Raw genomic sequence first — 72,089 nt, 5'->3', positions numbered from 1 at the left:
ATGTCGTCGATCGCCTTGACCTTCTCCGGGTTGGCCACGATCCCCCTGTGGGACACGAGGAAGCCCAGCAGCTTGCCTGAAGGAACACCAAACACACACTTCTCTGGGTTAAGCCGCAGGTTCACCTAGCGCAGGCTCACGAAGGTCTCCTCCAGGTCCTGAATCAAAGTTCTTGCCTCCCGAGACTTTACCACAATATGTCGACGTAGGCCTCAGCGTTCCTCCCGAGCTGCTGACCCAGGGCGATGTGCATCAGCCGTTGGAAGGTCGTGCCTGTGTTGCACAGCCCGAACGGCATGCAAGTGTAGCAATACACCCCGCACGGGGTTAGGAAGGCCGTCTTCTCCACATCCTCTACCGCCATCTTGATCTGATGATAGCCTGAGAACGCATCCAGGAAGCATAGCAAGTCACACTCAGCGGTGGAGTCAACGATCTGGTCGATGCGTGGAAGCGGGAACGAATCTTGGGGACAGGCCTTGTTGAGGTTGGTGAAGTCGACACACATGCGCTCCTTCCCACCTTTCTTTGGCACGACGATGGGGTTCGCCGGCCACTCAGGGTATCGAACCTCACGGATGACACCTGCTGCCTCCAGCTCGCGGGTTTTCTGGACGATGAAGGATTGCTTCTCCGTGGACTGTCGCCGCGCCTTCTGCTTCACAGGGCGCCCATTGGGGCACACCCTTAAGTGATGCTCGATCACCCCTCTCAGGACCCCTACCAGCTGATTGGGTTCCCAGGTGAATACCTCCTTGTTGGCGCGCAAGAACTTCACCAATGCCTCCTCTTGATCTGGGTCGAGGTTGGCACCTATGGTGAAGGTAGCTCCGGAGGACCCATCTTCCTCGACCGGCACCTGCTTGGTTTCTGCCCGATCTTGAGTGAACAACTGCATCTTCTTAGCTGGTGCGGCCTCCTTAACTCCGGCGGCGACCTTGTTGGCCGGCCGCGCTGTCGCGGTGGTCTTGAGGGAAAGATTGAGCGCTACCAGAGCTTCCTTGGTATCTCCAACTACGGTGAGGATGCCCTTGCTCCCGGGCATCTTCATGAGGTTGTAGGCCGGATGGGTTGCCGCCATAAACTGAGCCAAAGCCGGGTACCCGAGGGTGGCGTTGTACGGGAGGCCAATCCGGGCGATGTCGAAGTCGATCAGCTCAGTGCGATAGTTGTCACGGGTGCTGAAGGTCACGAGAAGATGGATCTGCCCCAGGGGGCTGGAGGAGCCGCCGCCGACCCCAGAGAAGGGCTTGCTGGGGCAAAGCCGCTCCAGCAGTACGTGGAGGATGAAAGCCTCCACAGAGAGCACGTTGAGGCCGGCGCCGCCGTCAATGAGGGTCTTGGTGACGGCTACGTTGCAGATGGTGGGCGTGCAAAGCATCAGGAGCACGCCCGAGCTGACGGTGGTGACAGGGTGATCCCCAGAGTCAAAGGTCAGGTCGGCCTTGGGCGCCGCCCAACCTGGGGGAGCCCCCTACCGCGCGGAGGTGGCGCCGATCTGGCGAAATAACGGCTTGGTGTGACGGCCTGAGGGCGGCGCTTGCGAGCCGCCGAGGAGGGACGCAATGGCGGGGAGCGCCGGTGCCGCGAAGCGCGTTTGAAGAGGCTGCGCAACTCCTCCCAAGATGTCACCGTGGATCCTGGGAGGTTGAGCACCCAGGCGCGCGGTGCACCAGCGAGGGCCACGGGAAGCCAGTTAGCCATGACCTTGTCGTCACCCCCGGCCTTCAGGACGGCCTCCTCATACGCCAGCAGGAAGGCTGACGGGTCCGCCGCGCCATCGTAACGTGGCGGCATCTCTGGCTTGAACTTGGGTGGCCACTACACCCGCCGGAAGGCGGGGGCTAAGGCTCTGAGCCCCTGGCCCCGCCATGGGCATCCGCCGTCGCAGCCGGAAGAGCAACGCCGGCCATGGGGGCAAGGTGCTCTGGTGATAGAGCGTGGATCGGCGGAAGGAAAGCTTCGACGCACCCCTACCTGGCGCGCCAAATGTCGGATTTCGGGTTCCGGTAAAACCCTTGAGGTTCGAACACTGGGGTGCGCACGAAGATCTCTCCTCCCCCTAGCTCACGCCCTCACCGCGATCTCAAAACTTAGCGCGTCGAACTCACAGAACAAGAGACACAAGGTTTATACTGGTTCGGGCCACCGATGTGGTGTAATACCCTACTCCAGTGTGGTGTGGTGGATTGCCTCTTGGGCTGAGGATGAACAGTTACATGGGAAGAACAACCTCCCGAGGAGAGGTGTTCTTGTGCTTGGTGAGCTTGTGAGGTGGCTGGTGGTCTGAATGATCCGTCCCCTGCTAAGGTGGTGGCTAGTCCTATTTATATAGGCCCTGGTCCTCTTCCCAAATATTGAGCGGGAAGGGATGCCACAACGGCCAAATTTGAAGGGAGACAACCAGTACAAGTTATCCTGACTAAAGGTGGTCTTCGCTTGCCAAAGGCTCGGGTGGTGACGCCGTCTTGGGCTCCATGGTGACCTCCATCCTGCCGTCCTGCTGTTCTTGGTCTTGTTGCACCGATATGGAAACCTTTGCCTGACACCTCGGGACTCCTCTCCTGCGCTTGCCTCTTTAGCACCAAAGAGGAAACAAGGACCTACGCGCGCTAGCACCCGCCTAGCCCCGGTCGTCATGGCTTACATCATGAGAACCTCGCGAGGTGCCCCTGGCCGTGATCTCTCCGCCCCTCGTGAGCCAGACTGGTGAGGCCGCCCCCGAGGATGTCTTGCGTCGTCCGCCTCGCGAGTCTTGGCCCCTCGCGTGGGTCTTGGTGCTTGCTGGTGAAGACGGGCCGTACAGGACCACGGGTGGAGCCACGCCGTGGGCCGCAGGCAGGCAAGTCTGGGGACCCCCGTTCCCAGGACGCCGACAAAGGGGTATTCAATGTTCGTTTCGCTTTTGAATGTACATTGTACTCCCTTCGATCCTTTCTAGTTTACATATAAGTTTTATGTGTAGTCAAAGTATCTCTACTTTGATCAAACTTACAGAAAAAAGTATCAACATTCAACAACGCCCAATCAATATTGTTAGATTCGTATGTACTCCTAGATTTCTATTCAAACAGAGATGGTTTCCAATTTGTTTTCAAACACGTGAACGTGCTTGTTCTCGCGCATGATCTTCCTACTAGGATTTCGCCACGTATAGCCAGTCCAATAGTAACTTTTTAAGCTCCGTGTACAATAGTACTAGTGGAGTATTGACAACATCTGCAATAGAGTATGCAGTGCTCACAGTACTAGTAGTATACTCCCTCTATTTTTATTTACTCCGCATAAAACAGAGGGAGTAGTAGTATAAATGACGCGGGCGGGGGAGGGGGAGGGACGTTGGTTTGCTCTCAACTGCGGTCCCACAAGCGAGCAAAAACGCAAGACGAAGCGCGTTCCATTCGGTGAGCGACGTGGAGGGTCCAGCGTGCCGGGGTGCAACGCGACAAGAGCGATGTACAGTCAAAACCGATTGACCGGTCGTCACCAGAATCACTATTCACACAAGAACCTTCGCTCTCGGCCTATGCCAGCCACTGCCCCAAAACCACACCTCCTCCAGCCCATTCCCCCACCTTTCGATCCCCTAGCCCGCATCAAGCGTCCCCTAGTTCGCCAGAAAGTCATGGTGCGCCGCAAGATCACGTACTACAAGATGTTGACGCCGGAGCGCCACACAGAAATCGCGGCCGAGGTCGGCGCCACAGACCACTGTTCCCAAGCTCGCTTTGCGGCGGGCATATCCCCGAGTTCTCTGGAGCCAAGCTCCGAGGAGGAGGAAGCCGATCCAATGTTCATGGCGGAGGTCGCGGCGCAGAAAGCCCCTGATGCGAAAGAGACGATGGACGTCGACTTCGTGTCGGCGTACGGGTCCCCCATGGTGCAGGCCGACCAGCGGTTCAACCTGGCGATACTAATGGAGGACCGGGAGGCGGAGGCTTAACTCAACGTGGAGCGCATGTCGCTGCCATCGAGGCCCTCCTGCAGGCGGAACCGGATGTCATGGATGTGAACCGGGCAACGGAGGCTCAACTTGACGCGGAGCGCGCGGATGCCGCTGCCGTCGAGGCCCTCCTGCAGGCGGAACCGGACGTCCTGGACTTGAACCGGGCGGCGGAGGCTCAACTCGACGCAGAGTGCATGGATGCTGCTGCCATCGAGGCCCTCCTGCAGGCGGAACCGAACATCCTGGACTTGAACCGGGCGGCGGAGGCTCAACTCGACGCGGAGTGCGCGGATGCCGCTGCCATCGAGGCCCTCCTGGAGGCGGAACCGGACGTTCTGGACTTGAACCGGGCAGTGCTCTCGTCCGTGCAGAGCGCCCGCATGCTCCGGGTGAACAAGTAGCTGGAGGTCGAGGACAACCACGATGCGGAGACACACGTCGGCAGCTACGACTAGTTCACGCCGGCAGCCAAAGACGACGAGGCCATCTTGTTCCCCGAGCAGTGATAGTTTTTCATTATGTTGTTGTTTTCAGGGATCTTTTGTTGTGTGAAAACATATATTTATGCAAGTCGCCTGACTTTCATCATTTGGGTCAGTCGACCATTTCATGCGGTTAGATGAATATCCTACGTCTCCTAACCCTTCTACCTCACCTCTTCTTCTTCCCCAACAACCACTGCACGGGTCGTACGGCACATCCCCAACATGCGGTTGGATAAACATATTGTATGAACGAAAATTATGTGTCAGCGATAGGATGGCTGAGTTTCATTTGATCACATGCATTAGCACGTGTCACTGAGGGTGCGTTCCCTTGGTTGGGTTTGCGGCGTGCAGGAGCGACTGTGTGAGGGTGCGGTGCGACCGGGACAGCCGTGCGCAAGTGTACCTCCTTTTCATTTTGAAAACTTTAGGCAAGCTTGGCAAAAATGTGTGGCGAAGTATGGCAATGTAAGGCCTAGACCCAAACAGGATACAAGTACGTACATAGGAGTACTACTTGTGTTAAAAAAGAAAGGCGGGGTTTTCCTTCGCGTTGACCAATACAAATCCTCGTTTGATGTGTCAATTAATGCGTATTTTTTCTCCAACGCCCAAAGAGCTAACCATCTCACTCCTCATTGCTTGATTAATGCAGCACCATGCAAACCAACCTTCTCACTTCCGCATGCATGCAAGGGTATATTAATGCCCTTGGTTGCAACTACGAGGCAAACCCCATCAATTTTTCCTCGATTAGTGTTAGTGACCTTCTGCAAATTGTAGTTTTGATATACTGGCCTTGTGTACAAAAAAATGGAGGTAGTAACTATTTGACTTCCTTCCCCATTGCGGTGACGTCGATGATATCTCGAATGTTGTGGTTTGGCGAAGTGCGTTCAACGGAGAACACCATTGAGGGAGACCACGGTAGGTCGTTCGCAAGTGCCGCTTGCAAGCTGAGACAACCGCCTTATTTGCATCCAGGAAGTCCGTTGAACCAAAGGACGCGTAAATGTACTAGTACTACACAATAGCGTTGTCCGTCCAGCTTAGTGCGGTAAGGTGGTTTCTTGAAGAAGACGATGGAGAAGCGGAGTCAGCGAAGAGTGAAATGATGGTTGCTTCGTCCATGCTTTGTGATTTTACGCCTCACTGCTTTGTGATTTGTGATAGAAGGCACAGGGGAGTAGACTCTGTGCTCCATACTGTACATGCGTCCAAGAACGGGAGAAAGAGGAGAGAGGTTGCATTTTTCTATTCCTTCAATCAATCAATTAGGGAGCTTCGGTTCCATCTTTTTGGCTTTGGCAGCACTATCCACAATGGTTCCATTGATGCCAAAAGCTATTTTCACATTTGGCTACACATTGTGGATGCCCTTAACCGTACCACTTGGTTGTGATCCTGTGTGCTATTTATACAAATCTCGATTATATTGATCTAAAAAATTATAGTATCAAGATTAGTAAAAAGGAGATGATTTTGCCACGTGGATGGCGGGGGAGGTTTCTTATTTTTAGAGGACGTTGGCCTGGCGGTTTGCTAACATGCGGTCCCACGTGTCAGTGCTTTACCAAGCCAATCCGCATCCCACATGAGGCAAAACAACGACAGAAGCAACACGTGGTTAACTTGAAGAAGATTGGGAGAAGAGGATTCAGGAACGAGTGAAATAATGGTTGCTTCGTCCCTCCAACTTCTTTTTTTAGCATTATTACTTCGTCCCTCCAACTTAACTGCGGGAAAGGTGCAGCTTTGTGATTTGATGCCTCATTGCTCATTACTACGCCGGCACCATGATGGGGTGCTTCACCCCTGCTGCTCTGCACTGTTATTTCGGTATGGCACGTGGACCCGGTTGCTTGATGTCCCACATGTCGGCGGAAGGGACTAGAACATTTATGAAAGCGAGCGCTCCACTCTTACGACGGAGCAGTACACGACACGGCGGGCCAGTGAACTGTTACTTGTACTGTAGTACTACTATAATTTTGCTGTTTTGCACGATCCATCGATACAAACCCGATTAAACGGGCAAGGGCGGGATTTTTCCCGCACGGTAGATGATACTAGCCATACATTTCAAAGGCAATTTTAATGTATGCAAACTAAATAATTTAGTAACATTATGAGATCTAGTAAAACTAAAAACACATATGATATATTGTGTTAGAGTGTAGTAGTAGTGTTGTATTGCATAGTTGTTAGATGTAACATGCGGGAACGTGTAGAGATGTACTTTTGGAGGGCCTAGAAAGAGAAATTGGGCATAAACTGGATTCAAATATTTGTATTCGTTTTCATAGCATTTCTAACTCATATCTACGGTTTGTACAGTAGACGTGAAAGCTTGTTCGCTCTTACAAAACCAGTACATCAATAATGGGGTGGCGTGCGCCAATTTAGGCACTGGCACGTTGGCCTACTCGGCTCCACAGAGAGAGCGAGAGAAGAGATAAATACACGGGCGGTCAGTGTATTTCAAGCAAAAAGCGTAATACGGTCACCGGACTTCAGAATACGCTCATTACGGTCACTATATATGTTCTGCAGTGATTATACGGTCACTTGCTCACCGTTCAGCATCAGATTGCACTCTGTTGACCGGCCAAATAGTCTGAGTGGTACTATGTTGACTAGTTAAATTGACCACGTTCCTTGTGGGTCCCACCTGTCAGTTCGCATAGGAAAAAGGTTAGATAAACACAAATTTACGCAGGCGCGACAAGACTCCAACCCGTGCGCGGGAACCACCTAGTTGTGTATGTGTCTGTCAGGGCCTAATATGTGCGCATGCACGTGTAGGTTGAGCAGTTGAGCATGAGAGTGTATGTTGGTCATGTGGTGTGTGCATGCATGCGTGCGTGTGTGCGTGGTTGTGTGTGTACGTGTGAGTGTTGCGTGCATGCGTGGCTACGTGTGTTCGTGTGAGTGTTGTGTGCATGCAGTTCGTGTGCATGCGTGCGTGTGTGTATAATCACCACACCAGCTCCTGTGTGTTAAAATAGACGGCTTAGCATACCAATACAAGGCCACCTTGTCCGCTGTGCCCGCGGTCATGACTTCAAACCACCGTCCAATATTTTTGTATAGTTTGTTTTCATTCTTATACACGCCGACAGGTGGTCCCAATAGTAGTGAGATAATGTGATGCAACACTAGAGGTGCTACGTGGAGCATTTAACTGGTCAACTAGTCGTGTCTTGAGCAAATACAGAGCTGTACGGTGAGCCCGTGACTGTATAATAACCACAAAACGTAAATGGTGACTGTAATGAGTCGATTCTGAAGTCCAATGTACGTATCGTGCTTTCGCTTCAAATACAATGATCGTCACTATATATATCGTGAGAGAAAGATGAAACATGCGCGAATGTGCTGGGGGCGTACTTTTAGAGGACCTGGAGATAGTTTGTGTACGTGCGTGAAAGGGGCGTAGAGGTGGTGTATGCGATGGAGAGAGAGATGCTCTTCATTTCTCTTTATTATGACTAACTTCATATATAGTATAAAAATATAAAAATTCACAGTGCGGAATAAATATCACTGTGGGCACCATGCAATGCAAATTAACGTTCATACTCCTCCATATAACTTTGTAATGTTGTATATATGTAGAAATTCAAAAATAAATTTTTGGCCACACTTTTGTGTGGTTTTATTCAAAAGGAATGTTGTATGCAAAATAAACGTGAAGAGAGGGCTTTTTAGATCAATGGGGTATGTGATGTAACATGTGTGAATGTGTAGTTGATGTATCTGGCAGGGCCTAGAGAGGTATGTGTGTGTATTCCGTATTCGAGAGAGGCATGGATAGAGGGGCCAGCGGGGGTGTGGGAGAGATAGCGCGAGAAATGAGAGAGGTCTAGAGAGAGAGACGAATATGAGTTCACGGCAAGAGATGCCCTTGAGTGTGTATATGCAAGCGGGAGGGGATAGAGACACGATGAGAAAAAAATTGTGTGGTGTCTGTGTTGGTATGTGTGGGTGTGAGAAGTTAACGAGACCTAGGGGCAGAGGGTGTGTCACCGCGTGAGGTCCGGTGGGCCGAGGTGAGGCCCTTGGTTCGGTTCTGTCCTGCGCCACATTGGTTGGCCCGTGACGCATTTAGGGAGACCCATGGAGGACTAGTCGTACAAGACAAAGATAGCAGAGTCGTGAAGGACTGTGTGTCCACTGACAAAGGTGGCTAGGATTTATAACCCTAGGTCCTCGGACTAAGGTAACCCCTTATCTCTGATATTACTATTCATCTAACCTAACTTTAAGGGGCATCCTATAGAATTCTCTGCTAGAATCATACTTGTCAATTAGGAAGAGAGGTGGAGACAATGCGTGAGGGAAAGGCCTAAAGATAATGTGCGTGCAGGAGACACGTAGGCAGGTCTATGTATATAGAAAGGGTCGATGGGGATTGTGCATGTATATGCTTGTGAGAGGAAGGGTGCTTGTGATAAAGGTTAGTGAAAACAGTCGTAAATGGTTATGAGAGGGAGGTAGGGTTATATCGAGAGCATGTCTGCGAGAAATACACCTCGGGAGAGAGTGTGTGAGCATGTGTGAGAGACCACCGATGGAGAGTGAAACTACATGTAAAAGACTGATGTACACATTGATTAAAATATAAATTGTATCCAAATATTAGGATGGGATCATCATATTTGCAATTCGTGTAAGGAACGGTCATTGATCCATCAGACATCTATATTCCATCGAATTTGAGCATGTCTATGTTATTATTCGACATAATTGATCCACATAGTTAGTATTTTGAACTCCAGACAATGCATCACTTTAGCAACCGAATATAAACGTGAGTATAGTTCATGTTGTGTGTGTAAAGCACATTATACATACAAAAGTTACACAATGAACATTATAAATAGCTAGCTATGAACTAGCATACATTTGAATTCAACTTATGGTGGTTTAAAAAGTTCGAATTCAACATGAAGTCCATTCAATTATTTGAATTCAATATCATGGCACTTGTAAATCATACCTAAATTATGGGGGCACCAAAATCTTTGCTCTGCTTTTGTACATAATAGCATATATAGTCGTGTACAAAATAGATTCAAATTTACCTCCTCCATTCCAAAATAATTGTAGTTATAGGATTTTCAAGTGTCAAAATTTCAAAAAGAAGCGCATAATTTAATGAGGTTTTCAAACATACAAGGTCAAATTTAACGTTGTATATTTAGGTCAATCCTCAAAGTTCAAGAGTACTCTAAACGTGAATGCTTCTGTTTCAAAATTTCGAACGAAGCGCCAAAAGAGCCTCTACTCGCCCGAAACCGCGTGAGACCAATGTTTGATAGAAGGAAATTACTTTTCTAACTCCGACCCATGAAACCTACCGGCCCAACATCCAAAGGTCTAAACCGGGGTAGGGTTGTAGCTTCATCTACATGCCACGCAACCGCCTCCAAAAAACATTCATACACAATGGCCGCCTAAGCACACATGCGCGCGGCCGATATCGCTCCCGCCCACTAATTGAGACACCTGGGATTACCATCCTACCCCCGACCCGCAGTAGATCCGAAATTTAAGAGGGGGGCAAAGTTTGTACTTTCCCCAAATTTCAAACAAGCGCATTCCATCTGTTCAAAAAAACCAAAAACAAGCGCGTCCCAGATCGAAACATGGTTTTCCCTTAGCTCCCCCCCGTCCGATTCCCCATTCGTACTCTATGGGTGCCAAAACTACCTCTCCACCAACCGAGAAACCCCGGCAACCTCCGTCCGCCACCCCATCCAACCCATCAACCGCCGCCCTCCTCCATCATGCCGGAGCCGATACCTCGACGTCGTCGTCCACTGCAACCGCAACCACAACGCCCTCCACGGCTAGTAGTTGAAGCCGAGGCCGAGCTGCCTCCAGGACGCCAACATGCGCTGTACCCGAGCTAGTTCGACGACGCCGTCCTGCGCCTCACCGCTGCCACTCCAATTTCGCCACCGTCCACCGCACCGGAGATGTTCCCGCTATGTTGTCCTTCGCTACCTCGGATCTGCTTCCCCTCCGCCGATAGGCGGCCACCACAACACAACCAACAATTTGGCCATGGGTTCGTCCAAGGCTCCACGCTCCTCCAAAACATCGGTTCCCCCGGTAAAAACAAGAAAATCACCGCGACATCCGGAGGACACAGCATTGGCAACCGGAAATGGTACTCCTCTTCCCTTATTCGTGCAAATCTTATGTGTCTGCTTGCACGGTATTCATCCCACAGAAGACACTAGTTGACCGCTTCTTCCTACACCTTCTTTCTGATACTAGATGCTCCTAGTAACTCGCGATGCACAAGGTTTCTCCTCATATACTAGAGGTCCGCCGCCCCTGGATTTCAATTCCTGGTTAGTTGATTCCCAATTAAAGGAAGCATTCCCCAGCGTAACACGCGCTAGTCCGCCTATTATGCCGGGGAAGCAGCGCCTCTGTGTTTATCTTAGGGGTGTGTGGGGCCTAGGAGCTGCTGGCGCCCGATCTGGAGGTCAGTCGGGCTTAAAGGGATGGCCGGGGGGCGCTGCCAAGCTCGGCGGTGGTATGAGGTCGAGGGGCGGGCAGGGCGGCGGAGGCAGGGGTCTAGGCCGGTGATCACTGGCGGTTCGAGAACGGCCGTCAATAGTGACTGGCGGGAGGTAGACGAAGGCCATCTGGCCATTCCTTGTAGATCGGACGATTCATAAAAAAAATCGACTGACCTATTTATTTTCAGTCGACTATTATTTTGATAGGACCACATGTGGTGGTGTGCTGCAGGAGTACCTGCATTACCCAGCCACCCCTGTGCTCATATATTACAAAATCATACGGAGTAGAATCTAATTTTGCTTGCCATGCAATGTTGTAGAGCTATCATATGTCTCCTGTAATTTATTTTTCAGCCACCTTCTATCTGCTACTTTAACAGTGCACTAGTTCTGCACACACTTCACCCATACTCTCACTATTGTGTTTTTATGCATGGGTATTTCAGACTCTGCCTTGACAGAAGCATGAAATAAAAGAGTGAAGTCGGTCATGCTTTCTTTGCGGGTAGGCAAGACACATTGTTGCATGTTCAACAGATGGAGACGACAAACGTAGCTCTGGAGTTGATGATTTCGCTCGCCATGAACCACCATCCCAGGTGCTTGCTTTAACTTCGCGGTGTCATATGTGGTTGTATGTTGCATATGGTGTCTAGCTTGTATTCGAAAGGCCTAAGTCGGTCTTTATTAAGATAAGGAAAGATATTTTTTACATGAACCACCATCCCGGGAGCACCAGAAGACAAATAGCTAGTGAAGGCACTGGCCGAGCCAGTGACAAGCCCAACACAGACAGGCATCACCTGGAAGCCAACTAAATAGCCACGATGGTGGCGTTGCAGCCCGCCTCCCACCAGGCTCTCAGGTCCTCGATGATCATGCTCACCACTCCAGCCGGATGTCTAGCTTGTATTGCTTCCAATTTGGTTAAATTGCATCTGCTTAGCTTACACATTATTGTCGGATTGTGGGTTCTGGCAAACCCTTGAGGTTCGAACACTGGGGTGCGCACGAAGATCTCTCTCTCCCTGGCTCTCTCGCAAAACGATCTCAAGGCCTAGCTCGCCGAACCCAAAGAACAAGAGACACGGGGGTTTATACTCGTTCGGGCCACCATTGTGGTGTAATACCCTACTCTAGTGTGGTGTGGTGGATTGCCTTGTAGGCTGGGGATGAACAAGTACAAGGGATGAACAGCCTCCTGAGGAGAGGTGTTCTTCAGCTCGGTGAGCTTGTGTGTGAGGTAGATCTGGATGATCCGTCCCAAGATGAGTTGCCTCCTACGGTGGTGGCTAGTTGATGCGGAGCATCCCACATTCATCCCCATGTACACTCTGACTACTCTCCAAACCCCAATAGGACATACGACGAGACCTCGAACATGCGCCATTGGACACAAGGTGAACTCGCTCCTCATCGAGCCATCACTTTCTACATGTGAGACATGGCTACTATCTCAAACATATGTGATGTGCATGACTAGGAGCCAAGAGGGAGACCATGGACAAGACGGCGAGTACACCAAGCGCGAGGAGCAAGAGAAGGAGCTGCTCGGAAGCTTCAGCCTCCGGATGACCGGACAATGCCGGACGTCCGACGCCTGGACACTTAGCCAGCCACAAGAGCCAGCCAACGAAAGCTATAGCGACCGGATGACCGACAAGTATCGAACGTCCGACACACTCCAGGCCCCGGACGACCGAGCGCCATCGGACGACCGGTGCCACGGCGACAGAACGCTATATACGGAAGTCTGAAGACTTCCGGACGTCCGGACCATCCCGAGCCTCCGGACGACCGACACCCACCGGACGTCTGACGCCTGTCTGCGCACAGAGACCGGGCCCGAGGCCCATGTACCCCTTCGCACCCTCACTTACCCCTTCGTGGCTCTAGACTATATATACTCCTCCCCCTCCTAGTTAGGGTTAGCAAAGGATTAGCTCATGTTTGTGTGAGAGCTTTGCTCATCCACTTGGTTACCTTCTCCTCGGAGATCGCGCCTCCACCAGAGAAGATCCTTCCAAGCGGATTCAAGACCCCCTCTTGGGTGGCCCCATCAAGACCTCCTCACGGAGAAGAACCGGTTACCCTTTGTATCGTCCCTTGTTGACTTTGGATCTTGTATCTCCTCTCGTGTTTCAAGGATCTAGCACATGTGTGATCGTTCTTGTTGTTTGAGTGATTTCCTCTCGTGTTTCCCTTCGTGAGTCCCCTCGTTTTCCCCTTGTATTCTTCGTGTTCATCGCGGGATCCGCTCCTTTCATGAAAGATCGGGCGTATAGGGTTCCACCCTACATCATATTGGTATCATGAGCCACGTTGATCACGATTTTGGAGCCTCCCATCTTCTTTTTCTAGCTTGATTTTGTTGTGTTCTTCCCCAAATTCGAAAATTCCCACCAAAAATAGCCCCAAATTTTTTTGTGATTTGTTGCTATGATGAAGTTTTGTTGATTTTGATCCATGGATTTGCTTGGTTTCGAGTGGATCTAGCATTTCCCCAAGTTTCCCCATATTTCATCCACAAAATCTCCTCAATTTTGACGCCAAAATCCTGAATTTCCGCCCAAAATCGCATCCTGGATCTGAAATTTCGCGTTGACCCCGACCCACCGGACGACCAGCGTTTATACGGACGTCCGGACCCCCATGAAGCACTGGACGTCCGTCATCCACCGGACGACCGGAACCGGCCAACAGAACGAAATTAGCGGATTTCCGAGCCCGACCGGACATCCGTCCATTTACGGACGTCCGACACGTGTAGATATCACCTTCGGCTGATTTTTGTTTTGTCCATAACTAATTCATCCGAATTCCGATTTTGACGTTCTTTAGCTCGTTTTGTAGCTATTGACATCCCCCTTCCCAAAAAAATACCTCCAACATCATTTGACTCCATCAAATGTTTGGAACTTTGGCATCTTTGCCTAGGGCTTCCACCACATCATCCGCTACACCACCACCGACTTCCGCAACCTGACCCATATTGATCCATATAGCATTAGTGGTTGCTTGAGTAGTGATTCGAGTCTCCTAAGGTGTTTAGGATACTTAGGGACGGTTGCTTCTTCATCAACCACCACCACTTCCGCATAACCTTGCCCACCATACACTTCCACCCCAACTTAACCCAAATTTGTTCCAGCTTGTTTGAGTTATGGCTTGTGTCTCCTAAGGTGTTTCGGCTACTTAGGGACGGAAACTTTAACTTTGACTCGCATAACCCATCATCCCACTTCCGCATTGCCAAGTGCAAAACTACCACCGCTTTCCGCTACCACCATTTGACTTTTGTCCTTGTGGTTTTGAGTTGTGGTTTTTCCGTTTCCTAAGGTGTTTTGGCTATTTAGGGACGAGTCTCCATCATCTTGGTATCTACATCAAGAACACCGCCAGTCATCATAGCAAAGGACGGTAACCTCGATGACACCATTGTACATTCCCCTTGCAATTGCATTGATAACCCCTAGCCCATTTTGCGTCACTTGCTTATCGAGACTAGCCTTTGAGTATTGCTGGCAACGTTACTTGTGCACATTAGTGATCCATACCTTCCAATGCATATATACCATATCATCTTGGTATCATCATATCATCCTTTGTGTCAAAAGATTGTTCCCGCATATACACAATTGCTATCTTGGTTTGTGCATTGTGCAAAAGTGGCAATACAAAAAAAGAATAAGCTTTTAAGCAAAAGAGAAAGAGCAAAGAAGCTTGTAAGCAATAGCCATAGCATCATACCACATTGCATAATATTGTCATATCCGATCATCTTGGATCATCTTGATAGACACACCGGGAACCATAGATACATAACATACTTGGGATAGAAAGTTTATCCATTTTGCATCTTATAGGTTGTGCACAAGTGTCGTATCTGCCTATAGAGCAATCATGCTAGCGTCTCTCTTGAGTTGTGCAACACGAGCGTTTTCCGTGGATTCCACATTTTGTGCTCATTCCGTGGTTGCATGACCCCATTTATCTATCCTTGTGTGTGTTTCCGTGTGCCATTCATTGCTATTGGTCTACTTGTTTCACTTGCGAATTTGTGAATCTTTTTCAACATTATTGACTCTTTCTAACATTTTGCATCAAATTTTTGTGCCACTATCCTCACCGAGCTCCACCATAAGCCTTATTTGTGTAGGTGTGAGAAATTGACAAGATCGGTACCAATTGTGCTATTTCCTTGTTACATCATTGAGTGATCATTGATCCATTTTCAACATTGGTCAAGGTACATTTGGTATAGTTCTTCTCTTTCTCCCACTCATATTTGCTCGAATCTTGTGATGGATAGGAAAGCCATTTCATCTCCGGTCTTCGACAACATCGACGGCGTGACCAACTACATCACCAAAGTGTCCATCTTTGATCTACAACGACAAATGCAAGGCGCACAATCAAGATTTCAAGAGCGCATCGAGAACCTCTCCATCGACATTCATCACTCCGAAGCAAGGAAAAGGGACTACATCAACAACAAGCTTTCCGCACAAAAGGAGGAGCAAGATGCAAGGATGGAGGAGATTCGGACCTTGTTGATCAACCGTTCTTCCCCTCCATCATCCTCAAGGCGTCGACGTTTAAGTCACAAGTCTTCGGAGCGCCGACAAGATGCAAGCGCAAGTCGTCCACGTCCACATCTACATGGCGACCACCATCACATTCGTGATCCACATCATCATGAAGGGCAAGTCACCTCCAAGCATCATGTGCACAACGACGACGAACGACATCTACTACGAGCTCAAGTACGACAATGACAACATCATCATGAAGATGCTCCACAAGCGCAAACGTACAAGTCCGAACAAGCCCTACTTCACGCCAAGTCCAAGCTTCAAGAGCACAAAAGAAGACCGTGAGACAAGCACCACCAAGACAGAGCTATGGCTACACCAACCACTTCGGCATCTTCGCCTTTGGACTTACGGCATCTTCGCCTACTTCCCGTGAGTTCGCCTACATCGACATCTTCAACAACAAGGCGACCACCTACAAGTGAGGGCGACACTTCCATCTTCGGAAGCCCCTCAAAGAAGATGGCCGAGCATGGGAAATTCCCGAGCTACGAGGTGCCACATCATATGGGCCTCCAACAACAACACGGTGACAAGAAGGTCGAGTTAGGGCCATCCCCTTCGACCACGGCGACGACCATGAAACTCTTCAACAACATGAAGACGGCGCCCATATTGGACACATAGTCTGAGTCAAGCTACGCGAGCGCACATGAGACCTTATATTTGGTCTTAGAGGAGAGTGATGATGTGCCATCTTCGGCCTTCATCCACGGCTACGACTACGACATGATTGAGCGTGGAGACGTTTGCACCTACACCTCTCCAACACCCACATTTGACGAGATGTCCCCATTGCCATGTGAGGAGAGCCACCAACCCATGAGTGATATGAGTGACTCCACCATATATGACATTGAGTGCATTTCCTATGAGAGGATGAGTGTGACCACCACTAGCCCCACACTTGAGAGCATGCCACACATCCTATGTGAGGTTGAGAGCCATTTGAGTGACTCCACCAACCATACGAGTGAGAGCATCCAAGAGGGAGTGAGTGAGCCACAACACTTAGTGAGTGAGGCAGTTGACACGGCATGTGAGGCCACTATGATTTCTAACGACTTACCCTCTACTCCTAGTGTGTTTTCTTCTTTGGTGCTAGGTCTCCTACATGACGACATGCCTATCCTCAAGGAGTCCATACCTCCAATGGAGACGACGATGGCCATGGTGGAAGAAGATGAACCCCCCACATGGTACCATCAAGTTGCAACCTCACCTACAACACATGAGCGATGCTCTAAAGGTAAAATAGGTGATAGTACTTCTCTTGTCCCACTAGAGGACTATCTCACAAATGATTGCTTGAATGATGTTGACACGCCTATTCCCATGCTTCATGCTAGTGCGACTTCGTCATGTCATGACTTACCAATTTATGATGAATATGATGATGAGCATGTTGATTTGCCTAGTTGTGATGCTATGCTCCATAGGATATCATGTGAAAATTCTTTTGGTCACATCATGTTTGACAATCCATTGAACTTGTCATATGCTATGAGTGAGATCTCCCATATTGCATCATTTCAATCTCAACATAGTAACTATGCATGCCCCATTAAAATAAATCCCATTTTCACTTATGGCATAGATGACGAGATGATGGTCATTGGCTTTTGTTTCTCTTGCGATGATATTGCTATGCTTCCTTTGCAAAATTTCAATTCATCTCATATGCCATGCCATGAAAATTATTGTGCATCGCATGATTACATCCCTTGTGTGCACCATATGCATACCATTCCTCACAATGCTCTAGATATTGTGAGTGGTGCATTACATCCTTTGAGTCTCCATTATGCTATATATAATAACAAACCTATCATGATGGATGACATGTTTCTATATCACACATCTCATCTATTTGAGCATTGGATATTTTGTGCTAACCGACACAAGCACGTGCGCATCATGATGGATGATGTGTGTATATACCATGCACACACAATTTTCCCCTTGTCTTTGTTTTGTGTAGGTACTCATGTATACTCGTCAACCTCTCAATCCCATGAGTTGATGAAACGAGCTCTTGAGAGCAACGATGATTTGGGATCCCGTGGACTATCCTTACCACCATTCCCTTCGCGCAAGGACTACGCGCATCTCTTTTACTTGTCTCTCACACGGCTATGGGAGATTTACCATTTGTCACCTTATGCTCATTTTCCCGTGGTCACTTTGCATGTTATGCTTGCTTCTATGCCTTTTCCATGCAATTGTGACCCTTGCTTGCACTTACCCATGATTCATCATTATACTACTCCTATGTGTATTTGCATGCTTGGTGGAGATCCTTGTTGCTATTGCCATGTTTATCATGTGCCTCATACTATTGTTGATTCTTGTGTTGGGAGAGTCATGATGTTCCATTGCTATTTACCTAGGACTTCTTGCCAATACAATGATGATACATTTCTCATATCTTTCTTTCATGCTTGTGCTATGACATGTGCATTATTCATGACCACTATTTGCACACATGACATGCTTGCCATGATTCCTTCTAGTACGTTGCATCTTCACACTACTAGCTTGCTTGACTTGATTCATATGATTACTTGCTTTGATACATCACCCATGTTCCATTCTTACTCGCTTTCTTGGGTTGATGACATATATGTTCATGCCTCTCACATGATATATCTTGTTCATTGTCGTTTGCCTCCAATTGTTGCATCTATGCTTATTGATCGTGGAGACTTGGACATATTACTTGTGATGCTTGCTTGCTTGATTGAGCCTCTTGTATTTGGTTGTTCTAGCATCATATGGCTCCATACTATGAAATGCTCCCTTGTACTTTCTTATGCTGAGCATGCTGCATACACTTGTTGGGTATTTCACCACACGAATGATAGGTTTTGCACATCCGCTAACCTCATTTGTTTTTCCGAGTGTTTGTCATGTTCTTTCATTTTGAAGGATTCCCAAGGCAGTACCATGACGAGACAACTTGCTCATGTGAAGGCATACATGACGTGTGACACCTACATTTTCGACACCCTCCTAAAGGTGAACTCTTTCCCTTTGAGCCATCCTCAATTACGCATATTGGATGGGTCATTCTTTCATTGTTGTTTCCTTCTTGTTGTCTACATGATACATCTCGCTAACGGAGGAGCGACATTGGAGATTGGCTCTATGGACCTTTACATTGAGGAGTGCTCGGACTTATTGGATGCACCTTCGAACCTCCACTCATGCCACGACATCGAGCATTGGTACGTCAACACTCCTTTGACACACTGCACCAACACCTCCATATTTGTTGATTGTGCTCACACATGTCATGCTCGATGGACATATCGTACTCACCACAAGTTCGCACCCCACGCATGGATTGACTCACATTATGCTTGTCTTGTTGCATCTATTTCCATGTCATCCATGATATATGAGCTTGTGCATTTCCTTAGCAAATTTGTTGGGATCTTCCTTGATGGCATATTCATACATAATGATCATATTGCCTACCATCAATTGCATGATAACATAATCATATTGTGCATCCATTGCCATATTCATGCTATTGATAAACCGTCTCACTATGACATCATTTTGCACCGAGGTTGCATTGATCATATTCACGACACATTTGTGTGCACAATGAATGATTTTGCTCCCATGAATGCTTTTCATATCATTCTAGATCATCTTGATAAGCTTCATGCGCTTTGTCACGAACAATCTTGGCGAAAGGACTCATACTTACTTGATGGACACTTTGTGTGCGCTAACCATTGTATTTCCAAGTGTACTTTGTGTTTGCTCATTTTGCATGTACAACATACCGGGGACACCTTGGAGTACTTGGATTGCGCAATGTCTTCAACTCCGTCCAACTACAAGTACGTCCACGACAACCATTTCCATGGTGATGAGGATCACGATACGAGGTTGGATCTTTCCCAAGGGGGGAGATGATGCGGAGCATCCCACGTTCATCCCCATGTACACTCCGACTACTCTCCAAACCCCAAGAGGACATACGACGAGACCTCGAACATGCGCCATTGGACACAAGGTGAACTCGCTCCTCTTCGAGCCATCACTTTCTACATGTGAGACATGGCTACTACCTCAAACATATGTGTTGTGCATGACCAGGAGCCAAGAGGGAGACCATGGACAAGACGGCGAGTACACCAAGCACGAGGAGCAAGAGAAGGAGCTGCTCGGAAGCTTCAGCCTCCGAACGACCGGACAACGCCGGACGTCTGACGCCTGGACACTTAGCCAGCCACAAGAGCCAGCCGACGAAAGCTATAGCGACCGGACGACTGGCAAGTACCAGACGTCTGACACACTCCAGGCCCTGGACGACCGAGCGCCAGTGGACAACCGGTGCCACGACGACAGAACGCTATTTACGGAAGTCCGAAGACTTCCGGACGTCCGGACCATCCCGAGCCTCCGGACGACCGACACCCACCGGACGTCCGACGCCTGTCTGCGCACAGAGATCGGGCCCGAGGCCCATGTACCCCTTCGCACCCTCACTTACCCCTTCGTGGCTCTAGACTATATATACTCCTCCCCCCCTCCTAGTGAGGGTTAGCAAAGGATTAGCTCATGTTTGTGTGAGAGCTTTGCTCATCCACTTGGTTACCTTCTCCTCGGAGATCACGCCTCCACCGGAGAAGATCCTTCCAAGAGGATTCAAGACCCCCTCTTGGGTGGCCCCATCAAGACCTCCTCACGGAGAAGAACCGGTTACCCTTTGTATCGTCCCTTGTTGACTTTGGATCTTGTATCTCCTCTCGTGTTTTGAGGATGTCGCACATGTGTGATCGTTCTTGTTGTTTGAGTGATTTCCTCTCGTGTTTCCCTTTGTGATTCCCCTCATTTTCCCCTTGTGTTCTTCGTGTTCATCACGGGATCCGCTCCTTTCGTGAAAGATCGGCTGTATAGGGTTCCACCCTACATCACTAGTCCTATTTATAGTGGCCTTGGTCCTCTTCCCAAATATTAGGCGGGAAGGGATCCCACAACGGCCAACTTTGAAGGGAGACAACTAGTACAAGTTATCCTGACAAAAGGTGGTCTTCGCGTGCCAAAGGCTTTGGTGGTGATGCTGTCGTGGGCTCCGTGGTGACCTCCGTCCTGCCGTCCTGCTGGTCTTGGTCTTGTTGCACCGATATGGAAACCATTGCATGATGTCTCGGGACTCCTCGCCTGCGCCTGCCCCTTTAGCACCAAAGAGGCAACTGGTACTCTGCGCCCGCTGGCGCCCGCCTGGCTTCGATCGTCATGGCTCACGTCACGCGAACCTCGCGAGGTGCCCCTTGCATAGATATCTCCGCTCCTCAGGAGCCAGCCTAGTGAGGCTGCCCTTGAGGAGGTCTTGGCGTCGTACGCCTCGCGAGGCTTGGCCCCTCGCGAGGGTCTTGAATGGTTGTTGATGAAGATGGGCCGAACCAGGCCGCTGACTGAGCCACGCCCTGGGCCGCAGGCAGGCAAGTCTAGGTACCCCCGTTCCCAGGACGCCGACAGTAGCCCCCGGGCCCAAGGCGCGCTCGCAGTTGGCTTTGAGGCGAAGCCAAGGGGCAAGTACGGAGTGCCGCAGGCCCCAATAGCATGCGGCCTTGACTAACGCATGGCGATTGACGGGACATGGGTGTCTCCTCTTCCCCGCGCCGCCTTGGCAACTCCCCCTGACTGACAAAAGGCTGGCGCGTGCCGCGGTGCCTTCACTGCCTCCCTTCATCTTGCTCTAGATCCTCTTTCTTGTTCCTTGCTCCCAAAGACTCCAGATCCATGCCAACTCCCCTTCGAGCCTGCAATCGATGGCGTCTAGCAAGGCAAAGGCTGCTCTTCCGCCCGCCTGGTACGAGCCAGCTCTGAGCACTCCCAACGTTTCAGAGAAGAACTTCGCCGCCACGATCCTCATGACGGCGGAGTGCAGCAACGAGAAGGGAAAGACCGCGCTCCGGGCTGCCCCCGCCGAGCCGGAGGCCTCAGGGAGCACCTTCTATCCCTTCTTTATGAGTAGCGTTGTCGCAGGGCTGGTTCCCCCCTTCTCTGGTTTCTTCTACGCCGTCTTTAGCCACTATAAGCTGCATGCCCTTCATCTCCATCCCAACTCCGTCCTCCTCCTGTCGATCTTCACCTTCTATTGTGAGGCATTATAGGGGGTGATGCCGTCCGTGGCACTACTTCACCACTTCTTATTCCTCCGGAACAAGGGGGGCCATTGCTCGGGGTGTGCCAACTTCGTCGCGGCCAACGGGACCAACGCGATCTCGAAGGCCGGGAAGAAGGCAGAGAACTTCAGGAGCAAGTGGGTCCTCATGGATGCCAAGTGCTATCACTACCGATTGGTGCTGCCGACTGAGATGCCCGCGCCTCACGACGGGTGGCTCAGTGTGAAGCTCACCGACCCCAGGGCGGAGCAGGTGCTGGAGAAGGTGACTGCCGACCTGAAGCCTGGCGACCCAAAGACGGTGAAGCTGATGGGGTCCATGATCGTCAAGGAGTTCCTGGCGCAGCGCGTAGCTCCACTTCAGGCGCGCTCGCACCCCTTGTACGAGGAGGACGACCTCCGCCTGCGCCCAGGTGCCTTGTCGGACGAGGAGCTGGGCACAGCTCTCCGCCTCTTGGTCGGGGATGACCAGGGGTATCCGCCGGACACCCATGTTCCCCTGTACCGCGGCCCGGATGGGGCGAAGGTAGCCGCCTCCATGCCCACCTTCGACGGGCGCAGGCTCGTGCCGCCAGCGCCCTCCGAGGCCCTGGTGGTGATGATTCCGATGATGCTGTCCTATGATGACTCCGACGAGGAGGAGGGGCTGGACTCCGAGGCGACCCGGGAGGGGGCTAGGGAGACTCCCCCCCCCCCCCCCCGCGCGCAAGGCCGATCTCCTCCACGCCTTGCCTGACGACGACGACGATGCTGGAGACCACCCGGTGAGGGAGGTCCTGTCCTCTGCTGGGGTCTCCACGAGGTCCAGGGTCACCCCTTCGAAGAAGCCGCCGGCTGGGGTCCCGACGAGGAGCAGATCGACGCTAATCTCCTGTAGCGATGCCCCTGCTCCGACGCTGCCTAGTGTTGCCGTCGGGCCGGCTACCGCGGACTCATCTGCTCCTGGAGCCCGCGCGCCGGCACCCCAGGCTGCGAGGCCCCCGGGCTCCGCACTTCTGAAAGAGGCCGTGGGACTATGCTGCCGTCGACCAGTAAGCACCTTGCCCTGACTTTGTTCTTGCTTCTGCCGCTGCTTCCTGATGTTCTCCTCTTGTATCGTCAGGCCGACGCTGTCGGCGAAGAAGAAGAGGGAGGGGGCAGTCGCGCCCTCAGGAACCCAGCAGCCTGGCATGGCCGCACCTCCTCTGGCGCAGAAGAGCGGCAACAGCCCTCGCGCCTCTCGGGCCCGGTCATCCTCACGGGGCCTGGAGGAGCGTCCTCAGGAGGGGGCGACCTCCATAGCCACGCCGACTCCGGAGGCGCCCGCTCTCAGCTCGCCGGCCGAGGCCCCTCAAGCTCCGGACCTTTCGGCTTCTTCTTCTGCCGCCATCGACTCGCGGGTGTTGGCGATGATGCTACCTCCTTCCTTCGTCACACCGCCAGCTCGTGACCCTTGTACTTCGCCCGATGCTCTGGAGAAGGCTCTTTCTATGCTGACCCGGCTACGGGATGATCTTCAAGGCGCTGACCGTCGCTTGGTGGCGGGGCGCCTGGAGCTGATCTCGGGTTGGCTACACTCCGATGCGTCTATCAGGGCGGCGTTGGGCCAGGCCATGGTAACTACCGAGGAGGACAAGCGGGCCGCCGACCAAGCCGCGGCCGCCCGCGAGGTGGCGCTGAAGGATGCCGATGCCGCCAAGGAGCACTGCCGGTGGATGGAGGCCGAGCTGGAGACCATGTGCAATGAGCGCGCGGCCGAGGCTCGCGACCGCAAAGCGGAGGAGGAGAAGATGAAGGCCCGGGAAGACGCAGTCAATGGTCGTGACGCCGAGCCGAAGCAGTCGGCGAGGGCGCAGGCCGCAGAACGCATCCACCTGGAGAAGCTGGAGAAGAAGGTGGAGGCGGAGAGGGCCCAGCTGGAAGCCAAGGCGAGGGTACTTGATGAGGATCGCGCGGCCTTCAAGTCTCTTGAGGAGAGGTCCCGTGTAGCACTGCGGGGGCTCTACGAGAAGGGCTTGGAGAAGCCGCTGGCGACCGATGACGAAGGCCCCGCCCAGCTGCTCCCTCATCTCGTCGCGGCACTCGAGGATGTCATCGACGGGATCGACCCCATGGTGGAGGGGGAAGCCCGTGCGCTCTCCTCATCTGCCCTGACGCGCGTCTTCAGCCACCTCCATCTTCATAACACTGATGTTGACCTTGGCGAGCTGCTCGAGCCCATGGAAGAAGGGTGCTGCGCAGCCGCTGCCGAAGCCGTGAAGGGCCAGGTGGAGGCCCTGTTGAAGAAGTTCCTCGCCATCGAACCTACGCCCCCGGCTGTCGGTGCCACCGACCCCGCGACCAAGGCCAGCGACACGTCTGACGGCGATGCTGCCGAGGGGAAGGCGCTCCCTGATGACAGCGCCCAAGGCTGAAGAAGAAGCTTGCTGGTGAACGATGGTGCTCCTTCCTGTTTTACTTTCCTGCGAACTTTCCTAAAACATGCGGCGTGCCTCATGGAGGCGTTAAAACTTCTTGTGGGTGCTCAAGGACCAGTATGTTTTGTAATGTTTTATTGAGGTTTCGTGACTTCCTTCCCGTTTGCTTGATGCTCTACGTCGGCAGGGCCCGACCCCGCGCATACCTCAGCCGCCGTTGGGCCGTCCGGATCACCAGGACGGGACCAAGGGGTGAGGGGCTACATGGCCAGTTATGCTCCTGAGTCGCGATGCTCAGGAGTCCCCCTTGACGCGCAAACAGCCCGCGGGAAGGAGACGCAAAGGTAGGCCTTAGTGTTCTACGTCGGCGAGGCCCGAGCTCGTGCATACCTCAGCCGCCGTTGGACAGTTCGGATCGCGAGGACGGAACCAAGGGGTGAGGGGCTACGTGGCCAGTTAGGCTCCTGAATCGCGATGCTCAGGAGTCCCCCTTGACGCGCAAACAGACCTTCATACCTGTCCTCGCCGAGGTTCCGCTTGGGAGAGGCGCGCGATGACCAGGTCCGAGGGACCTGGCAGTGCGGCGTACGCTAGGTGTGACCTGAGCGTAACCCCCGTGCCCAACCCCCTCGCGCGACTCTCCCGAGGGGAAAGCGCTGCGGTGAGGCTGGACACTGAGCCGGGTGGCTCCCTGAGGTTGATGCGGCCGTGAGGCGCCCTCAGTTGTTTATCACCAGCACAGAGCATAGCGCTTCCGCACTTGCACGGGCATAGCTACTCCTCAACCGTGTCAACTGCCAGCGCGGAGCATGGTGGTTCCACTGGTGCGTGGGCGAGGGCTCCCTCTGAGTGGAGCCCCCGGGGCGTGTATAGCCCCGCCCTGACACGTGGCTTGCACGACAGGGCTAAACGAGGTGTGTCTTGGCACTCATGAGCCAGCGCGGGACTCACGAGGCCCTACCTCAAGGCGGGTTGCGCCTGGTCTTGATTCTTGATAGCTGGTGTGGTCCTGCGAGATGGTTAGGCAACCTGCACCGGATGAATCTCCTGAGGCTATTACATGAGGAGGCCAAACACCAACAACTCCAGGAGGTGATGTGAATGGGGCCGGCCCGCCAGATAGAGCTCAGTCGTTGGGTTTATCGATGCTGCAGGGACGGACCGGAGCACAGACGCCGTGCCTAGCTTCCTCATGAAAAGAATCCTAAAGAAATACAACCGGCGCGCGGCTTCCGCGGTGGTGAGGGTGGTTGTGGGTGGGCTTGCACTCGCTCGTGGTATCGAAGCACCGAACAGGCAGGTGATAATCGTGAAAGGACTCAAGCAATGAGGCAAGTTAGCTCAGATAGATGCAAGAACGATACATGCCACTGGGACGGACCCGAGCGGCCTAGGGATGATGAAGCCCGAGGGGCGCTCCCAACAGAGTAAGCTAAAAGATGCAAAAGGATACACGTCGCAGGGACAAGCCCATGTGACTTAGGGATAATGCTGCCCGAAGGGCGCCCGCAACTGAATTAATTGGAAAGAATCACTTGATACCGTAGCTGGAGTGGTGTTGGAGTAGCCGGAGATGCATGCCGAAGAAGTTGCTCCTCACAAGCCGCCGGGGTCCTGAGCCTCAGGAGGCTCCGTAGGCCCAGGTGGCTCCTGAAGAACTGTTGCGGTCTCCGCCAGGACAGCGTGATGCCTGGCCTCCTGAGCCACCAGAATGCTCCGCAAACGGCGCTGGAAGGTGACAGCCGCGTTCGACAGGCCAAATGGCATGCGAACATAGTTGTGAGGTGGACCCTCACACCGTCCAACGCACGAAGGCCAGAAACGTCCCTGAGATGCGGCCCTATTGAGCCCTGGAATGTCGACACAGATGCGCAGCCCGCCGTCCTCGCTAGGATAGGGAGCTGCGCCGGGTGGTGGGCGGCGGTCGCCGCGTATGGTCCTTGCCTCCTGAAGCTCCTGGATGCCTTGGTGATGAACTCCTGAGCACTAGGCGCTCCACACCTTGTGCCCTCTTGAGGGAAACATGCAGCGAAGCACGCCTCCACATGGTGCCCGAGCGCCTCCCTCGTGACGTTGGCTAGGTCTGAGGCCCTCCAGAAGAGAGCCCCAGAGCCCAGCCTGAGGAGGGCGCGCCTTCCTATGCAAGGGAGGGAGGCGCTCCGGCTTCGGGCACAGATCCTGAGGTGGTGCCGCTGGAAACGCCGCTCTCCTGAGGCCCTGGGTGGAGTAGCTGTTTCTTCTTCTTGGGGATGGCCTCAGGAGGGTACGGGGTGCCTTCGTTGTTGGGGTCTTCGGCCGCTGCAGCTTGGTAAGCGCTCGAGGGAGCACACCACATCTTTTTCTTCACAGGGGACCGTGATGATGCCGCCACTCCCTGGCATCTTGAGGACGTTGTAGCCGTGGTGGGTCACTGCCATAAACTTGGCCAAGGCTGGATACCCAAGGATGGCGTTGTACGGCAGGCGGATGTGGGCGACGTCAAAGTCAATGAGCTTGGTGCGGTAGTTGTTACGCTGGCCGAAGGTGACAGGGAGGCGGATCTGCCCTATCGGGGTGGTGGAGCCGTTAGTCACTCCTGAGAAAGGCTTGGTAGGCTGTAGCTGATCGTATGGCACTTGGAGGCTGTCGAACGTCTCGACAGACAAGACGTTGAGCCATGCGCCGCCGTGGATGAGGGTCTTGGTGACTTGAATGTTCCTGATGATGGGTGAGTAGAGCATCGGGAGGGCGCCAGCAGTTGCCGTGCACTTGAGCTGGTCTGACGAGCTAAAGGTGATGGCGCACTTGGACAACCTGAGCGGGCGCATGGCTTCGAGCCTAGGAACGGACACGTTCACCTCACGAGCAAACTGCTTGAAGATACGCTGAGAGGCTGGGGCTTGAGCTCCACCCAAGATACAGGCGATGGCATGAGGCTCCTGGAAGCCCCCAGCCCCCTCGTCCGGATGATGGTCATTGTTCCTCCTTAGTGGCGGCGGCAGCGGAGGGAGGCCGGCGTTGCCCTGAGGGCGGTTCTCACGAGGCTGCTCCCTCCAGGCGCCCTCACGAGGCGTCCTGCTAGCGGTCCTCACGAGGCCGGTCGCGCCACTCCTAGCGAGGGCCGCGGTCGTCCCAGCGTCCCCCACTTCGTCCTTCTCCTCGGCCGTAGCCTCGGTCGTTGTGCTCGGGGCGTCGACCGAAGCGCCCATCACGGATGGCCCCGAGCTCCTGACAGTTGCTGGTGTTGTGGCTGTGTACGTTGTGAAAGGCGCAGAACGGGCGGCTGGCCTTGGATGACTCGGGGTGGTCGCGGCCGCGCTTCGTCTCTGGTTCCGCCGTGAGCACGGCAGCCCCCTTGCGCTTCACGTCCTTGGCCTTGGCCTTCTTATCTTCCTGGTCAGTAGCTGGGAGCTCGAGGAGGGAAAGGCGTCCTTCCTCAGCTCTTGCACACTTGGTTGCCATGTTGAACATCTCCAGGGCCATTCATAGCTCCTCGTGGATGGCGAACTCCTCCTTCATCTTGACATCGCGGACGCCATCAGAGAACGCGGAGATGATGGCCTCATCCGTCACCTTGGGGATCTTGAGGCGAACGCTGTTGAACCGCTGGATGTACTTCTGCAGAGTTTCTCCTGGCTGCTGCTTGATGCGCTGTAGGTCGCCCGCGGGTGGCGGGCGGTCGCGAGTGCCCTAGAAGTTGGTGGAAAGCGCTCGCGCATCTCGCCCCAGGAGGAGATCGATCCCGCGGGCAAGTTTAGGAGCCACGAGCGTGCACCATCTTTGAGGGCCATGGGAAACCAGTTCGCCATGACTTTTTCGTCTACCAAAGGCTCTGGTGGTGACGCCGTCATGGGCTCTGCGGTGACCTATGTCCTGCCATTCTGCTGGTCTTGGTCTTGTTGCACCGATATGGAAACCTTTGCCTGATGTCTCGGGACTCCTCGCCTGCGCCTGCCCCTTTAGCACCAAAGAGGCAACTGGTACTCTGCGTCCGCTGGCGCCCGCCTAGCTTCGTTCGTCATGGCTCACGTCACGCGAACCACGCAAGGTGCCCCTGCATAGATATATCCGCTCCTCGGGAGCCAGCCTAGTGAGGCTGCCCCTGAGGAGGTCTTGGCGTCGTCCGCCTCACGAGGCTTGGCCCCTCACGAGGGTCTTGAGTGGTTGTTGATGAAGATGGGCCGAACCAGGCCGCTGACTGAGCCACGCCCTGGGCCGCAGGCAGGCAAGTCTGGGTACCCCCGTTCCTAGGACGCCGACAATTATACCTTTGAATATGACATGCCTTCCTGTTTTTGGTACATACTAGTACATCTGTCTATTAACCATGTTCTTACATTAAACTAATGTTCTTGTGTATCCCTCATCAAGCACTTATGATGAGACAGTCATGCCAGGGGGTTACTGTGAGAAAGTGCTCTCTTTTAAAGAATGCAGTATCAGCCTCCCCACATGATTCTCAAGAAACGGCAAGGGTAGATGAAGATAGTGAACGTAGCTCTGTAGTTGATGACCGCATTTCCCCTACACTAGCATCGCAGGTGCTTGCTCTAACTTGGTAGCGTGATATGTGGTTGCATGTTGCATATGGTGTCTAGATTGTAATTCTTCCAATCTTATTAAATTGCTTGTGCTATTTTGCTTAGTTTATACATTATACCTATTAATGTGACATGCCTTCCTATTTTTAGTACATAGTACATCTATCTATTAAGCATGTCCTTACATAAAACTATTGTTTTTTTGTATCCCGCATCAATCAATATGACGAGACACCTTTAGTATATGTAGTGTGATATTAGTTGCATCTTTCATATGATTTATAGCATGCGCTACTTCTAATTTGTTGAAACGCCATTTATGATGGGATGCTTTTAACTTGGCAGGCCCATATTGGTTGCACCTTTCATGTGGTGTCTAGCTTGCATTGCTTCTTATTTGTTCAAATGGCTTCTGCTTAGTTTACACAAACATTTGTGGATATGCCATGTCGTCCTATTTTTCGTACATATTCCATCCTGGTATCATGTGTTTGCCTTACATCAAAGTAGTGATTGTCAGTATCATGCACGAATGAGTTTTGAAGAGTGAATTTTATTGTTTTTTCTTATCAGTTTTACTTGACAATTCAAAATCAATAAAGCGGAAGGAAATTAGCAAGGCAGTGGATAAAGGTGCTCCTTCCAAACGGAGGGCCTCTACAGATTCTACTCCGCCACCCCCCCCCCCCCCCCCCAAAAAGAAGATTTGTAAGACAACACATGCATAGACACTCAATGTAGCTGTGTTGATGATGAGCACGTCTCCCCTAGTGCACCATCTGGTGCACGTCGGTCCTAAACAAACGGTTTTTAACCCCTTTCCGCGATGGCATTTGGAACCGTCGCCAAGTGAGTGTGGGCGATAGGGGGGTCATTCCCACATGACCCAGAAATCGTCGGGGATAGGCCCTCCTGGGACCCAGGTGTAACGCCCCAAGACCGACGCTTCAGATGCCTTCCATGTATTTCGAGTTTCGTCGTGCGTTTTATTTGCTTGTTGCATTTCATCATGTCATCATTTGCATTGCATCGGTAGTCCGCTGCCATTGTTTTCATAAAACCCGTAGTCGTTCGCAGTTGCCACTTCTTCCTCGTCTTTGTCGACCTCTCTCAGGCCCCCCTCTCGTGCGCGTCCGAACTTCCCCGAACCCGACCCGGGCAGTCGTCACCGTTGGGTCCGGATCATCCCCAAACATCCCCAAAATATGATCATTTTATTTATTGAACTCCCTAGCATATTTATTCTTGTCCCTTGGATTTCGATCGGAAGATCCAAACTTCCATCCTTTCCATATATATAGACCACCCCCTAACCAAATCTATCTAAACCAAACCCTAGCATAGCCCCTAGCCACTCCTACGCCGCCACCCTCCTCGGATCCAACACCGAACCAACCAGCCTTCCTACCTCGTTTTCCAGATCCACCCAACCAAATCCATCCATCCCACCGTCCGTCTGGACCGTCAGATCCAGTTCGAACAGCCCGTAGCCTCCTAGTTCATCCTCCCACCTACCGCAACAACAGAGAGCCCCACGCTCCAGCGCTCGATCTCCTCGAGCGAGCTCCTGCCTCGTTTCCCTCCGTCCTCGCCCGTCCTTCGCGCGCGGCAAGCCGCAGCACCGCGGAGCTGCTCCATCCGCCGCCCGAACCTGCCAAGACCAGCACCCAGGCCGTCCCTCTCCTTCCTCCCGTGAATCTTCCCTTCCCTGTTGCTCTTTCTCATATCTCTCTCTGTTCCTGTACTTGCTGTAGCAGGAGTTCGACGTGGCCGTTGTTGTCCTCGTCGTCGCACCGTACACCACCAAGACTGGCCGAGTCCCTGCCTCGCCGGAGATCCTCGCCTTCCGCCTGGATCCGCTGCACCGCCACGGTTCCCCCTCGCCGTTCCTCAGATCCGCCAGATCCTGGCCATTCCTTCGTCGGTCAGAAAGCCCCCTCGCGGCCTCCTTGTTTCTTCTCCGATTTCTGTCTTTCTCTGAAACTTTCTCTACGTTTGAACAGAGAACATGCGCCGCCTCCTTCAGCTTTGCCCGCGTGCCACCTCGCCGGAGAATGCCGTCACGCACCTGGATCCACTCGGCTCCGCCGCCTCCTTGCGTTCCCCGCGTAGTCACCGTCCTGCATCAAGCCCCTGCGCCTCCTCCGCAGCCCCGCCAAGTCCCTCTGCTTCGTCGCCCGCCTGCATCCTCCTCTGCTTCGAGCCGCATCCTGCATCGAGCGAACGCTCGTCCTTGAGCGTTGACCGCGCCCCCTCCACCTCCTCGTTCGATCCAGCCAAGGCCCAGCTCGCTCGCGCCGCCCCTCAGCCTGCTGCCTTCACCGACTGGGCCTCAGCCCATGGGTGAGCTCCCCACAGCCCTCCTCTCTGTTCAGCCCAGCAGTGCTCCAGTTTCGGCCCGCATCGTTTTTTTTGTTCTGGACGTTTTAGCTATTTATCCAGAGAGTGCAGTTTTACAGAAAAACCCCTAGTGTCCATGCATCTAATAACCAATTAATCATGCATCTTATGTAAATAATTTATATATGCAAAATGCTTAGATTTCTGTCTAGTTTCATTATATGCCACTTTCACCCATGTTAAATTTGTTTAAAATGTTGTTTGATTAAATTTGCTAGATGGTATGTTAAAATGATTTATTTCATAACTAATTAACCGTAGCTCCAAATTTAATAAACTTTATATGTAAATGGGGTAGAAAAATGCCTAGTTTAACATGGTGTACTTTATTTTGCTGTTTAACAACATTAAAATTGTGTTTAGGGCAGAACAGTAGCAAATTCGAAATATGCATATGAGGGTTTTCCGGAATTGTTGTTTGTTGTTCCGGCCTCATTTAAACTTGCCTAGATATGTAGTTTTCATATGCTTCACCCCTTGCCATGTTTAATAACATTTAATATTGTTGGGTACATAACCGAGAGAGAACTAAATAAGTCATGTGGTGTTTCGTCAATATGCAACTTGTTGCATATTGAGCTCCACTTAATTTGTAGTGTTGTTTGTTGCACTTTGCCATGCCATGCTCATTAAATCGGACATGCATCATATTGGATTGTGCATCATGCCATGGTTATGTGATGATTGTTTACTATGTTGTTTGCTTCTTTCCGGGTTGCTTCTCTCGTTAGCTTCGATTTCATTCCGGAGTTGTGAGGATTCGTTCGACTACATCTCTTTGTCTTCTTTATGGACTCGTTCTTCATCCTTGCGGGATTTCAGGCAAGATGACCATACCCTCGAAATCACTTCTATCTTTGCTTGCTAGTTGTTCGCTCTATTGCTATGCCGCGCTACCTACCACTTGCTATATCATGCCTCCCATATTGCCATGTCAAGCCTCTAACCATCCCTTCCTAGCAAACCGTTGTTTGGCTAAGTTACCGCTTTTGCTCAGCCCTTCTTATAGCGTTGCTAGTTGCAGGTGAAGCTGAAGTTTGTTCCATGTTGGAACATGGATATGTTGGGATATCACAATATCTCTTATTTAATTAATGCATCTATATACTTGGTAAAGGGTGGAAGGCTCGGCCTTATGCCTGGTGTTTTGTTCCACTCTTACCGCCCTAGTTTCCGTCATACTGGTGTTATGTTCCTTGATTTTGCGTTCCTTACGCGGTTGGGTGATTTATGGGACCCCCCTGACAGTTCGCCTTGAATAAAACTCCTCCAGCAAGGCCCAACCTTGGTTTTACATTTGCCTACCTAAGCCTTTTTCCCTTGGGTTTTCGCGAGCCCGAGGGTCATCTTTATTTTAACCCCCGGGCCAGTGCTCCTTCGAGTAATGGTCCAAACCTGGGTGATGTCCGGCGCCCCCTGGGTAACCAGGGTCTATGCCAACCCGGCGTCTTGCCCATCCGGTGTGCCCTGAGAACGAGATATGTGCAGCTCCTATCGGGATTTGTCGGCACATTCGGGCGGTCTTGCTGGTCTTGTTTTACCATTATCGAAATGTCTTGTAACCGGGATTCCGAGTCTGATCGGGTCTTCTCGGGAGAAGGAATATCCTTCGTTGACCGTGAGGGCTTGTGATGGGCTAAGTTGGGACACCCCTACAGGGTATTATCTTTCGAAAGCCGTGCCCGCGGTTATGTGGCAGATGGGAATTTGTTAATATCCGGTTGTAGAGAACTGGACACTTGACTTAATTAAAATAAATCAACCGCGTGTGTAGCCGTGATGGTCTCTCTTCGGCGGGGTCCTGGAAGTGAACACGGTTTGGGTTATGTATGAACGTAAGCAGTTTCAGGATCACTTCTTGATCACTTCTAGCTTCGGGACCGTTGCGTTGCTCCTCTTGTCGCTCTTATTTGTGTATGTTAGCCACCATATTTGCTTAGTGCTTGCTACAGCTCCACCTCATTACCCCATCCTTCCTATAAGCTTAAATAGTCTTCTAGCTTCGGGTGTGAGATTGCTGAGTCCTCGTGACTCATAGATTCTACCAAAAAAGTTGCAGGTACCAGTGCAGGTGACGCAACCGAGCTCAAGTGGGAGTTCGGCGAGGAACTTGGTCGTTACTATGTTTCGTTTCCTGATGATCAATAGTGGAGCCCAGTTGGGACGATCGGGCATCTAGCATTTGGGGTTGTCTTCTTTTATTTTGGTTCCGTAATCGGACCTTGTGTGTACTCTGAATGATGTATGTTTAATTTATGTATTGTGTGAAGTGGCGATTGTAAGCCAACTCTTTATCCCATTCTTGTTCATTACATGGGATTGTGTGAAGATGACCCTTCTTGCGACAAAACCACCATGCGGTTATGCCTCCAAGTCGTGCCTTGACACGTGGGAGATATAGCCGCATCGTGGGCATTACACAGGCTGGGGCCGTGTGCGATCGGGTGAGGCATCAAAACCCAATCATTTCCGTAGGTATGTACATCCCACACGGTAACACGAGGAAATCATTTCCGTAGGTATGTACATCGCACACGGTGAATCCCAGAAAATCATTTCTGTAGGTATGTACATCACACACAGTCAATCCAAGGAATACGTTTCCGTTCGTATGTACATCCCACACAGTCAATCCAGGGAAAACGTTTCCGTTCGGACATACATCCCGCACAGTTTTATGTGTAGGCTTGTGTGTGAAAGGTGTACCTATCACACACGGTCTGCATTGGTTAACTGTTTGCTTTTATCAACTATATCACACACGATTTGATGAAGAAAACTGTGTGGCATTGGGCTATCCATCACAAGCGCTTTTACTGCTAGAACCGTTTGCAAAGGTCCATGACACATTTAGCAAGTTTATTAGTTTACAATTAATAATTACAGTATTACGCAAATTCACATTTCATATCGAACAGTTGTTTGCCAATTTCATATCAGGCACATAAATATATTATAACATCATAGTATGGTAGCTACATGAAAACAGCACAGTACAACATATAGCTAGTTCAACTTCATAAGAACAATATATTCATTTCCCTAATCGAGATCATCTAGGCTCGTCTTATCCACATCTGCTTTTAGTTTAGTAAGAACTCGTTTTGCACGGGCCAACTGGGAAAGTGCCTCCTCCTTCGCCAACACCATCTTAGCATAGTCTGATTTAAAAAAATCTGAGCTCATTCTCCACCTTCAACTTTTTATCCCGCATCTTGAAATATGCTTAGCGTTGACAAGACTTTCTCTAAGCCTACGTGTGTTCTCTTCCTCATACATGCTCCAGAGCTTCGCTAGGCACATCTTCAAAGACTGTGGCCACTCTTGATCAACCCACTCCAAGTAAGAACACTTCCGTTCATCCTATAATATTTAAAACTAGATCAGTAACAATTGTAGGGGAAATGGGTTTATAGCAACATAAAAAATCACCAATGCTTATTTTGAAAAACTGAAGAAACATGTTAATTATGACATATGTTCTCAAAATGATCAATGTGCAAATGAAATAATTGGTACTGAGACAACAACCACATTCTGGAACATCAGAAGCTATAATTAACTACAATGACACTACAAGTTCTTACTCATGTACAATAAATAACAAATTGAACATTTTATGAGGAAGGTAAATATAACTGCAACAGCATAGCGACAGTGTTTGGATGACAGCAAATTGATACTAACAGGTGTGTACATGCACAAATTTAGTAACATAGAACTAATAGCACTAAGGCCGTCCACTATGTATGCCAAAACTGGTGTAAAGACAACTGTTGTTACATCTCGCACTGGTGCCCTGCACTAGCGAGCCGATGTAGCGGGAAGAAAATTAGGGACCCGGACTCCAGAGCACGTAGTTGCTCCGATGCCCAGTTCCTTCATGCCATAAAGATTTAGTATTTTACTGCTTGGCTGCTCAGATGTGTGGACCAAAGTTGGCTGCACAAACTGCTGAAGCGGTGCCAAATAATTTTCTAATGGCACCGCTGATGAGATGGCAACAATTTAACATAGTAGGTACAAACTGTGACACTGTCTTAGGATGCGTTTGGTTGAAGGTGTGGTATCAATGGGTTGGGACCGTGACAGTGTCTAAATCACATCTAACAAATGATTTGTAACAACGAAAGAGGGTCTAACCTTCTCTGCACATGCCAGAAAGTTCCAACCACTGTCCACAGAATCAAACGCAACTAGCTTCACGCATGGAGATTGATGGTGACAACGAGCAGATAGATCTTCAGCCACCCCGCTCTGTTCGTTGCCACTGATGGTCCTAGGGAGCTACAAGAGGAAGAAATGACTCAAATCGACCGTCGGGTAAAAATCCTTCATTCCAAGCCATAGCCCGAGAGAGAGAAGAGCGGCATACCCGGGTGGTGAAGGAGTAGTCGCCAGAGGAGGAACCGTTGGAGAGGTCTTTGAAGAAGACCTTGGCGACCCCGGCGGTAGGATGCGAGACGGCGAGAGCGAGGAAGCGGCTATAGCTTAGCAAGGAAGGAAGGAAGGAGGAAACAGGGGAAATGTGACTTGTGGTCGGGGAGAAAAGGGGGTGGGGAAGGGGGGGGGGGTAGATATTTTGGCGGTAGACCAAAATTTTGGAAATGTGGAGGGAAACTTTGCGCGCGGTGTCGCCGGACCATTCACTTTGAACGATTGTGTGCATCGCAAACGATTCTTCTGCTTTACGCGCATGGGATGAGTTTGATAATTCAAATTTTGGTGGAAATTTCCCCGGGTATGTCATTGCATAAATTAACATCGCTTGCTAATTTGGGCACACAAAAGAGCATACAGCAAACAAACCACACTTACTGAATCGAGCAATTTTAGTAATTAAACAGAGCCAGTTGACCTAAACATTGCTCTAACAAAAGACCAGCATTAAAAACAAAGCCTAAGTACGCATAATTTTAACAAATCCGCTGCCGCGCCGGCCTATGCATTGCCGGTGTGAGATGAGACGTCGATGACTTGTCCTGGCGACATGCCGCCGTTGGTGGACTCCGCGTCCCCCCTGCTGAAGTCGACAGCGTCCTCGGCGCCGCCCTCAAGGTTGTAGTACTCGTAGTAGTGGTTGTGCCAGAGCTCGCGTTGGTACTCCACCGCCGATTCCTCGATGGACAGACTCTTCTCTACCTCGACCTCGGCCACGCGCAACTCCTCTTCCCGACGCTCCTCGATCTCCGACGCCTCCTGCATCTCCATCTCCCGCTCGGCGACCTCATGAGGAAGCACGTGCTCCATGGCCACCGCCACCTTTTCAGACGTTGAGGGTTGCATGCTGGAGTCCGAGGTGGCCTGGAATATCTTGGCGTGTGCATCCTCGATCTTGGCGTGGATGGCCTCGACCCGGGCCAGGGAGACATCAGCGGCACTGACGACAGCTCGAGCGCTCTCGGCGTTTGCAGCCGCCGAAGCAGCAGCTACTGCAGCCGTCTCAGCTGCTGCAGCTGCCCTGTCGGCTGCCGCAGACACCCTCTCGGCGGAAGCGGCCGTGCTTAATGAGGATGCGGCGTCACTCTCGGCATAGGCGGCCGCGCTCTCGGCGCAGGCGGCGGCGCTTGGCGGGGACGTGGCCATCGTACGGGCCTTCATGAAGCGTTTCCACGGCGTCATCTTTGCAAGAAGGGGGTGCGGGAATGGGGATCAAGATTCGTGTATTCGGGGGTTGCCGGCACCGGAGCAGACGAGCCGGCGAAGCTTAAGAGGGAGACTTAAATAGACCTAGATATTTTCATAACAAACGGTTCCTAGAAAACAACTTTGTGTGATGTTGTAGATATTTTTTATTAGCTGTGAAAGACAAATTTGGAGTAAAGTGGCAACGGATGGTGTTTTAAATGAACAAGAAATTTTGTAGTACTAATACAACTGTCATGTCAAATTTTGGAAAATTTCAGGGGTCATTTGACCTTTTAAGACATTTAAGTGATTTTCTAGCCATTTAATGACCGCAATTGAAATTTGAACTACATGTACACGCAACAGCTAACCATAACGGTTTAAAAACTCATATTTCGTGTATTTGTGTGCGATTTAATTCAATGTGCAGTAAATTGGAAGGAATTTTCAAACATATTGGCCTAACGGCTATGACACAATTAAGCATGGAGTGACACGGCATTTTAATTCGAAAAAAATTCAGAAACACATGAAACCTTGGTTGATGTAATGTCATGCCACCAAGATGATGTGGTAAAAAAATTGGCATGTTTGACAAAAGTTTGGACACACACCCCTCACAAACCGGAGCAACTCACTAGAAGGCTCGTGGTTCCGAGAGTGAACAATGCATGTTTGATGACGAACGGGAGATAGCTTCCTCTTACGGCCTTCAATTTTTTTCTACGTCTAAAGTGCACTACTACAACTGTAATGTGAATTTTTTGAAAATTCTAGGGGTCATTTGACCTTTTAAAGACATTTAAGTGATTTTCTAGACATTTAATGACCGTAATTCAAATTTGAACTACATCTACATGCAACGCCTAACCAAAACGGTTAGAAAAATCATACTTGTGTACTTGTGTGCGAGTTAATTCCATGTGCGATAAACTAGAAGAATTTTCAAACATATTTGTCTCACGACATGGACACATGCATGCATACGTATGCATGGAGTGACATGGCATTTTAATTCAAAAAAAAATCAGAAACACATGAAACCTTGGTTGATGTAATGTCATGCCACCAAGATGATGTGCTAAAGAAATTGGCATGTTTGACGAAAGTTTGGACACACACCCCTCACCAACCGAAGCAACTCGCTAGAAGGTTCGTGGTTCCGAGAGGGAACAATGCATGTTTGATGACGAACGGGAGATAGCTTCCTCTTATGGCCTTCAAAAATTTTCTACGTCTAACGTGCACTACTACAATTGTAATGTGAAATTTTGGAAAATCTAGGGGTCATTTGACCTTTTAAAGACATTTAAGTGATTTTCTAACCATTTAATGACCGTAATTCGAATTTGAACTACATCTACATGCAACTCCTAACCATAACGGTTTGAAAAATCATATTTTTGTGTACTTGTGTGCGAGTTAATTCCATGTGCAGTAAATTAGAAGGAATTTTGAAACATATTGGTCTCAAGGCATGGGCACATGCATGGAGTGCCATGGCATTTTAATTCCAAAAAATGAAAAAACGATCAGAAAAACATGAAACCTTGCTTGATTTAATGTCATGCCACCAAGATGATGTGGTAAAAAAATTGGCATGTTTGACGAAAGTTTGGACACACACCCCTCACAAACTGGAGCAACTCACTAGAAGGTCTGTGGTTCCGAGAGGGAACAATACATGTTCGATGACGGACGGGAGATAGGTTCCTCTTACGGCCTTCAAATTTTTTCCTACGTTTAACGTGCACTAATACAACTCTCATGTGAAAATTTGGAAAATTTTAGGGGTCATTTGACCTTTTAAAGACATTTAATTGATTTGCTAACCATTTAAAGACCATAATTCAAATTTGAACTACATCTACATACAACGCCTAACCATAACGGTTTGAAAAATCATATTTTTGTGTACTTGTGTGCGAGTTAAAAAATCATCAGACGATGTAAATATCTGGTGTTCAAAAAAGAAAATGTAAATATCTGGCAAGACAACCGGCCCCCACACGATTGGCACTCTATCTCATAGCTCGATGTTTGGTAGGTGATTGGCGGGGATCATTAATCAAACACGGTTTTGTATTGGAAACCGTCAGCTATTATGTTCACACACGGATTTTCTTGCGGGAATCGTGTGTAATTCAAACTACAGTACTCGTAAATTCCGGCGACCAGCGTCTGTACTGTCCCCGTCGATCTAGATTCCGGCCGCCAATAAATACTACCTTGCTCACGTTGTCCCGCCTGCATTCTCATCTACATCCTCCCCTCGCTCGCCCTCTCTCTCTCTCTCAAATCTCCGCCATGGCGCCGCCGGTCTGCCCACGCGCCGACGAGGAGTCGCCGTCCCCCGAGGACGCTCACTCGATTAGCAGCGACGAGGACCCCTACGCGCCGCCTGACGAGGTTGCATTGGACCCCCCAAATTTGGATTGGTTTTGGGGCTAGTACAATCTTTGTCTATGGAAGTCGCTGCCGCCGGCTGAGAAAGCCAGGCAAGTGGTTTTCAAGAAGGAGATGGCGAAGGAGGAAGCCAGGTACCACGCGGCCTGTGAAGCCCGTGATGCCACCTGGAAAAAAGAGGCAGAGGAGCTTTGGGGGTGGGCGCGTCGTCGTGCCGAGGAGGTGTACGAAGACGGGTACTTCTCGAGGAAGGTCATAGGCGCTGGGCGCCTCATCGCTGCGTGGAGGTGGGCCGATAAACTCCAGCATGCCACTGACGAGGAGCTCCGGTGGGTGCCCAACGAAATGGCAAGATCGGCCGCGCGCGTCCGCCAGCAAGAGGCAGATCGGTATGTCAAGCGCTGCGAGGCGGAGGAGCCGGATTACTCCCTCCGCACTGGGAAGACGCCGCGCACCAGGGAGCTGCCGGCGAGGGGCTGCCGGAATACTAGCCCCAGGAGGGATTATTGCCCAACCACATCCCGCCCCGACGCCGCCCAACCACGTCCCGCCCTGCCGCCTCCTCCCACCTCCCTCCGCCACCGGCCAGCGGGCTTGCCGGATCCCCACGGCGCCCGCACCTCCCTCCCAGCCCCGGGCAAACCCCTCGCTGCCCCCAGCTCCCACATGCCCTGGCCAATTCCTACCCCTGTTGCCCCCACCTCCTTCGCCGCCGGCCACCTCCTCACCTCCTCATATGGCGAGATCCCATGCCATGGTGCACCTCCTCCTTCCAGTGACGTCGTGCCCGTAGCACCCGTCGTCGCTCGGCGCAGGCCGCCGCGCCCCCTGCCTCGCGGGTGACGCTGCCCCCCTCCCTGAGTGGCGGCCACAGGTGAAGGAGCACCCCCCACCCCGCCCCACATGACTGATAGATCTGCAGGGATCCATGGCGCCCTTGTAGTTCGCCTGGTGGCTCACCCCGTCCATCGCCATCTACCACACGGGAGAAGGACGAGGACTGCTGCTCCTCCTCCACTCTCGCTTCGCCTGCGACCACCCCTAGTTGCTGCTATCTCCTCCCTTCCTCTCTTATCTCCACGTCGTTCATGCAATTCGGTTTCCGGTGTGGTACCGTTCGGCATCGCGAGCGGTGTAGTACACCAAGCACCAGCGGACCAGCCCAAAAGAGATGCAATTCGGTGTGGAGTCCGCAGCGCCACCCTTTTTTTTGTTTATCTGTATGCAGGGAAAGTGGGCTCTAGCCGTGGTGGACGATTGGATCTTTCCGGCGGTTTGCGGTACAGCAGTACCGCGAGGAGAGTCAGCGGCAGCCACGATGCCCCCGATGAGCAGTAGCCGCTCATGGGCAGTTCAAAAAAAGTCTCTTTTCCTCTTTATTCAGATTTTGGATTGTGTAGTTCCCCTCGTGTGACACGTTCTGCAGTACACATCGCCACGTTGGGCGCCGGCTTCATCGTGAGTAGCACCAAATGGCCTACGACGGCGTGCTACGGTCCACTATGCAGGTGAGTTTGGCAAGTACTAGTTCCGTACCATGGGGGCCTGGTGATCTCCCAGTGCCACCCAGTGACGAGCTCGTGCATATAATTGTGGCATGTCGTGTGCCTTTTAATTTTGACAGTAATGCAAGAAGTTCATTGTGTACCAGGTGTGGTTTGGTGACTCGGGCATGTATAGTGGGTGTGGTTCCGTATACTCATCGCTGGAGCAGCCCACACGGTGGGGGCACGCAGCCATCGTTGACTTTACAAAGCAGTACACTTTGGTACTATGAGCTGTTGCACAAAAAGACAAGGGACATGATTGAATTTGTATTTTTTGTTTTGAGACTTGTTGAAGTAAAATCCAGGAAACAATGTGTCAAAGATGCGGTTCACTTTGGGTACTGTCAATGTTCACTCTCGCTAGTGTCGCGATTCACTTGCTCCCAATGTGAAGTGCATAAAAATCGTGGAGACACCAAAACGACATCTTCCTGTTCATTTTTTCTCTATTGCCATGCAGTTTGGCAACCCCACGCAGTTCGGCAGCCCAACAACCGAGTGGCATTTTAAATTGTTATTAAATTTGCTGACAAAAATTGTTATTAAATTTGTTGAGAGAAACAAATGCAGTTTGGCAACCCCACGCATGCAGTACATTGTGTTTTGTAAAAAAATTGAGGGAGTACTTGTCAAACATGTTGCAAAATGTCTGGAAAAATTTCTGTTTGGCAAAAGAAACCATGCAGTTCGGTTGTCCGTCTGATGCAGTACGGTTTTCCGTCTGAAAGCAGTGTGATCGGGCGTCTGATGTTGTTCATCTCGTAAGTGCAAAAAGAAAAAAAATTGTTACGGAAGCGGAGAAAAGTAATGCGGTTCACTTCTTGATAGTGTTGTGGTTCATTTACACCCGATGTGAAGTGCACTCTACTTTCTCGTCCTTGAAAAAATTACGTTTGAATAAAAGAAACCATGCCGTTCACTTTGATATATGTCGCGGTTCACTCGCCCTCGTATCTGCGGTCCACTTGCGTTGATAAAAAAAGTCGAAAAAAGACAACAAAAACTCGTGCAAGAAAATTTATGTATAAATAAAAGAAATCATGAAGTTCGCTTGCCCGTTTGATGCAGTGCGGTTTTCAGTTTAAAAGCAGTGCGGTTTTCTTCCTTGTCTTCAAAAGTTTACGTCCACAAAAAAGAAACCATGCAGTCCGCTAGTCCGTCTGATGCAGTGCGGTTTTCTTCCTCGTCTTCAAAAATTTATGTCCCACAAAAAAGAAACCATGCAGTTCTCTTACCCGTCTGATGCCGTGCAGTTTTTCATCCGATGCAGTGTGGTTTTCAGTCGGATGAAGTACGCACGTCGATTTGGGTGTTGCGAAAAACAGAGTGTCCGCATTTTGGTAAATTCAAAATTCCTCTTAAACCGTAAATAATTAGAGAGAGTGTTCTACACGAAAAAGTTACGCCTCATTGATATCTTTCCAATGGCATATCTTTTGAATCATTCCAACCAGCGGTTTGTAAAAATTTCGCGAAAAACGGCCGCTGCCACTCGTCGTCCGCCGCATGATTTTCAAAATTAACTTAAAACCGTAAGTAATCTAAAAACCATTTCAACATATGGAAGTTGCGCCCCGTCCATAGCTTTCCAACGGTATATTACACGCCTCGTGTCGACAAACGGTTAAAAAACTGGAGCGAAAACAGTACCAAAAATTTCAAAAAATTAAAAAAAAAATCCGCGATTTAGTAAATTTGAAACTGATCTTAAACCGTAACGAGTTAGAGAAAATAATAGATATTTAAAAGATGCGCCTCGATGATATCTTTCCAACGGTGTATCATTTGCTTCATTCCGACAAGCGGTTTAGAAGAAATAGCGAAAAAACGCTCGCTGCCACTCGTCATGGGCCGCACCATTTTCAAAACTGCTCTTAAACCATATGGAATCTCGAAAAATGTTCAACATGTCGAAGTAGCGCCTAATCCATAGCTTTTCAATGGTATATTACACGCATTGTTCCGACTAACGGTTAAAAAACTAGAGCGAAAACAGTACCGGAAAAACACTGCATGCAGTTTTTTGCGACGGGAAGTTCACTCGCGTGAGTACTGCAGCACACTTGGTTCAAACAGTGACGTGCACTTGCATTGAGCGAGCAGTGCGTAAGTGTTATCAGGATAGTTATTCTGCTAATATTAGCAGAATAGACATATATATATATATATATATATATATATATATATATATATATGTTTTTGTATACTAATTTGAATCTACCTGTTATCATCCACATATATAGAATGGAAAGCGTATATACACACATTAAAACAGAGCAATAAACAGAGCAATACTATGATTGCTGTGAATACATAGCTATCCACGTCGAAACGACTTTTCAACATAAAACGCGTCCATGAGACCATGACCAGCAGCCCTTGCCTAGGGTAGCTCTTGGCTCTTCATGAACTCGTGCAGGCGTTCGTCCAAGCGGTTGACACGCTCGCTGTACATCTGGAGCGCGATCTCGAGCTCCAAGTTGGCTATTTCATCAGAGATCACCAGCTCGAGGATGCGACGGCCATGTTCCTCTACTGTGCCCAGGTGGACACCTGGGCCAAGGAGGCGGTCGAGCCTATGGACCAGCGTGTTGGCATCCAGTGGGCCACGGACAAGGCGAACGGTGGCACCCATGCGAACGGCGCGGCGGGCGTCCGGTGCAAGTACGGCGCGGCCAGCCTCTGGTGCAAGTACGGCGCTGCGGGCCTCTGCCCACTCCTGGCGAGGAATGGGGGTACTGACGGGACGTGTACCCAGCTGCGACACCGTGTCGACAGCAGGCAAGCGTCGATGGATCCGCTCTTGTTGTGCGGCGCGCCGCACCTCTCGCTCTGCGGCGCTCCAACAGTCTCGCCGTGCGGCGAGCCGCAGCCAATCGGCGCGGACGCGCCTAGCTTGCTCTGCGGCGCGCCATCGATCATGTTGTGCGGCGAGCTGCAGCTTGTCGGCGCTGCCATGCCTATCTTGATCCGCGGCGCTCAAGCGCCATGCGCCAAAGGTATGCTCAACCCTGGCGATGACGCGCATCACGGCGTCGTCCATCGCGTTGCCGGGGAGCGCCTCGGCCTCGACGGGCCGTGCCGCCTGCTCGTCGACGAGGTTGATGGCAGAGGCGGCACTTTGGTGGGTTGGCATGCTTGGAAAAGATGGATGTGCTACAGGCTGCGCTTGTCGCCTCTGTGCGTCTCGCGCCCCCTATGCGCAATATAGCAGGGTGGCGGGAAACAGGTGAGGAAATGGCGGGAAACAGGTGAGGAAATGGCGGGAAACGGTGGCGTGTTCATAAAACGCCATCAATTAATGAAAACTTAGCATAGAATAAGGAACATCGAGCTAGCACAAGAAGTAGATGATGATCAGATGAACACGGACCACACTAGGGAACCCGTCGGTGATGAATTCATCAATTCCAAGCGGTTGAATACTAGTAAGCGTTTGCCCACAAAACACACGGCCTATTCCATCACAAACAGGTCGGATGGATCAACTGTATGCCATGTATTGCACATTGTCAAAAAGTAATGCGGTAGACCTTCTTTAACATCTGTTAAAAAAACAAGGACCTCGAGGTTAAATTAGCTAAGGGAATGGGTCATTTCGGTCATCCTATCAGTTAATTTAACATCAACAAAACTACCCATCTAGTCACCCATCTGATGGCTGCTCCAGCCTGAGCACACTTAACTTGATAGTTTTCTTACATGAGCTACTGGTGGAACAGTTAGTCCTTGCTGATAGGAATGCCTCTTCGCATCCTTATGGCATATCTGGATGACCGCTCGTCCCACAATGGCCAATAGATGTTGTGTAGACAGAGCATATCACATACGTCTTATTAGAAGCAATCGTCTGTGTTATTATTGGTCTTCGCACACATTTCTGATTACAAATCTGTTTGCCGCATATCACACACATCTTGTTATATTGAACCGTTTATGTTCTCTTGCCTAATCACAAACAGTTCATCCGAGTGAACCGTATGCTGTACATTGCACACACCTTGATCAGGCTGACCGTTTCTTTTGTGTTGCCTAATCACAAACAGTTCATCCGAGTGAACCGTATGTTGTACATCGCACACACCTTCATCTGGCTGCCCGTTTCTTTTGTTCCTCCTCATCGCAAACAGTTAATTGAGCTGAACCGTATGCCCTACATCGCACACGCAACTAAAATCTGAACCGTGTTTGATGCATCCTCCATCGCAAACGTTTTGCACCTTTTTTGACGAGTTTTTTACACCACTGTTTGCGATTATGGCATCGCACATAGTTTCGTCGAAGGGTCTCTGATCGTAGTGTCGCGTTAGCAGCAACCTGCAGTAGTGATCAATGAGTTCTGAAAAGCAATTTTTTATTCATTTTTCTTGTGGGTTTGACTTGACAAGGCAATATAATTAAGAAATGGGAAGGAAAAAATAAGGCAGGGACTAATGGTGGTCTTCCGGTGAAACCGGCATCCCAGGTGCTTTCTCTAGCTTGGCGGTGTGATATTGTCTTGCATGTTGCATACGGTATCTCACTTGTATTGCTTGTAATTTGATTAAATTACTTCTGCTTAGTTTACACAAATAGTTGTGAATATGCCATGTCGTCCTGTTTTTCATACATATTCCATCCTCTTATCATGTGTTTTCCTTTCATCAAGGTAGTGATTGTTAGTATCATGCATGAATGAGTTCTGAAGAGTGGATTTTATTGCTTTTTATTGTCGGTTTTACTTGACAATGCAAAATCAATAAAGCAGAAGGAAATTAGCAAGGCAGTGGATAAAGGTGCTTCTTACAAACGGAGGGCCTCTCCACGTTCTACTTGGCCATCCCCCCAACAAGATTTGGAAGACAACACATGCATAGACACTCAAAGTAGCTATGTGATAAGCACGTCCACCCTTGTCCACCATCACAGGTGCTCCCGCTAACATGGCACTGTTATATGTGGTTGCATGTTATGTATGATGTCTAGCTTGTATTGCTTCTAATTTTGTTTAATTACATCTGCTTACTTTACACATTATACTTGTGAATAAGACACGTGTTCCTGTTTCTAGAACATAAAATATCTGTCTATCACACGATGTTCTTACATCAAAGTACTACTGTTGTGTAACCTGCAACAATCACTTTTCACAAGACACGCTTAACTTGGGAGTCTGATATAGTTTACATCTCGTATTATTTTCTAGCTTGTACTACTAATTTGTTGAAATGACACTAATGACGAGACAGTTTTAACTTGGTAGAGTGATATTCGTTGCGTCTTACATATGGTGTCTAGCTTTCATTGCTTCTAATTTGTTGAAATGCCTTCTGCTTAGTTTACACATCATAAGCTGTGAATATGCAATGGCACTAATGACAAGAGACCTTTAACTTGGTAGTGTGATGTTGTTTGCATCTTGCATATGATTTATTTCTTGTACTACTTCACATTTTTTTAAACGCCAGTTATGACGAGACACTGTTAACTTGGCAGAGCGATATTTGTAGCATCTATCATATGGTGTCTACCTTCAATTGCATTGCTTCTAATTTAGTGAAATGCCTTCTGCTTAGTTTACACATCATAGTTCTGATTATCTCATGATGTCCTGTTTTTCATACATATTACATCTTCCTATCATGTGGTTGTCTAATATCAAAGTTCGGTTTGTCTGTATCACACATCAATTTGTTCTGAAGAACAAATTTTTATTCCTTTTTCTTGTCAGCTTGACTTAACATGGCACAGAGAAAGAGGAAGGAACACAGAATGATAGGGGATGGTGTTAGTACTAAGGACACACGGAAACAGAAGCGGAAGAATTATGCAGATTCTGCTGGTATTGATGGTGCAATAGAAGGTCAAAGTCCAGCGTAAAATTGTACAAACGGGGTATCCCGTGCTACACGAGCTGCAAAACAAGCCAAACAGAAAGTAATACCTGCCACCAAACAAGCAGAGACAGCTCTAGTTGTTACAACACCTTCCACAGTACTACCAGCTGCACGAGTTACTCATTTGTCAACTCAGCTAGCACTCCCTTGCCACCTGACACTACTTCCGAAGCACTTGACACGAGACGAGTTGGCAAGATCAAATGAACCTTGTGAGCTTCAACAACAAGAAGGTAGTTGCTGGAGTCAAGTTACAGTTGCATGCTTCTTTATATGTAGTCTCACAATTTGATGTACACTAACACTTCCTATGTTCATTGTTGGACTAGTAAATAGGCACAAGAGGAAACAAACATCAGGGATAATGCTCCATAGGTTAACTAAATCTAGAGGAGGAAGAATGGAGATCCGTTTTGAGGCAGGTTTAAAAAGGCCATGTGATGCTATAGAGTCAGCCAAGTTAGTATTAGAGGTAGCGGTTGGCGTTAGGTGTCGTGCACGTATCCTCCCAACGTGGATTCGGTACAGGAATGACAAAGACGAAACCCAGTTCAACACCTTCCTCGACCATTTATCTGTAAGCATGGTTATCTATGGAAACTAGTAATATCGTCTTGCTCTGTCCCATACTTTCTAGGTTGCTGGTAATGAGACTCCCATAATTTTCAACAGATGAGGTTCAAGTTGGATAGCCAAGATGATGTAACCAGACAAGCTTGCACCCGTGTTTTCAAGTCTACTCTGCGATAGTATTGGTATAACTTGAGGAATACTCATTTTGAAGGCAAGGCTAACAGTGAACTTGCCCAAACATCTCCAGTGGAAAATATATCGGATGAAGACTGGAGAGGCCTCGTTAAACACTGGTCTGATCCAAAGTATCAGGTACGTTATAATGTATGTGATCAGATCACATGTTGAACTCCTATTTATGCATGTACCTCACAAATCTATCTTCTTGTAGGTGAATTGTTCGAAGAACAAGGCCAACCGTACGAAAGTGAAATTCCAACAGACGACAGGATCTCGTAGCTATATTGCACACTGCGAGGCTCTTGTAATTAGCTGTTGTTTCACTCTTTTCACTGTGCCATATTATCAGATCTATATTGACTTGTTCCAAATGTAGAGGAAAGCCCGCAAGGACCAAAAAGTACCCGAACCAAATGCTGTAGAAATCTTCAAGGACTGTCACACCAGCAAGATGAAGGGCATGACTACACCAGTCAAAGCCGTTGTTGTAAGTCCTTAATCCCCATGCCTTTTAACTACTACTTACTCTGACTCGTGCATTGAACTGCATGGTTTGCAGCCAATGTCTATTACTCTTTTCAATTTTATACACAATTGTCTTAGCGTATCATTGCACCTTACAAGGTTTAAAAGAGAGGAGTGATGTTCCTTTGATCTTGATCTGTAGTCTAGTTCTGTGCTGGACTTGCCCACACAACGTTACAATTGTCTGTTTGTCTGTTCTCAGTTGTTTTGTGATATGAATGATGCCATACTATGCTTACCGTATTATAAACTTTGTCTCTTTATCCTTAGCTGTCAATACAATGTGAAGAAATAGACAATACATTAGCCATGGTACATGGTCATATGTTTGGAACCTAGTTTTATTATGTACTTTGTAGTAAAATACAACTAATATTTTACACGGGTTCACCAGAATAAGTTCTGTATATAGACCAAAGCTATTTTGTTTGGTTTTGCTACCTCCTTAATATCTTCTGTTCTGGTACTACTAATGTAAAAAACTCAACTTTTCAGCAAGCTATGGAAAAAATGGTGCAACCGCCACCTTTTGAAGGTGACGAGGCAACTATAACCGCAATGTCACCTCTTGCTGCAGTGGGTCAGTACCTGTCCACTAACAGTGCCAAAAGCATGTTCTTGCGTAACACTGGGTTGGTTGTTAAGGCAACCTCGTCCAAACTGCCTCATGATCAAGATATGCAAGCTCAAAACAATGTTATATCTGCGCTCCAGACACAAGTCCATTCCCTAACAGAGACCCTTTGTGAAACAAGGACAACCATTGTTCGATGTCGTCAAGATATGCATGGTTTTGAAACCAGACTATCAGACATTTTCTATGTTGTTCAGGAGCCTAGGATAAATGAAGGCGGAGATTATGGTGCTCCATCGGACAATACAACAAGAAAACATAACAGCCAGGTCAAATGAACTGAGCTTCTAAACTTCTGGTGGTGCATTTATCTGCCGGACTGTTAACTTTTATGCTAACCTTCCTTTTGTTTTATGGTTGTAATTTGTTTTGTTGTGATGCAAAATTAGTTCTTAACGTGCAGCCACCGGCTGAAGAAAACAGCAAGCCATTTTTGTATAGTGTAGGGTGTTCCCTATATTTGCACTGGTGTCGAACTTTGATGCCCAGTGGATGTAATTTGTGCAAGCCTTAATAGCCTAGCGTTAGTTTCGGGCTTATTTATTCCTAGTCTTCTTTTTGCCTGGTTATCTAGTGGTCGCAACAACCATGGGCAATATACAGACCGTGGTAACCTTGACCCTGCTACAGGCCGTAGGATCCATTGGCCTCCAACGGGCCGTCGGATAAATGGGCCTCCTACGGGTCGTCGGATAAATGGGCCTCCAACGGGCCGTAGAATTGGTGGGCCTCGGGCCGTCAGATAAATGGGTCCACATGGGCCGTAAACGGGCGTAATTGGTATGGGGCCAGCATGGTAACGGGCCATTAACAGGCCGGAAGACTGCAAAGGCTTAATTCTATCATAGGCATAATGGGTCGTTAATGGGCCAGAATATAGGATGTGCTGGAAACGGCGCAATGGGTTAACAGGCGCCAAACGGGCCGATTCTAACCACGGGCCAAATTTGGCCCATTAGGGGAACAGGCCGGAAGTAATCAAGGGCCGGAAAGGAGCCCAAGAACGTATGGGCCGTCAGTAGGCCGAAAGCTAACACAGGCTGGAAACGGCCCATGTGAATCATGGGCTGTTAATGGGTACAAAGAAATTTACTGTTCATTATGGGCTAGAGTCACCGTGGGCCACATATGGGCCGAAAGTGAAACGGTCTGGTGTTATATTCGACGGTCCACATGACGCTGTTGGGCCGATTTCGGGAAGGCCCTAACGGGCCGTGAGTTACCGGGACGTAAAATGGGCTATATGCGAACAGGCCGTTAACAGGCTTTTCATGGGCCGGCCCGCTAACTTTTGACCAAGTCAAATGGGCCGGCCTTTGTAAGCTAAATGGGCCAGTGTTGGGCCGTCGCACGTGTCGACATATCATAGGCGCCTATCTGGCCCAGTGATGAGCTGACACGTGTTTCCTTCGGCCAATGAGAATTTTACACATGGAAAATCCCTATTGGTCCGGGTTGTTAATGGGTTATCGAATCCAAAACCGGACCCGATAGCTTAACGGCGACCCGTTACGGTGGATGCCACATGTCGGTTACCCTTGACGAAAGCACTTCTATGACGCGTCATTTATCGTCATGGAAGTGAACACTTCCGTGATGATAATTTTGGTATTGTCATGGAACACTTCTACGACAGCACATGTATGACTATCTTGATTCTGTCATAAAATCGTCATGGATGTACATACATGAAAGAAAAGGTGACCTACTATGACAAACACGTATCATCACGGAAGTGTATTTTTTTTGTAGTGTTTAGAACATAGAGGAGAACCATCATCCTACTCATCTAGGGTTTAGTTCATCCGATCTTGAGGTAGATCAACTCTGTAACCATCATATACGCACATCAATATAATCAAGCAGGACGTAGGGTTTTACCTCTTCGAGAGGGCCTGAACCTGGGTAAATATCATCTTTGCATTCACTATTACCCACCGATCCAAGATCCACAGCTCGGGACCTCCTACTCGAGATCCGCCGGTTTTGACACCGATAGTGGTTCCACCTCGAGATGGCGTAGGAAAGTCCTGAAACCCTTCTCTTATTATTTTTCTTGGGCAAATAGGAATTTATGGCTAAAGGACGTCGTGGGGCCACAAGGGCTCCACATGGACAAGTGGCACGACCATGGGGGTGTCCGCACCACCTGCCCATGTGGCTGGCTGGTAAGGCCCCTCTGGTATATTTTTGTTCCACAGTTCTTCATATATTCCAAAATAATTCCCTAAAAATCCAGGCTTCATTTTGAGGTTCAGAGAATTGTTATCTTTATTGTTGCTTTTCTGGCCAGAATTCCAGCTGATGGTAATCTCCCTTCTTTGATGTACCTTGCATTTAAGAGAAAAAATGCATTAGAATTGCACTATATTATGAAATATAACATTGAAACAACAAATAAGGTAAATAACAGTAGGAAATAATGATGAAGAATGGATGTATCAACTCCCCAGGCTTAGACCCCACTTGTCCTGAAGCGAAAAAACATTATAGAGAGACGTGTCGGTAAAAGAAAATATGGACATAGCAACTTCATATTGCATTATCCTTCCATGAACAACAATTATTATTCATAAAACTCCTCATAATCAAGTAAAAAGCTATTCACATGTTAAAGTATAGACCAACAAACTATGTTCTCAGTCATCAAACAATTGCAATTCATCTTATTTTCTAGAAGAGCCTATGTAAGAGCTTTTGTTTAGCAAACTTCACATACTCAACCATCATATAGTCTTCTAATGATTGCTGGTAGTCAAATCATATTTTGAGAGCAGACTGTTTCAATCAGACACAAAGGAAGATGGGGACTTAATGTTTCACATCCCAACTTATTTACCTCAGGGATAATTGTTAACAATAATAACTCATGATCGTATATATTCAGTTGGATATATATGCATGGATCTTTCCCTGCCACATGATGTTTGCCAATTAGAGAGAATAATAAGCTTGGAAAGGAGGAAAATATTTTGACTCATGCATAGCTAAAATAAAACTTTAAACAAAAAAGGTAAAAGATAGGTCCTTTGGAGAGTGAAGCAGAGACTGCCAAGTGCTTTTAAGTTGGATGTGCAAACTCTTAATAAAAAGGAACATCACTATATATTGCCCCTTATGATAGTGACCTTTATTAAGTAGTCTATCACTTTTATTACTCCATGCTACTTCTGGAATGTGTTGGGATTTTCCCGAAGAGGAAGGGTAAAATAATTGATGACCCACAAGTATAGGGGATCAATCGTAGTCCTTTCGATAAGTAAGAGTGTCTTACCCAACGAGGAGCAGAAGGAAATGACAAGCGGTTTTCAGCAAGGTATTTTCTGCAAGCACTGAAATTATCGGTAACAAGTAGTTTGGTAGCAAGGTAATACGTAATGAGCAATAAGTAATAATAGTAACTAAACTGTAGCAAAGTAGCCCAATCTTTTTTATGACAAAGGACAGGCCGGAACAGTCCCTTATAATAAACAAAGCGTTCTTGTGGACACAAGGGAACTTCACCTAGTCACTTTCATCATGTTTGTTGATTCACGTTTGTTACTTTGATAATTTGATATGTGGGTGGACTGGTGCTTGGGTGTTGTTCTTACTTGAACAAGCCTCCCACTTATGATTAACCCCTCTCGCAAGCATCCACAACTACGAAAGAAGAATTAAGATAAATCTAAGCATAGCATGAAACATATGGATCCAAATCAACCCCTTACGGAACAACGCATAAAATAGGGTTTAAGATTTTGTCACTCTAGCAACCCATCATCTAATTACTACTCCACAATGCCTTCCCTTAGGCCCAAAGATGGTGAAGTGTCATGTACTCGATGTTCAGATGACACCACTAAAGGAAACAACAACATACATATCATCAAAATATCAAAGAATACCAAATTCACATGATTACTTATGACAAGACTTCTCCCATGACCTCAAGAACAAAAGTAACTACTCACAAATCATATTCATGTTCAATATCGGAGTGGTATGGAATAGCATCAAGGATTTGAACATTTAATCTTCCACGAAGTAAACCAACTAGCACCAACTACAAGATGTAATGAACACTACTAGCAACCCACAGGTACCAATCCGAGGTTTTGATACAAAGATTGAATCCAAGAGATGGACTAAGGTTTTAGATGAGATGGTGCTAGTGAAGATGTTGATGAAGATTGGTCCTCCCACGATGAGAGGGTTGTTGGAGATGATGATGGCTTTGATTTCCCCTCCCGGAGGGAAGTATCCCTATTGGAATCGCTCCACCGGAGAGCAAAAGTGCTCCTGCGTTCCACCTCGAGACGGCGGCGCTCCGTCTCGAAAGTCCTCCCTTTATTTCTTTCTCTAGGGCAAATGGGCTTATATACCAGAAGATGGGCACCAGAGGCTGGCCTATGGCCCCACAAGCCAACAGTGCGCGCCCTGGTGCCTCATGGGCACCTGGTTGGACCCCTCTAGTATTTATTTTCACCTATAATTTTTATTTATTCCAAAATAATTCTTCGTGAAATTTCGGCTCATTTCGAGATGTGCAGAATATGTATCTCTGACATGGCTTTTTCAGGTCCAGAATTCCCGCTACTGGCAATAACCCTCTTCATATAAATCTTGCAAATTAAGAGAGAGAAGGCATTAGAATGGAACCACAAAGTATTATATTGATCAAAAACAATATAAATAACAGTAGGAAAACATGATGTAAAATGGACGTATCAGTAATATAGTACCAGAAAGTATTTCCCTCAGTAATTAACCATGGTTTATCGATGAGATTCACTCAAACCACCTTTAGCAGTGCCTACACACACAAGAGCAAATACTTGCACCCAACACGGGCAAGAGGGTAGTTAATCCCCTTGTAGTCGTTAATTGCAAGGACTAAATGTGATAATAGGAGATATATAAATTGCAAAGTAACATAAAAGTAAATAAATTGCAGCAAGGTATTTAGGGTTTTAGCAATATGATTTACATGGACACAGGGGCCATAGCTTTCACTAGAGGCATCTCTCTCAAGAATAGCAATGCGGTGGGTGAACAAATTACCATTGGGCAATTGATAGAATAGCACATAGTTATGATGTTATTCATGGCATGATCAGTACATAGGCATTACGTCTGTGACAAGTAGACCGGCATCCATCTGCATCTACTACTATTACTCCACTTCGAGAGCGCTTCTATGCTTGCCTCTCTAGGTATTAAGTTCATGACAAACAGAGTAATGCATTAAGTATGATGACATAATGTAGACAAAATAAGATCAACTAATATGATTGAACCCCATTGTTTTATATTTAGTAGCAACAATACAAATAAGTGCCTCGCTACTCCTCCTGCCACAGAGTGAGGACACCGCAAGATTGAACCTACTACTATGCGCCACTTCCACTGAAGATCTAATCATCAACTTGGCTGAAGATAACTCATAGATCAAAAAGCATTACATAGCTATAACAATCACACATAATAAAGTTCATAATATAACTCATTTACTTTCAATGAATAATCTGATCACAAACACACAATTCATTGGATCCCAACAAACACACCACATGAAAGGATTACACCATATTGATCTCCGAAGAGAACATTGTATTGAAGATCAAAGAGAGAGAGAGAGAGATCCATCTAGATACTGCTATGGACCCATAGGTCTGGTGAGGAACAACTCACACGTCATCACAGGTGCAGCAGGGTTGATGTAGAGGCCCTCCATGATCGATTCCCCCTCCGGCAGAGTACCGACGGAGGCCTGCAGATGGGATCATGGAAGAACAGAGACTTGCAGCGGCAGAATAATGTTCCGGGTCTCACTGTGGTGGTTTCTGGATTTTAGGGAATTTATGTGCCTGGAATTAGGGTTTGAGAGGAGATAGTGTTGGTGAAGATGTTGGAGATTGACCCCCTCTCTATGAGAGGATCGTTGGTGATGACGAAGGCTTCGATTTCCCCCTCCCGGGAAGAACAGCTCCGCCAGAGCCCTAGATTGGTTCTTGAGACGGCGACGCTTCGTCCCGAAAGCTCTCTTATGATTTTTTTTAGGTCAAAAGACATCATATAGCAGAAGATGCGCACCGAAGACCTGACAGGGGGCCTACAAGCCACAGGGGCGGGCCCAGGGGGTAGGGCGCCCCTAGGCTTGTGGCCTCCTGGTGGGTCCCCTCTGGTATTTTCTTTGCCTAATATTTTTTATATATTCCAAATTAATTCTCCGTAAATTTGTAGGACTTTTGGAGTTGTGCATAATAGGTCTCTTAGATTTGCTCATTTTCCAGTCTAGAATTCCAGCTGCCAGCATTCTCCCTCTTCATGTAAACCTTGTATAAGAGAGAAAAGGCATAAGTATTGTACCAAAATAGGTAATAACAGCCCATAATGCAATACATATCAATATAAAAGCATGATGCAAAATGCACGTATCAACTCCCTCAAGCTTAGACCTCGCTTCTCCTCAAGCGAAAGCCTGAATCGAGAAATATGTCCACATGTTTAGAGATAGAGGTTTCGCTAAAATAAAATACGGACATGAGGGCATCATGATCATCTTTAGATCAACAACATATAATTTCTTATGCTAAAGTAAGAATCTGTTCAAAAGGCAAAGTATGAATCAAAAACTTCATTGAAAACTAACAAACTATGATATCAATCATTGAAGCAATTACAGTTTATCATAACATAGAAAAGAGTCAATACAAGAGCTTTTCAGCAGGTCCACATACTCAACTATAATTTAGTCTTTCACAATTGCTAACACTCACGCGATACTTATGAGTTCAAAGCCTCAATCAGACACAAAGAAAGATAGGGGCTTATAGTTTCGCCTCCCAACCTTTTACCTCAAGGGTAATGTCAACAATAATACTTTATGATAACCTACATCCGAGTGGATATACATATCTGGATCTTTCTCCAACACATAGCTCTTGCCAAAAAGAGGAAGTGTAAAAAGGAAAGGTGAAGATCCCAATGACTCTTGTATAAGGGTAGAAGATAAAAGTAAAAGATAGGCCCTTCGCAGAGAGAAACAGAGGTTGTCATGCAATTTGATGGTTGGATGCACGAAATCTTAATGCCAAAGAACTTCACTTTGTATTGCCTCTTGTGATAAAGAACTTTACTATGCAGTTCGTCGCTTTTATTTCTTCCATATCACAAGTTCGTATAAAGCTTATTTTCCTCACACTAAAAGATCATACATATTTAGAGAGCAATTTTTATTGCTTGCACCAATGAAAACTTACTTGAAGGATCTTACTCAATCCATAGGTAGGTATGGTGGACTCTCATGGCAAACACTACAAAAAAAGACACATCCGTGACATTTTGGGCCGAACGAAAAAAAACATGTCATGCTTATGACACTTCTATGATGATAACTGTGACAAAACCCTGTATCATCATAGATGTGGTGGGATCCTACTTCTATGACAAAAAATCATGATAGAAAATGGGCTTTTCGTCCTGGGCGGGCCGGAAACGCAGCTGCATGACATTCTTTGGGCCGTCCATGACGGAAAAAACCGTGGTAGAAGCAAGGGCGAGGAAAATATCAGGGAGTTCCCGGTTACGGTGGGTGGTCGGGGGCCGAGCGATGCACGTTTCTCTCGTACACGTATGCACGTGGGTGAGAGGCGTTGGGCTCTAACTGAACCCGAGCGAGGCGTTCGCCTACTAAACCCGAGCGATTGCACTGTAGGCTACACGTTACTGAACCCGAGCGATCGATCGATCTGGCTGTTAACTGAACCCGATCGAGCGATTCCTTCGCTACTGCTGCTAACTGAAGCCGATCTATGCTGCCTCTGGTTGAACAGTGAGCGTTGTTAGGGGATTTGGATGAACAGTTCCCGGTGGGGGGTTGGATGAACAGGACCCCGTGGTGTTGTCGCTGGATGAACAGGACAACGATCGATCGAGCCGGTTGGGGTGGATGAACAGGACCCCGTGGAGGGCTGGATGAACAGGACCCCGTGGAGGGCTGGTTGAACAGTAGCCGGTGGAGGGTTGGATGAACAGTAGCCCGTGGAGAGGTGGTTGAACAGGACCCCATGGAGAGGGCTGGTTGAACAGTAGTCACTGGAGGAGCGGTGGAGGCTGGATGAACAGTAGCCCGTGGATGGACAGTCGCACACGGAGGCTGGAGGAGGTCGACGGTGGATGAACAGTAGCCCATGGAGGCTGTCAATGGTGGAGATGAACAATATCCCATGGAGTCTTGTTTTGCGGTACGCCACACCCCTCCCGATGAACAAGACCCCGTTTCGACCATAGCGCTCCAACACAAGTCCGTTTCCTCCGTTTTGCGGTACGCCACACCTCTCCCGAGCAACAGGACCCCGTTTCGACCGTAGGAGGTCCAAGAGAAGTCTGCTTCCTCCATTTTCCGGTACGCCAGACCCCTCCCGATGAACAGGATCCCGTTTCGACCGTGGCCGGTCGAACACAAGGTTGTTTCCTCTGTTCTGTGGTACGCCAGGCCTCATTTCGATCGGATGTTCCGTCTAAGCCGGTTGGCTCCCGATGAACACAACGACGCAGTTTCTCCGTTCCGACCCAGCCATGTACACGAGCCCTGGCCGTACGTATGCGCGAGTAGGCGTTCGAGACCCCGCCTGTATGTATGTACGTGGTATTTTTTGCTATGTGGCTGTACGTACATGTACAGGACTTAGACAGGACTGCGTGAACTGCTACGTCAGGTGCTCTACAACGACACGTGCCGCTACTTACTCGGCCACGGTTCATACTTGTTGAGAGGCCGATCGACCAGTATGTACGTACATGTTCACGACCAGACAGACAACACTACGTACGCTTTGACCGGATGGGTCCCAGCGGCCACGGAGGATAAGGACGCACTTCCATGCGTGCGAAGATATATCTGCTCGGTCCCAGCTGTCAGGGGGAGGAATCATTTTTATTTTGCGAGTAATAAGGAGGCACTTCCTTGTGTTTGAAGATGTAGCTGGTGGGTCCAGCTGTCAGCCTCACCGCCTAAAGTCCTCTTCTGATGCCTGTCCTCCGTTGACCACATTGACCACGCCGCGCCGAGAGCACCAAGTCTGTGGACGACGGCGAGGCCTAGGAAGGGAATGACGCGGAGGAGGGGAAGACGCAGCCGTGGATGCCCACGCGGAGGGGAGTACGTGGGTTGACTGCTTCGGCTGCGGTGTGAGGCTACCGTCGCCGGAGAATAACAAGAGGTGTGGGTGAGTATAGAGGGATGGCATGGCCAGCGGTGTGGCAGCACAGCCGGACATGGGAGGCAGGAGCAGGCGGCACGGCCGGCACTGGTTTGGGCGGCTGGAGCAAGAAGACCAGAGGTTGAAGAAGCACGACGGTCGTTGGATGGACATCGTACGGCCACTGCAGCTAGAATCCTTTATATTGACTAACCTAACAAGCCCATGGTACGCATCAACTTAGTAGGCCCACAGGTCAGCCTCTGAAATGGTGCGCCCCAGATGTCAGGGGAGGAATTATTTTTTGGGCGGCTGAAGAAAGAATATCTGAGATTGAAGAAGAAGCACGACATTTGTTGGATGGACATCCAACGGCCACTGCTGCTAGAACCGTGTGTTGACTATAAGTTGACAATGCCTTGCAGACGCGTCAACTTAGTTTTCTTTAGGGGACGCGTCAACTTTGTAGGCCCACAGGTGTGTGGTAGAGAACATATAGCCCATTTGCGATTTGTAAGAATGTACAGCCCATTTTTGAATTCTAATGGAATTTACTACAGCCCATTTACAGTTTGTTAAAAGTACAACCCATTTTCTAGCTAGGAGAACGATTAATAATTTCAACCAACCGCTCAAAACAGAATTCAATAAAATTTCCCGCATTTTGATGGGATCCGAAATATTTTTATCCCGAAATTTCTAGTCAGATTGAAAATAATTTCAAAATAAATTTGTATTACGTAAAAATCCAACGGAATATTGCGCGCGCAACCATTAATGAAATTAAAATTTTCAAAATCCAAAAATATTTTTTTAAACTAATTACGTGTTTGGTGCATTTTTATAGTTACTGCCCAGTTTTTATAATTACATCCCATTTATTATTTCTTAAAGCCTAATGCATCCCTCCTAGGAAAGATTTGCAGCCCAGCGGGGCGGAGAATAACAAGTTGACCTTGCCTGGGTATTCCTCCAAAAAAAGTATAGCTGGGCTAGCCATTTTCAGCATGAAAAAATTAATATCTGGACTGGATATCTGTCCTGGGCTAGACGGGCCACAACCCGCCCAGTTAATACCCTGCTCTCCTCTGAACAACAACAAAAACATCGCTCAAGAAAAACTCAAAAACATAAATACTGCTCGAGCTGCTTGGTCCCAGCTGTCGGCCGCTCCTTGTGCAATTCTCTCATTTATTGACTACATAGGTTGACAATGGTGTGGGACTGTGATGTCAGGAAACCAGGAGGAAGCAAAAAAATTATAGTTGTATATAATAAGGAGGCACTTGCGTACGTGCGACTATGGCCCTGGTGGGTACCCACTGTCATCCTCTCCAAGTAAAGGCATCTCCTCATTCCTCATGTCTGTTGACCATGTTGACAACGCGAGACGGCGGCGCCACGGCGAGAGCAACAACTCGAAGGACGACGGAGAGGGTCTCGCGGGCCCTACGGATGGTCTGATACAGCGCTTGCTGCTCATTCAGGAAGCCAGGATCATAGGGCCACATGTCCGCGATGGCATTGTCGTTTGCTCGTTCACCGGTGCTCGTTGAGGAGACGGAGGTTGCAGCATAGGTCCTCCTGCGCTGGTAGCTCTTCCGCCATTAGGGCGTCGAACTGCGGCCGCACCAGCTCTATGGTGAACACGGCATGAACCAGCTTGGACAGCGGCGCCGGCTCCTGGTCGAAAGCTACGTGCATTGTCTGATTGTCATCGCTCAGCTCGGCGAGCTCGCTGGCGAGCCAGCATGTCCGGCTGCTGGACCGACACACTACCAAGCATGAGTCTGACCGCCCTGGCCCACCCAGACCGCCTCCCTCGCCCGCACGCGCTTTCCGCCCGAAACGGTCAGCGCCGCCCGCGCCGCTTCCCGGTGCAGGCGATTGCTCCGTGTTCAAACGACACAACTGTCGTCCGTCCGTCTACCGCCCACATTAATGATACGCGGTTGCCGAGGCGGCTACTCCTGCGCCACCCGTTCGTCCCTCCGCCGCCCACCATTTCTATATAAACTGCTGCGCCGGCCATAGCCGCAGTCATCCGCCTCCGTTCCCTTTCTCCTGTCTACACCACTACTGCCCACCATGGCTTCCTCGTGCTCCAGCGTTCTTCGGGATGGGTGGACGACGGACCACAAGGAGATGGCAGCTATTGCTACCGACTGGCTGGCCAGCAGGCAGCCGGAGGATGACGACGTCCCAATGGAGAACATGGTAGTCGACAATCCGGCGCCAACCCCCTCCTCCGCGCCATCCTCGCCGGTGCATTGCACCATGACCATCGGCGAGGCCCGTGCCCAATACATGGACACGGTGAGGCAAAAGCGTCAGGACCAGTTCCGGGAGGCGCAGGCCAACGCTGCCTACAACCATCATCTTCTCCGGGAGCACCTGCAGGCGGAGGAGCAGATCATCGTGGAGCAGGGAGAGCAGTAGGCGCTGCTCGAGTCGTACCGCTCCGCCCGCGAGAGCCGCCTCGAGCGCTGGCGGTACCGCATGCGGGTGGCGGAGGTGTTAGGGAACGTAGAAGAAATTCAAAATTTTCCTACGTGTCACCAAGATCAATCTAGGAGATGCTAGCAACAAGAGGGGAGGAGTGCATCTACATACCCTTGTAGATCGCGAGCGGAAGCGTTCAAGAGAACGGGGTTGATAGAGTCGTACTCGTCGTGATCCAAATCACCGATGATCCAAGCGCCGAACGGACGGCACCTCCGTGTTCAACACACGTACGGAGCAGCGACGTCTCCTCCTTCTTGATCCAGCAAGGGGGGAGGAGAGGTTGATGGAGATCCAGCAGCACGACGGCGTGGTGGTGGAAGTAGCGGGATCCCGGCAGGGCTTCGCCAAGCGCAAGCGGGGAGGAAGAGGTGTCACGGGAGGGAGGGAGGCGCCAGGGCTTGGGGTGCTGCTCCCATGCGCCTCCCCACTATATATAGGGGTGGAGGGGGCTGGTTTCTTGCCCTCCAAGTCCATTGGGGCGTTGGCAAAGGTGGGGGAAAGAAATCCCATCATTTCCCTTCCCCACCGATTGTTATCCCCCTTTTTTAGGGATCTTGATCTTATCCCTTCGGGATATGATCTTATTCCTTCTAAGGTGGGATCTTGGTGCGCCTTGACCAGGGGTGTGGGGCCTTGCCCCCACTACCCACGTTCATGTGGGTCCACCCATGCAGGTGGGCCCCACTTCGGAACCTTCTAGAACCTTCCCGGTACAATACCAAAAATCCCAAACATTTTCCGGTGGCCAAAATAGGACTTCCCATATATAAATCTTTACCTCCGGACCATTCCGGAACTCCTCGTGACGTCCGGGATCTCATCCGGGACTCCGAACAACTTTCGGTTAACCGCATACTAATATCTCTACAACTCTAGCGTCACCGAACCTTAAGTGTGTAGACCCTACGGGTTCGGGAGACATGCAGAGATGACCGAGACGACTCTCCGGTCAATAACCAACAGCGGGATCTGGATACCCATGTTGGCTCCCACATGTTCCACGATGATCTCATCGGATGAACCACGATGTCGATGATTCAATCAATCCCGTATACGATTCCCTTTGTCAATCAGTACGTAACTTGCCCGAGATTCGATCGTCGGTATCCCAATACCTTGTTCAATCTCGTTACCGGCAAGTCACTTTACTCGTACCGTAACGCATGATCCCGTGGCTAACTCCTTAGTCACATTGAGCTCATTATGATGATGCATTACCGAGTGGGCCCAGAGATACCTCTCCGTCATACGGAGTGACAAATCCCAGTCTCGATTCGTGCCAACCCAACAGACACTTTCGGAGATACCTGTAGTGCACCTTTATAGCCACCCAGTTACATTGTGACGTTTGGTACACCCAAAGCATTCCTACGGTATCCGGGAGTTGCACAATCTCATGGTCTAAGGAAATGATACTTGACATTAGAAAAGCTCTAGCAAACAAACTACACGATCTTGTGCTATGCTTAGGATTGGGTCTTTTCCATCACATCATTCTCCTAATGATGTGATCCCGTTATCAATGACATCCAATGTCCATGGTCAGGAAACCATAACCATCTATTGATCAACGAGCTAGTCAACAAGAGGCTTACTAGGGACATGTTGTGGTCTATGTATTCACACATGTATTACGGTTTCCAGTTAATACAATTATAGCATGAACAACAGACAATTATCATGAACAAGGAAATACAATAATAACCATTTTATTATTGCCTCTAGGGCATATTTCCAACAGTCTCCCAGTTGCACTAGAGTCAATAATCTAGTTCACATCACCATGTGATTAACACTCAAAGTTCACATCGCCATGTGACTAATACCCAAGAGTTTACTAGAGTCAATAATCTAGTTCACATCACCATGTGATTAACACTCAATGAGTTCTAGGGTTTGATCATGTTATGCTTACGAGAGAGGTTTTAGTCAACGGGTCTGCAACATTCAGATCCGTGTGTGCTTTACAAATCTCTATGTCATCTTGTAGATGCAGCTACCACGCGCTACTTGGAGCTATTCCAAATAACTGCTCTACTATACGAATCCGGTTCACTACTCAGAGTCATCCGGATTAGTCAAAGTTTGCATCGACGTAACCCTTTACGACGAACCCCCTTTCCACCTCCATAATCGAGAAAATTCCTTAGTCCACTAGATACTAAGGATAAGTTCGGCCGCTGTCATGTGATCCCTTCCTGGATCACTATTGTACCCCCCGACTAACTCATGGCAAGGCACACTTCAGGTGCGGTACACAGCATAGCATATTGTAGAGCCTACGTCTAAAGCATAGGGGACGACCTTCATCCTTTCTCTTTCTTCTGTCGTGGTCAGGTCTTGAGTCTTACTCAATACTCACACCTTGTAACACAGCCAAGAACTCCTTCTTTGCTGATCTATTTTGAACTCCTTCAAAATCTTGTCACGGTATGTATTCATTTGAAAGTACTATTAAGCGTTTTTGATCTATCCTTATAGATCTTGATGCTTAATGTTCAAGTAGCTTAATCCAGGTTTTCCATTAAAAACACTTTTCAAATAACCCTGGATGCTTTCCAGAAATTCTACATCATTTCTGATCAACAATATGTTAACAACATATACTCATCAAAAATTCTATAGTGCTCCCACTCACTTCTTTGGAAATACAAGTTTCTCATGAACTGTGTATAAACCCATAATCTTTGATCATCTCATCAAAGCGTTCATTCCAACTCCGAGATGCTTACTCCAATCCTTAGAAGGATTGCTGGAGCTTTGCATACTTGTTAGCATCTTTCAGGATTGACAAAACCTTCTGGTTGTATCACATACAACCTTTCCTCAAGAAAATCGTCGAGGAAACAATGTTTTGACATCCTATCTGCGAGATTTCATAAATAATGCAGTAACTGCTAATATAATTCTAACAGACTCTTAGCATCGCTACGAGTGAGAAAGTCTCATCGCAGTCAACTCCTTGAACTTGCCGGAAAACATCTTAATGACAAGTCGAGCTTTCTTAATGGTGACACTTACCATCATTGTCTGTCTTCCCTTTAAAATCCATCTGTACCCAACAGCCTTACGACCATCAAGTAGTTCTTTCAAAGTCTATACTTTGTTTTCATACATGGATCCTCTCGGATTTTATGGCCTCGAGCCATTCCTCGGAATCCAGGCCCACCATCGCTTCTCCATAGCTCGTAGGTTCATTGTTGTCTAGCAACATGACTTCCAAGACAGGATTACGTACCACTATGAAGTAGTACGCATCCTTGTCATCCTATGAGGTTTGGTAGTGACTTGATCTGAAGTTTCATGATCACTATCATAAGCTTCCACTTTAATTGGTGTAGGTGCCACAGGAACAACTTCCTGTGCCCTGCTACACATTAGTTGAAGTGACGGTTCAATGACCTCATCAAGTCTCCACCATCCTCCCACTCAATTCTTTCGAGAGAAACTTTTCCTCGAGAAAGGACCCGTTTCTAGAAACAATCACTTTTGCTTCCAGATCTGAAATAGGAGGTATACCCAACTGTTTTGGGTATTCTATGAAGATGCATTTATCCGCTTTGGGTTCGAGCTTATCAGCCTGAAACTTTTTCAAATAAGCGTCGCAGCCCCAAACTTTTAAGAAACGACAGCTTAGGTTTCTCTAAACCATAGTTCATACGGTGTCGTCTCAACGGAATTGCGTGGTGCCCTATTTAAAGTGAATGCGGTTGTCTCTAATGCCTAACCCATAAACGATAGTTGTAATTCGATAAGAGACATCATGGTATGCACCATATCCAATAGGGTGCAGTTATGATGTTCGGACACACCATCACAATATGGTGTTCCAGGCGGTATTAGTCGTGAAACAATTTCCACAATTTCTTAATTGTGTGCCAAACTCGTAACTCAGATATTCATCTCTATGATCATATCACAGACATTTTATCCTCTTGTCACGACGATCTTCAACTTCACTCTGAAATTACTTGAACCTTTCAATAATTCAGACTTGTGTTTCATCAAGTAAATATTCTCAGCATCTACTCAAATCATCTGTGAAGTAAGAACATAACGATATCCACCGCGTGCCTCAGCACTCATTGGACTGCACACATCAAATGTATTACTTCCAACAAGTTGCTCTCTTGTTCCATCTTACTGAAAACGAGGCCTTTCAGTCATCTTGCCCATGTGGTATGATTTGCATGTCTCAAGTGATTCAAAATCAAGTGAGTCCAAATGATCCATCTGTATGGACTTTCTTCATGCATATATACTAATAGACATGGTTTGCATGTCTCAATCTTTTCAAAAACGAGTGAGTCCAAAGATCCATCAACATGGAGCTTCTTCATGCGTTTTATACCAATATGACTCAAGTGGCAGTGCCACAAGTATGTGGTACTATCATTACTATCTTATATCTTTTGGCATGAACATGTGTATCACTACGATCGAGATTCAATAAACCATTCATTTTAGGTGCAAGACCATTGAAGGTATTATTCAAATAGACAGAGTAACCATTATTCTCCTTTAATGAATAACTGTATTGCGATAAACATAATCCAATCATGTCTATGCTCAACGCAAATACCAAATAATAATTATTCAGGTTTAACCCCAATCTCGATGGTAGAGGGAGCATGCGATGCTTGATCACATCAACCTTGGAAACACTTCCAACACATATCGTCATCTCACCTTTAGCTAGTCTCCGTTTATTCCGTAGCCTTTTATTTCAAGTTACCAACACTTAGCAACCGAACCGGTATCTAATACCTTGGTGCTACTAGGAGTACTAGTAAAGTACACATTAATATAATGTATATCCAATATACTTCTGTCGACCTTGCCTACCTTCTCATCTACCAAGTATCTAGGGTAGTTCTGCTTCAGTGACCGTTCCCCTCATTACAGAAGCACTTAGTTTCGGGTTTGGGTTCAACCTTGGGTTTCTTCACTAGAGCAGCAACTAATTTGCCGTTTCATGAAGTATCCCTTCTTTCCCTTGCCCTTCTTGAAACTAGTGGTTTTACTAACCATCAACAATTGATGCTCCTACTTGATTTCTACTTTCGCGGTGTCAAACATCGCGAGTTGCTCAAGGATCATCATGTCTATCCCTGATATGTTATAGTTCATCACGAAGCTCTAATAGCTTGATGTCAGTGACTATGGAGAACCATCACTATCTCATCTGGAAGATTAACCCCAACTCAATTCAAGCGATTGTAGTACTCAGACAATCTGAGCACATGCTCAACGATTGAGCTTTTCTCCCTTAGTTAGCAGGCTTAAGAAACTTGTCAGAGGTCTCATACCTCTTGACGTGGGCACTAGTCTGAAATCCCAATTTCAGTCTTTGGAACATCTCATATGTTCTGCGACGTTTCAAAACGTCTTTGGCGCCTCAATTCTAAACCGTTAGGAGTACGCACTGAACTATCACGTAGTCATCAAAACGTGTATGTCAGATGTTCGCAACATCCACAGACGACGCTCGAGGTTCAGCACACCGAGCGGTGCATTAAGGATATAAGCCTTCTGCGCAGCAATGAGGATAATCCTCAGTTTACGGACCCAGTCCGCATAATTTCTACTATCGACTTTCAACTAAATTTTCTCTAGGAACATATCTTAAACAGTAGAACTAAAGCGTAAGCTACGACATAATTTGCAAAGACCTTTTGACTATGTTCATGATAATTAAGTTCATCTAATTATTTAATGAACTCCCACTCAGATAGACATCCCTCTAGTCATCTAAGTGATACATGATCCGAGTCAACTAGGCCATGTCCGATCATCACGTGAGACGTACTAGTCATCTCGGTGAACATCTCCATGTTGATCGTATCTACTATACGACTCATGTTCGACCTTTCGGTCTCTTGTGTTCCAAGGCCATGTCTGTACATGCTAGGCTCGTCAAGTCAACCTAAGTGTTTCGCATGTGTAAATCTGGCTTACACCCGTTGTATGCGAACATTAGAATCTATCACACCCGATCATCACGTGGTGCTTCGAAACAACGAACCTTCGCAACGGTGCACAGTTAGGGGGAACACGTCTCTTGAAATTTTAGTGAGGGATCATCTTATTTATGCTACCGTCGTTCTAAGCAAATAAGATGTAAACATGAAAAACATCAAATGCAAATCATAAAGTGACATGATATGGCCAATATCATCTTGCGCCTTTGATCTCCATCTTCGAGGCGCGGCATGATCACCTTCGTCACCGGCATGACACCATGATCTCCATCATCATGATCTCCATCATCGTGTCTTCACGAAGTTGTCTCGCCAACTATTACTTCTACTACTATGGCTAACGGTTAGCAATAAAGTAAAGTAATTACATGGCGTTTTCATTGACACGTAGGTCATACAATAAACTAAGACAACTCCTATGGCTCCTGCTGGTTGTCATACTCATCGACATGCAAGTCGTGATTCCTATTACAAGAACATGATCAATCTCATACATCACATATATAATTCATCACATCCTTTTGGCCATATCACATCACATAGCATACCCTGCAAAAACAAGTTAGACGTCCTCTAATTGTTGTTGCATGTTTTACGTGGCTGCTATGGGTTTCTAGCAAGAACGTTTCTTACGTACGCAAAAGCCACAACGGTGATATGACAATTGCTATTTACCCTTCATAAGGACCCTCTTCATCGAATCCGATCCGACTAAAGTGGGAGAGACAGACACCCGCTAGCCACCTTATGCATCAAGTGCATGTCAGTCGGTGGAACCTGTCTCACGTCAGAGTACGTGTAAGGTCGGTCCGGGCCGCTTCATCCCACAATGCCGCTGAATCGAGATAAGACTAGTAATGGTAAGCAAATTGAACAAATCATCGCCCACAACTACTTTCTGTTCTACTCGTGCATAGAATCTACGCATAGACCTGGCTCATGATGCCACTGTTAGGGAACGTAGCAGAAATTCAAAATTTTCCTACGTGTCACCAAGATCAATCTAGGAGATGCTAGCAACGAGAGGGGAGGAGTGCATCTACATACCCTTGTAGATCGCGAGCGGAAGCGTTCAAGAGAACGGGGTTGATGGAGTCGTACTCGTCGTGATCCAAATCACCGATGATCCAAGCGCCGAACGGACGGCACCTCCGTGTTCAACACACGTACGGAGCAGCGACGCCTCCTCCTTCTTGATCCAGCAAGGGGGGGGGGAGAGGTTGATGGAGATCCAGCAGCAGGACGGCGTGGTGGTGGAAGTAGCGGGATCCCGGCAGGGCTTCGCCAAGCGCAAGCGGGGAGGAAGAGGTGTCACGGGAGGGAGGGAGGCGCCAGGGCTTGGGGTGCTGCTCCCATGCGCCTCCCCACTATATATAGGGGTGGAGGGGGCTGGTTTCTTGCCCTCCAAGTCCATTGGGGCGTTGGCAAAGGTGGGGGAAAGAAATCCCATCATTTCCCTTCCCCACCGATTGTTATCCCCCTTTTTTAGGGATCTTGATCTTATCCCTTCGGGATATGATCTTATTCCTTCTAAGGTGGGATCTTGGTGCGCCTTGACCAGGGGTGTGGGGCCTTGCCCCCACTACCCACGTTCATGTGGGTCCCCTCCTGCAGGTGGGCCCCACTTCGGAACCTTCTAGAACCTTCCCGGTACAATACCAAAAAATCCCGAACATTTTCCGGTGGCCAAAATAGGACTTCCCATATATAAATCTTTACCTCCGGACCATTCCGGAACTCCTCGTGACGTCCGTGATCTCATCCGGGACTCCGAACAACTTTTGTTAACCGCATACTAATATCTCTACAACTCTAGCATCACCGAACCTTAAGTGTGTAGACCCTACGGGTTCGGGAGACATGCAGAGATGACCGAGACGACTCTCCGGTCAATAACCAACAGCGGGATCTGGATACCCATGTTGGCTCCCACATGTTCCACGATGATCTCATCGGATGAACCACGATGTCGAGGATTCAATCAATCCCGTATACAATTCCCTTTGTCAATCGGTACGTTACTTGCCCGAGATTCGATCGTCGGTATCCCAATACCTTGTTCAATCTCCTTACCAGCAAGTCACTTTGCTCGTACTGTAACGCATGATCCCGTGGCTAACTCCTTAGTCACATTGAGCTCATTATGATGATGCATTACCGAGTGGGCCCAGAGATACCTCTCCGTCATACGGAGTGACAAATCCCAGTCTCGATTCGTGCCAACCCAACAGACACTTTCGGAGATACCTGTAGTGCACCTTTCTAGCCACCCAGTTACGTTGTGACGTTTGGTACACCCAAAGCATTCCTACGGTATTCGGGAGTTGCACAATCTCATGGTCTAAGGAAATGATACTTGACATTAGAAAAGCTCTAGCAAACGAACTACACGATCTTGTGCTATGCTTAGGATTGGGTCTTGTCCATCACATAATTCTCCTAATGATGTGATCCCGTTATCAATGACATCCAATGTCCATGGTCAGGAAACCATAACCATATATTGATCAACGAGCTAGTCAACTAGAGGCTTACTAGGGAGATGTTGTGGTCTATGTATTCACACATGTATTACGGTTTCCAGTTAATACAATTATAGCATGAACAACAGACAATTATCATGAACAAGGAAATACAATAATAACCATTTTATTATTGCCTCTAGGGCATATTTCCAACAGTCTCCCAGTTGCACTAGAGTCAATAATCTAGTTCACATCACCATGTGATTAACACTCAAAGTTCACATCGCCATGTGACTAATACCCAATAGTTTACTAGAGTCAATAATCTAGTTCACATCACCATGTGATTAACACTCAATGAGTTCTAGGGTTTGATCATGTTATGCTTACGAGAGAGGTTTTAGTCAACGGGTCTGCAACATTCAGATCCGTGTGTGCTTTACAAACCTCTATGTCATCTTGTAGATGCAGCTACCACGCGCTACTTGGAGCTATTCCAAATAACTGTTCTACTATACAAATCTGGTTCACTACTCAGAGTCATCCGGATTAGTGTCAAAGTTTGCATCGACGTAACCCTTTACGACGAACCCCCTTTCCACCTCCATAATCGAGAAAATTCCTTAGTCCACTAGATACTAAGGATAAGTTCGACCGCTGTCATGTGATCCCTTCCTGGATCACTATTGTAGCCCTTGACGAACTCATGGCAAGGCACACTTCAGGTGCGGTACACAGCATAGCATATTGTAGAGCCTACATCTAAAGCATAGGGGACGACCTTCATCCTTTCTCTTTCTTCTGTCGTGGTCAGGTCTTGAGTCTTACTCAATACTCACACCTTGTAACACAGCCAAGAACTCCTTCTTTGCTGATCTATTTTGAACTCCTTCAAAATCTTGTCACGGTATGTATTCATTTGAAAGTACTATTAAGCATTTTTGATCTATCCTTGTAGATCTTGATGCTCAATGTTCAAGTAGCTTAATCCAGGTTTTCCATTAAAAACACTTTTCAAATAACCCTGGATGCTTTCCAGAAATTCTACATCATTTCTGATCAACAATATGTTAACAACATATACTCATCAAAAATTCTATAGTGCTCCCACTCACTTCTTTGGAAATACAAGTTTCTCATGAACTTTGTATAAACCCAAAATCTTTGATCATCTCATCAAAGCGTTCATTCCAACTCCGAGATGCTTACTCCAATCCTTAGAAGGATTGCTGGAGCTTTGCATACTTGTTAGCATCTTTCAGGATTGACAAAACCTTCTGGTTGTATCACATACAACCTTTCCTCAAGAAAATCGTCGAGGAAACAATGTTTTGACATCCTATCTGCAAGATTTCATAAATAATGCAGTAACTGCTAATATAATTCTAACAGACTCTTAGCATCGCTACGAGTGAGAAAGTCTCATCGCAGTCAACTCCTTGAACTTGCCAGAAAACATCTTAACGACAAGTCGAGCTTTCTTAATGGTGACACTTACCATCATTGTCTGTCTTCCCTTTAAAATCCATCTGTACCCAACAGCCTTACGACCATCAAGTAGTTCTTTCAAAGTCTATACTTTGTTTTCATACATGGATCCTCTCGGATTTTATGGCCTCGAGCCATTCGTCGGAATCCGGGCCCACCATCGCTTCTCCATAGCTCGTAGGTTCATTGGTGTCTAGCAACATGACTTCCAAGACAGGATTACGTACCACTCTGAAGTAGTACGCATCCTTGCCGTCCTATGAGGTTTGGTAGTGACTTGATCTGAAGTTTCATGATCACTATCATAAGCTTCCACTTCAATTGGTGTAGGTGCCACAGGAACAACTTCCTGTGCCCTGCTACACATTAGTTGAAGTGACGGTTCAATGACCTCATCAAGTCTCCACCATCCTCCCACTCAATTCTTTCGAGAGAAACTTTTCCTCGAGAAAGGACCCGTTTCTAGAAACAATCACTTTTACTTCCAGATCTGAAATAGGAGGTATACCCAACTGTTTTGGGTATTCTATGAAGATGCATTTATCTGCTTTGGGTTCGAGCTTATCAGCCTGAAACTTTTTCAAATAAGCGTCGCAGCCCCAAACTTTTAAGAAACGACAGCTTAGGTTTCTCTAAACCATAGTTCATACGGTGTCGTCTCAACGGAATTGCGTGGTGCCCTATTTAAAGTGAATACGATTGTCTCTAATGCCTAACCCATAAACGATAGTTTTAATTCGATAAGAGACATCATGGTATGCACCATATCCAATAGGGTGCAGTTATGATGTTCGGACACACCATCACAATATGGTGTTCCAGGCGGTATTAGTCGTGAAACAATTTCCACAATTTCTCAATTGTGTGCCAAACTCGTAACTCAGATATTCATCCCTATGATCATATCACAGACATTTTATCCTCTTGTCACGACGATCTTCAACTTCACTCTGAAATTACTTGAACCTTTCAATAATTCAGACTTGTGTTTCATCAAGTAAATATTCTCAGCATCTACTCAAATCATCTGTGAAGTAAGAACATAACGATATCCACTGCGTGCCTCAGCACTCATTGGACTGCACACATCAAATGTATTACTTCCAACAGGTTGCTCTCTTGTTCCATCTTACTGAAAACGAGGCCTTTCAGTCATCTTGCCCATGTGGTATGATTTGCATGTCTCAAGTGATTCAAAATCAAGTGAGTCCAAATGATCCATCTGTATGGACTTTCTTCATGCATATATACTAATAGACATGGTTCGCATGTCTCAATCTTTTCAAAAACGAGTGAGTCCAAAGATCCATCAACATGGAGCTTCTTCATGCGTTTTATACCAATATGACTCAAGTGGCAGTGCCACAAGTATGTGGTACTATCATTACTATCTTATATCTTTTGGCATGAACATGTGTACCACTACGATCGAGATTCAATAAACCATTCATTTTAGGTGCAAGACCATTGAAGGTATTATTCAAATAGACAGAGTAACCATTATTCTCCTTTAATGAATAACCGTATTGCGATAAACATAATCCAATCATGTCTATGCTCAACGCAAACACCAAATAATAATTATTCAGGTTTAACCCCAATCTCGATGGTAGAGGGAGCATGCGATGCTTGATCACATCAACCTTGGAAACACTTCCAACACATATCGTCATCTCACCTTTAGCTAGTCTCCGTTTATTCCGTAGCCTTTTATTTCGAGTTACCAACACTTAGCAACCGAACCAGTATCTAATACCCTGGTGCTACTAGGAGTACTAGTAAAGTACACATTAATATAATGTATATCCAATATACTTCTGTCGACCTTGCCTACCTTCTCATCTACCAAGTATCTAGGGTAGTTCTGCTTCAGTGACCGTTCCCCTCATTACAGAAGCACTTAGTTTCGGGTTTGGGTTCAACCTTGGGTTTCTTCACTAGAGCAGCAACTGATTTGCCGTTTCATGAAGTATCCCTTCTTTCCCTTGCCCTTCTTGAAACTAGTGGTTTTACTAACCATCAACAATTGATGCTCCTACTTGATTTCTACTTTTGCGGTGTCAA

Source organism: Triticum aestivum, chromosome 7D, assembly GCF_018294505.1.
Source record: "Triticum aestivum cultivar Chinese Spring chromosome 7D, IWGSC CS RefSeq v2.1, whole genome shotgun sequence".
NCBI classification, from domain to species: domain Eukaryota; kingdom Viridiplantae; phylum Streptophyta; class Magnoliopsida; order Poales; family Poaceae; genus Triticum; species Triticum aestivum.
This window is presented reverse-complemented; position numbering follows the sequence as displayed.